General features: G+C 40.3%; 4 protein-coding genes across 8 annotated transcripts in view; 2 read left to right on the top strand and 2 right to left on the bottom strand.

Annotated features, from left to right (window-relative positions):
* The window catches only part of LOC100704325 (insulin receptor substrate 2), a 13,691-nt gene extending 11,516 nt beyond the window's left edge, over positions 1-2,175 (bottom strand). For both annotated transcript variants that reach the window (XM_003440900.5, XM_005449960.4), the window contains exon 1: positions 1-2,175. This exon is cut by the window's left edge and continues 737 nt beyond it. In XM_003440900.5, coding sequence (XP_003440948.1) covers positions 1-1,935 — 1,935 coding nt within the window. In that variant the 5' untranslated portion in view covers positions 1,936-2,175.
* Positions 2,176-11,630: 9,455 nt separating this feature from the next.
* acp2 (acid phosphatase 2, lysosomal) lies at positions 11,631-22,586 on the top strand. Its single transcript, XM_005449955.3, has 13 exons — positions 11,631-11,819; positions 15,043-15,138; positions 15,445-15,531; positions 15,790-15,850; positions 15,945-16,036; positions 16,127-16,225; positions 16,717-16,806; positions 17,466-17,549; positions 17,642-17,690; positions 19,787-19,875; positions 20,051-20,157; positions 20,273-20,448; positions 20,560-22,586. The coding sequence occupies exons 1-13, from the start codon at positions 11,730-11,732 to the stop codon at positions 20,703-20,705; spliced, it is 1,266 nt and encodes a 421-aa protein (XP_005450012.1). The 5' UTR covers positions 11,631-11,729; the 3' UTR covers positions 20,706-22,586.
* Positions 22,587-24,665: 2,079 nt separating this feature from the next.
* Positions 24,666-41,923, bottom strand: gpr137c (G protein-coupled receptor 137c). Of its 2 annotated transcripts, XM_005449956.4 has the most exons (9): positions 41,786-41,923; positions 38,986-39,442; positions 31,708-31,757; positions 31,231-31,338; positions 30,942-31,080; positions 30,171-30,320; positions 28,813-28,938; positions 28,586-28,710; positions 24,669-28,477 (listed from the first exon to the last, which is right to left on the bottom strand). In XM_005449956.4, the coding sequence occupies exons 2-9, from the start codon at positions 39,358-39,360 to the stop codon at positions 28,201-28,203; spliced, it is 1,350 nt and encodes a 449-aa protein (XP_005450013.1). In that variant the 5' UTR covers positions 39,361-39,442; positions 41,786-41,923; the 3' UTR covers positions 24,669-28,200. The 2 variants fall into 2 exon arrangements, with proteins under 2 accessions (XP_019207242.1, XP_005450013.1); XM_019351697.2 differs by lacking the exons at positions 30,171-30,320; positions 41,786-41,923 and having other exon boundaries at positions 24,666-28,477; positions 38,986-39,848.
* Positions 41,001-62,724, top strand: txndc16 (thioredoxin domain containing 16). Of its 3 annotated transcripts, none has more exons than XM_019351695.2 (20): positions 41,001-41,458; positions 41,779-41,949; positions 43,245-43,327; positions 43,410-43,483; positions 44,481-44,555; positions 44,776-44,897; positions 45,335-45,425; positions 51,436-51,604; positions 53,368-53,537; positions 53,621-53,681; positions 53,772-53,883; positions 54,005-54,151; positions 54,496-54,555; positions 54,924-55,122; positions 55,354-55,490; positions 57,826-57,904; positions 58,387-58,528; positions 60,135-60,322; positions 60,470-60,660; positions 62,040-62,724. In XM_019351695.2, exons 2-20 carry the CDS (start codon positions 41,793-41,795, stop codon positions 62,243-62,245), a joined length of 2,463 nt encoding a protein of 820 aa, XP_019207240.1. In that variant the 5' UTR covers positions 41,001-41,458; positions 41,779-41,792; the 3' UTR covers positions 62,246-62,724. The 3 variants fall into 3 exon arrangements, with proteins under 3 accessions (XP_019207240.1, XP_025758761.1, XP_005450150.2); XM_025902976.1 differs by having other exon boundaries at positions 41,002-41,458; positions 53,772-53,916; positions 57,829-57,904; XM_005450093.4 differs by having other exon boundaries at positions 41,002-41,458; positions 53,772-53,916.
* Positions 62,725-71,518: the final 8,794 nt, after the last annotated feature.

Below are 71,518 nucleotides of genomic sequence, written 5' to 3'. Positions count from 1 at the left end.
CTGGAGTGGAGGTGGGTTTCCAGGGGACATGTTCATGTATTCACTGTGTCTATCTGGGCTTTCGATGGAGGATTTAGAGCCACACCACATTCTCATGTATCCGTTGTCTTCTAGGGAACTGGAGGAAGGGGAGTTGGTCTTGTAGCTGCCACTGGCAGCCGCCTGAGGATGCACCCTAGGGTTCACAATCTGCTTCGGTGCTGAGACGCACATGGGGCTCATAGGCACGTAGTTGTCTGCCTTGCCAGACTGAGGTGCTATACCTGGTGTCATGGGCATATAGCCATCGTCACCAAGGTTGCTGCTGGAGCTCCTGGATGAACCAATTTCAATATCACCGTAATCCTCCGGGTAGCAAACTTTGGGTGAGGCAGAGTGGGAGTTCTGTCCATGGGTCATCCTCATAAGCGTGTACTCATCCAGAGAGGCTGAGGACAACGGCGCCACCACCCTCTGTTGACGCGGTGTGGTGAGAGAGTGTGTTCGTTTCCTGTAAGCCAGACCCTCACCCCTGTTGCACCTGCTCCCATTTACTCCCTCCATTATCATATAGCCACAGGGGTCACTAGTGTCACGGGACGGAGGAGTGCTGGACAGGGAATCGGGGGTGTCACTGCGAGTAAAGGGGAGGAACCGGAGTTCACCTGGGCTGGAACTGTAATCATCACACAGCATGAAGCCAGTGTCACTGAGAGAGCCCGAGATGGAGGCACTGCAGCTGAAGGGGCGCCTAGCTTTGTCGGGAGTAGAGATCCTGGCCCCCCCTCGTGGAGACATGCTAATGGGGCTGGAGACAGCAGGAGGGGAGTTGGACGCCGGCATCGATCGGCTGTGATGGAGGTTGTATGTGGACTCCAGCATCCTGCAGGTGCGCCCATTGCTGAGGGTGTGGGACCTGTTCAGGGGAATCCCAGAGTTTGGACTGGTGGGACTCCCGTTCACAGATATGGACATTGACACAGGCCGGGTCACACTTCCGTCTCCCTCGCTGGACGTTCTTATCCGACAGGGCGTGACCTTCCTCCCTGGGGATGTGGCTGCCATGCTGTCGGTTCTGGATCTCCTCACCAGGCCCGTCTGACTTGGGGGGAGGTTGTTGAGGTTGCGCCGCGTGGGCACAGAGATGGGGTTGGTGCTAGCAGACTGGCTTTTGCTCCTCGGCCTGAATTCAGACAGCTCCTTCATGGCCTTCATGGCATCCAGGATGGTTTCGTGGATGTTCTGCGCCACCACCGAGTCCTCCGCCTGCATCCAGAACTCCCCGGGCCCCGTGACCGCAGAGCGGCCAACCTCTATGAAAAAGAAGCTGTCGGAGTGGCCACATCTCCTGATATTCATGAGCTGTAAACTGACAGCAGCTGTTTCAGAGTTCAGTTTCACAAAGCTGATGGTCCTGCTGGACAAACACAGCCTGTACACTCCAGTGAGGTTCTTCACCTGACCCAAACCTTTGGATTTCAAGTTGACCTGCCATACTTCCTTGTAGGTAGGTGTTGCTGGAGTGAGAAGTCCGTAACTGGCCTCTTCAAAGCCAACTAGAGAGGAGGTGGAAGCAGGACTGTCATACACTTTCCCCTCAGCTATTAAATCAGTCAAAACCCTGTACCAGCTCTCCTGCTCCTGCTCGTTGTCTGCAGCTACGGCGAAGTATTCGTCCTTGGTGTAGAGGGCGATGAGGTGCTTGTGTTTGGCGTCGGCGCGTTTGTTTACGCACAGACAGGAGTCCAAAGTTATAACCCGTTTCGCGGCGGACTTGTTTCTCCATTTCTTCTCGCTCTCATAATACTCCAGGCGGGCCGGGCAGCGCTCGATCGGCTCCCGGAGCACAAAAAATCGCCTGTGTCCGTGCTTCTGCTTCCTCAGGTATCCGCACTTCTTCACCCCATTCGTCCCATTAGATAACAGGTGTCCTCCCGTCGCCGGAGGACTTGCCATTTTCCCTCCGCTTTTCTTTTCAAGTCCAGATCAGCAAATTCCTCTTGCTTTTTTTGTTCGAAACTCACAGCAAAACGCAAAATAAAGAAATTATTTATAAATATATAATACAAACCGTAAAAAAAAAAAAAAAAATCTCTAATCCATTGCAGGATATGTCCGCCACAGCAGAAGCAACAGTGCAGTGGGGACCAGACTGATCCGATCCAGGAGAAAAACAACATGTGACGCTGCTGCTCTAAAAACAGAATAAAACACAGAGTCATATGTGGGCGGGGCGTCCTGCAGGGGCCGTGCCTGTCCGTCACGCCAAAGCGTCGCCGACTATTGGCTGTTTTACTCACTTGAAAGAAGCAAACCCCGCCTCCCTCCCTGCTTCTCCAACAGCAACCTCTCTCACGTAGAAAACGAAAATACCAGCGAGTCCATTGAGGAACGTGAATTCCTATTTCCCACTGTAAAACGAAAGCGTCATGCACCCCCACTACCCCCATCCCGCCCCCTCCGGGGTGTTTTCTTTTTTCTTTTCTGTTTTTCTTTTAAAACACCGACACCTCACTTCAAAATATATCCATGTTTGTCGATGTGATTGGCAGGCCAGTTGAGCCCATTTGGATTAATGGGGGATTTGAAATGTGCAGCATAATGCTGGATTGTAACCCTTTATTTCTCAAACGGGGACGCTGTAAACAACCCTGACGTCCCACTTATTATATAAGGAGTGTTGTGGCCTATTTTTATACCTGTGGGTATTCCTATCCAACTGGAACCTTGTGTTTCCTATTTGAGCACATCTCCATTTATGCTCACATCCAACTGCCCGACTATATTCGGTGATAATTAGGGTGATTAGCTCTTTAAAAACGATCTTTTTTTTATGATGGGGAATGAAAAAGCAGAGAATGGTGGGGAATTCTTTTGTTTTAGTCTTGGGTTTGGTATTCCTTTATGCTTATGTTGCACTTTATTTCCAAAATGTTCACACTGAATGAAAAACAGCCATCTCACAGAGAATAGTGGGAAAGGCTGAAGTAAACACCACAGAGGCTTATGTGCGAGCAAATTCTGCGGAAATGCTGCCATCGTCTGTTTTCTTGGGCTCACTGCACAGCATGTGATTCGGGGAAAACAAAGCAAAACTTTCCCTGGATCATATTTACAGTGTACATATTTACACATTAACAGGAGCACCCCTGCACACAGCATTAGGCTGTGAAGGGCCCAGCAGGAAGCTCACAGGCATCTGTTCATCAGATAATCTCGGTAATTTTGTCAGTAATTCTTCTTGTGATCTTAATGATCATTAGTGAGATCAACGAGGGGGCGTCGTTCCCACTGAAACAATACCCTGGGATTGTTGTTTTTTGTATAATCTCCCAACAAGTAGATTACACGTCCATCTCTGAGGTGTCAGTGCGACTGGAGGGTAATGAGCATATCTGCCTCCTATAAGCAAACACATAGATGCTTAAGATTAAGGCTAATCCTCCTCTAATCACCATTGTTCACATTATTATTATTGCTGTTGTTGATGTGTGATTTCCTTATTTTTCTGCATGTGTTTTCAGCATTAGCTACCACCTATAATCTGAGATAAGAGCAAAAGCATAAACACCTCCACCAGGACTTTGATGTTGGACCACAGATAGAAACAGCTGCAGGCAGCAACAAATTAACAAAGGGACTGTTGTTGACATTTGACTGGCAGCCTTGGCGACAACAAGAAGGGTGCCGAATACGGTTGTTTTGCTGTTGATGGGAATGACACATACAGGGTTTATTTAAGCACCCATTGGATGTTTTTTTAAACCTCTGTACGACACGTGGTCTCTTCCATCTTTAGTGTAAGCTCAGTTAAAAATGCAATAAAACCAATTTTACACCTTCTCCAAGTGTCCTAATCCAAAGCCTAAATTTTGATTTTGTTAATTTTGTCTGATGCACCTTTTAGGCCTCAGTACTAATGGATATAGCATAGTTTGAATAGCAAAACTATATTCAGAGTAATGCGATTATGACATAGAGAAACATGAAGAATGATTTATGCCCCTAATTTATTTTTTTTCATAACTCACCGTAGACAACTTCAGAAAGCGTACTCTGGGTAAATATTTGATAGGTTTCCCTTTTATCTAAATGATTTTACAACCCATCATTACTTGTGTTTCAAAATAATGTTCTAATGAGGAATAAAAACCTTAATGATACTGACTGAGTGAATACTATACATGTAAACAATGTGCCAAAGGTGTGGTTTACAGTTTTAACTCGCTCGCTCCTATTTCGCTTTCAGTTTATGTCTCAGCTCAGTAACTTTCACTTCATGTTAAAAACAAGCTGCCTGTTTTGTCATGAAAGCAGAGTATGATAACAATAAAGTAATAACATGATTAACGTAGGATGTTTGAGGATTCTTTCCGGCTCTGGTTAATTCTGAGCTCAGTGAACTTTATTCACTGATTTATGGTCCCGATACAACTCAAAGACCGCTTACTTAGTAATTATTGTTTTTTCAACGTCCAGTATTGACAGCATTAGGGATAAAATAGTGTCTTTTTAGTAAACATCCCTATACTCAAATTCTGATTGTAATTAATTTGCCAAACACATCATTAACAAAGTTTAACTGATACTAAAGTTATTGTTCCTCATGTTTTCTGTAGCTATTGTGATAATATTAATGATTCTGAATTCTTTGGGTGAAAATCTGATATGTTTACAGCAGATCAAAATAAAGTTTCTTAAAATAAATGTGTTTATTTTTACATCTTTTTTAAACCAGTAAAATCCAGTGTTAATAGTCGTAGTTGCACTATTAGTAAAGTAAAACGGTGGCAAATGGAAGAGTGAAGGGAGCGTGATACCATGATCAGTACAAAGCTTTATATTTAGCCCTTTTAATCAGTACCATGTGGTGACTTTACTGAAAGGCAAGCAGAGACTGTGCCCCCACCACCTCCACACTGACACAAACATACACAAACATCTTTTTCCACTGTTAAACAGGACAAGTTAGACCACATTACAACATAATGTGCTGCCTGTCTTTTATCCATTCTCCAGCTTGCTGTACAAATGGACGTCTTCACCTTTCTGGCTGAAGAATTGCAAAGACTTGTGTAGTTACATAAATGTGAAATATATTCACCCAAAATATTTATTATTAGCTCGCAGAAGCAATAAAACATGTAAAACTGCATTACTGGCAAATTGTACATAAATGATCAAAACTTCAAATAACTCTTCAGCAGAATAAATGTCTTCTATCAGCGTGACAGGGATTGAAATGACTGCTGAAGTTGTTAAAACTGATGTCAAACATTTCATACTTTCATACGGTTTAATCTACAGTGATGCATCATATTCTATAAAGTCTTATGTTTGTATTGGCTAAAAAAACACCTGTTAATGCTCTTGGGAAAATACCCCTACACCTTGATTTAAAAAGAAACACATTAAATATTTATTAATAACAAAAAATTAAAAAAAAAAAATCTCTGTGTGAGATGGTTAACTGTCAATTTCTGCAGCGTGATTAAAAAGGAATGAAAAATGAATGTAGCATGCAGCAGAAAGGTTAAACTTCCAACATTCATTCAGCAGAGTGATTTCTCATAGCTGTTACCCTGAACTTGTTTAGCTTGCCCGTTTTATTAAACTGGATTTGACATCTTCTCTTCGTCATTAGGAGGCTTTCTTTGCTAATGTACTAAAGGAGTGATTAAAAGTTTTTCACACTGGACCTCGTCTTCGATACATCACGCATATTGGCCATGGTGGTCTTTAAAAGAAAAGCCATCTATTATGATGCTAAACCCCAGACGCTCGTCTGTTTGCTAATGTTTGCTCAATTTTGACACAGTGCAGTTCAAATATCCATCCATCCATTCGCTTCCGCTTATCCTTTCCAGGGTCGCGGGGGGCGCTGGAGCCTATCCCAGCTGTCATAGGGCGAGAGGTGGGGTACACCCTGGACAGGTCGCCAGTCTGTCGCAGGGCCAGACAACCATTCACGCTCACATTCACTCACACATTCACACCTAGTGACAATTTGGATTATCCAATTAACCTATCCCCTCAAACTGCATGTCTTTGGACGGTGGGAGGAAGCTGGAGTACCCGGAGGGAACCCACGCAAACACGGGGAGAACATGCAAACTCCACACAGAAAGACCCCGGCCTGAAGGTGGAATTGAACTCAGGACCTTCTTGCTGTGCGGCAACAGTGCTAACCACCGTGCCACCGTGCTGCCTCACAAATAAATTTTAGATATATAGCACCATCACAATAACAGCAACCTAATGGTGCTTTAACAGTGTTTCCTGAAAACCCTCTGCTGTCTGATCATTTCCTGATAACATTTACATTTACAATAATTGATTACACAGCAGTGGAGAGTAGACTTTATCAAAGTAGATGTCTTTCTGAAAGTGCTGTAACTAAGTTTAAGAATATAATCCACCCACTGTTATCATCTTCAATGCCCTGTACCAACATAGAGCAGAGCAGCTATCTGAACGCTACTCCAACAGAGGTCGATTATCTTGTTAATAATTTTACCTCCTCACTACGTACGACTCTGGATACTGTAGCTCCTGTGAAAACTAAGGCCTCAAATCAGAAGTACCTGACTCCGTGGTATAATTCTCAAACACGTAGCCTAAAGCAGATAACTCGTAAGCTGGAGAGGAAATGGCGTGTCACAAATTTAGAGGATCATCATTTAGCCTGGAGAAATAGTTTGCTGCTTTATAAGAAAGCCCTCCGCAAAGCCAGAACATCTTACTATTCGTCACTGATTGAAGAAAATAAGAACAACCCCAGGTTTCTCTTCAGCACTGTAGCCAGGCTGACAAACAGTCAGAGCTCTACTGAGCCAACAATCCCTTTAACGTTAACTAGTAATGACTTCATGAACTTCTTCACAAATAAAATTTTTATCATTAGAGAAAAAATTACCAATAATCATCCCACAGATGTAATATTATCTACAGCTACTTTTAGTACCATCGATGTTAAGTTAGACTCTTTTTTTCCAATTGATCTTTCTGAGTTAACTTCAATAATTAATTCCTCCAAACCATCAACGTGTCTTTTAGACCCCATTCCTACAAAACTGCTCAAAGAAGTCCTGCCATTAATTAATTCTTCAATCTTAAATATGATCAACCTATCTCTAATAATCGGCTATGTACCACAGGCCTTCAAGCTGGCTGTAGTTAAACCTTTACTTAAAAAGCCATCTCTAGACCCAGCTGTCTTAGCTAATTATAGGCCAATCTCCAACCTTCCTTTCATATCAAACATCCTTGAAAGAGTAGTTGTCAAACAGCTAACAGATCATCTGCAGAGGAATGGCTTATTTGAAGCGTTTCAGTCAGGTTTCAGAGCTCATCACAGCACAGAAACAGCTTTAGTGAAGGTTACAAATGATCTTCTTATGGCCTCTGACAGTGGACTCATCTCTGTGCTTGTCCTGCTAGACCTCAGTGCAGCGTTCGATACTGTCGACCATAATATCCTATTAGAGTGATTAGAACATGCTGTAGGTATTACAGGTACCTGTGCTGCAGTGGTTTGTATCATATCTATCTAATAGACTCCAATTTGTTCAAGTAAATGGAGAGTCATCTTCACACACTAAGGTCAATTATGGTGTTCCACAGGGTTCAGTGCTAGGACCAATTCTATTTACATTATACATGCTTCCCCTAGGCAGCATCATTAGAAGACATAGCATAAATTTTCACTGCTATGCAGATGACACGCAGCTCTATCTATCCATGAAGCCAGGTAACACACACCAATTAGTTAAACTGCAGGAATGTCTTAAAGACATAAAGCCCTGGATGGCCGCTAACTTTCTGCTTCTTAATTCAGATAAAACTGAGGTTATTGTACTCGGCCCTGAAAATCTTAGAAATATGGTATCTAAGCAGATTCTTACTCTGGATGGCATTACCTTGGCCTCCAGTAATGCTGTGAGGAACCTTGGAGTCATTTTTGACCAGGACATGTCCTTCAGCGCACATATTAAACAAATATGTAAGACTGTTTTCTTCCATTTGCGCAACATCTCTAAAATGAGAAATATCCTGTCTCAGAGTGACGCTGAAAAACTAGTTCATGCATTTATTACTTCCAGGCTGGACTACTGTAATTCTTTATTATCAGGATGTCCTAAAAACTCGCTGAAAAGTCTTCAGCTGATCCAAAATGCTGCAGCAAGAGTCCTGACAGGGACTAGAAAGAGAGAGCTGATTTCTCCTGTTTTGGCTTCCCTTCATTGGCTTCCTGTTAAATCCAGAATTGAATTCAAAATCCTGCTCCTCACATACAAGGTCTTAAATAATCAGGCCCCATCTTATCTTAATGACCTTGTAGTGCCATATCACCCTATTAGAGCACTTCGCTCTCACACTGCAGGCTTACTTGTTGTTCCTGGAGTATTTAAAAGTAGAATGGGAGGCAGAGCCTCCAGTTTTCAGGCCCCTCTTCTGTGGAACCAGCTTCCAGTTTGGATTCGGGAGACAGACACTATCTCTACTTTCAAGATTAGGCTTCAAACTTTCCTTTTTGCTAAAGCATATAGTTAGGGCTGGACCAGGTGACCCTGAATCCTCCCTTAGTTATGCTGCAGTAGACGTAGGCTGCTGGGGATTCCCATGATGCATTGAGTTTTTCCTTTCCAGTCACCTTTCTCACTCACTATGTGTTAATAGACCTCTCTGCATCGAATCATATCTGTTATTAATCTCTGTCTCTCTTCCACAGCATGTCTTTATCCTGTTTTCCTTCTCTCACCCCAACCGGTCGCAGCAGATGGCCCTGCCCCTCCCTGAGCCTGGTTCTGCCGGAGGTTTCTTCCTGTTAAAAGGGAGTTTTTCCTTCCCACTGTCGCCAAAGTGCTTGCTCATAGGGGGTCATATGATTGTTGGGTTTTTCTCTGTATTTATTATTGTGCGATCTACTGTACAATATAAAGCGCCTTGAGGCGACTTTTGTTGTGATTTGGCGCTATATAAATAAAATTGAATTGAATTGAATTTATATTATAAGGTATAGACCTTGAAATATTAGAGAGGGAACCCCAACAATCTGGTGATCGCTTATGAACAAGCACTTGGTGACAGTGGAAAGAAACAACTCCCTTTGAAAAGGAAAAGGCCTGGATTAGAGGAGCTTTTTAATCATGAAGTCATGCAGCTAGCAGGGCTAAAAAAAAAGATGCACGTATTTCTCTTGTAGCTGTATGACTTGTTCCATTAGTAATTTACAAAAAAAGCTTAAAAATTTTCAAAATAAGACTTAAAAAATCGGAAGACTTTTGGGGGAAAACCTGGTTTTGTTGGAAGAATTTGCATCCATCCCACATTAGAAGGTGCAGCTCTGATTTGTAGAAATTAATTTCCAAATTTATTAAACATTTAAATTTACAATAACAGACTACACAACAGTAGCCAATAAATTTCATTACGGTAGATGTATTTCTGAAAGCGCTGGTGTTTGAGGAAGTGTTTTCTCTGTTATCCGTTATCTTCTTCATTGTGGCAATCAGGTCATAAATTAATCCTCTAATTGGAGGTTGGCGGCTCCCTTACTTGGACACTGGCCTTTTGGCGCCACCTCAGCCAACTTGATGATCAAGTTTGTGGCCCACACAAACAGGTGAATTGAGATCTACAGGCAGCTATGATGCCTTTCCAACCCGTGCCATGATGCTACTGTCCTTGAAGACGCCCTCAGACAAAAAGTGTTGTAATAGTAAAGGATGAGACTTTGGATCTTCTTAAAAGTATAACAGCTGGACAGGGATATTTCCATTAATTTGTATGGGATCAAGCCATGGGCATTGGAAAGATCCAGCCACAGTACTGTCACGTCCCCTCTGCTCCCCTGAGTCTCTCTTATCAGCTGGTTTACTCCTTCCCTCCTCCTCAACTGCTGTGCCAACATAGGAGTTCTTCAGAAGCAAATCCACAAAGCAATTTGTAACAATCTTGAAAATGAAGTGTAATGCATAATTGTTGTTTATGTTACGATTTTCTTCCTACTCTTCTGTTGTACTGTCATGTTTGTACTGGTACAGCTTCCTACAAGTATTTTATAGACAAATAAACCAACAGATAAATACCTGTTAATTTGCACAATTTTAAGGCCCTCATTTTACTTTACTATTGTACGATGACAAAAGATAAAGAAAGCTCTTTGAGCCCTCCTGAGGATCGGTAGCTGTGGTGTAAACATCTTTGAGCTTTGCACTTCTTGCTGCCAACAAAGCTGCTTTTCACAGCCAGGCTCAGGCAGAAGGCTCAGCTCCAAATCAAAGGTTTCCAATGTTTACTGCTTTGCTGCACATAAAGCCGTTTAAAATCTTCCACACATGCAGCTTGAACTTTTAACACTTTCCTGACTGATGCTCACGTAAAACAACAGTGACCTATTGACCTGGGCTACCTGAAAGACATATGGAAAGTAAATAATTAGTAAATTATGAACAAAGACATGATTTGCATCTTTGTTTTATAAATGTCTCAATAAATGAAATAACTCAATATATTATCATTTAAATTGTAATTGATTAATTTTCAACTTTATTACCTTTTAATTAACACGCTCCTCAAATGGATGACACAAATGCCTTAGTGATTACATTACTGATTACAGTGAATGACCATTACATAAAGTATGTGTGTAATAAAATAAAAATTAGGCAGCTTTTTATATCAACAATATTTTGAAATAACCTTTACAGCTTATTTAATTCTGCAGAGCAGGAAGTCTCCTGTCAGAGTAACGTGTCAGACGGTTTGCAAATAGCTCAACAGGGACCTCTAGTGCCTGAGAAGGAAAACTGCAACCCAATATGAAACTCAGTGACTGGAAAATGTAAAGTCTCAACTTTTTAAAAAATTGAATTCGTCTCATTTATTATGTTATCATTTTTAAGTAATTGCTATCAAACACAAACTTGAAATCGTGAACATTGTGAAATTTTGAGCCAAATTAGTGTGATTGTTTTCTTGTTTTTTTTTCCAACTAAGTGAAAGGGACTAAAACAGTCAATGCCAGCATGAAACGCATGATTTAAAAAATGAGAACGGCGCAACTGAATAACAATCTTAGGAAAAGACAAAAACTCCGGTTACAGACAAAATCTAATAATGAACAAATAAACAAACAAACAAATATTAATGTAACTCCTGCATTTGGCTTCCACGTTGCATTTCATATAAATCCCTTCGCTCAGTTCTATTTATGTAAATAAATTCTTATGTTAAAGCTGTTAAAAAACACAACGTACACCAAACAGCAAACAGTATAATGTAAAATAATCTAATATATAAATTGTATAAAAATTATGTAATCTATTTATATTACTGAAACTCATTATGTATACTAAATCTAAATCTAACTAAGAAATGTCACCATATTTGCGGTGATACTGTACTTTATCACTGAATCACACTAAGGACTGTCGGGGGTTGCTCGCTGCTCTCACTTCCGTTTATCGTTTCGAAATAAAATCTGCCCCAGTAATTATGGAGCAAATGTGGATGAAAAATATCATCGTCGGTTTTATAAATACATATGAAAATAGCTGAAATACACCCACCTCAATGGTTCCTCTTTTTAAATTTAATTTCCTTTAAAAAAATGCCAGTTTATGTTACGACTTCCGATGTAATTCGAGTCTGCTGCTGGCTTGACCCAGCGCGCACAAGAGAGGAAATCGAGCCAGTTAGCCGCTGAAGCCAAGACAGGTTAGCGCTCTGCTGACACAGACAGAAACATGGTGCCAGCTGCGGTGCTCTTTGTTTTCACACTGACCTGTGTGTGTGGACGAGCCGCGGCAGAAAAAAAACTAGTATATACGACTGTGGTGAGTAACGTTGAAGGTGCTGAAACGCCGCGAAAGCTGTGCGGAATTCCACAGTGTGTAGACGGTTGCGGAACTACATTTGTAATTTAGGAGGTCTTCTGTAACCATCGGTTACTTGTCAACATGTATGGTTTTCTCTGTAGGAATGACATCTGGCAGAAGTCTTTGGAGTCTTTTAGAAAAATCGGCAAAATAATACATTCAGGAATAATTATCATTAGGAAATTAGTAGGTAGGTTAAATGTTTTGCCTCTCACCAGCAGCTAGTATCGTATTGAACTAGAAGGCTGCAATGCTAACCCGTTCTAAGACTGCACACTGAGAGAATATGTCAACTTCAAAGTATTAGATAGCACGGTGTGCACTGACTTCAGACGAAGCCACTACAGGAATCCTCACTACATGCTAACTCTGTTAGCAAGTGTCTATCATTACTTTAGTAAGAAACGTTCTGAGGTGTTGTGGGCTGTAATGTTAATGTCACTGCTGGCAAACAAGAAACTGCATGACAGGCCTAACCTGTGACAACTTAGCTAACTTAATGAGGTTGGAATGAGCTCTGTCGATACACACTGTTTTATTGGTCCTGTCAAGTGATTGCTTGGCCAATAGTACAAACACTAAAAAACCCCGAACAATTAATGTGTAAATGTAGGTTACAGTGATGATAGTGTAGAATGAGCCCAATAGTCAAAGAACAGATGCACAAACTACAAAAGAGCCATTATTTACAGATGATCGGGAACACCAGCATGCCTCATTAAAGAAAAACAAAGTGTTTAAAGAATAAGGAAGTTATTGTCTTCAAGAGGCAACAATGAGCTATACACTGCAAGATGTACCGTTTTCTGTTGTCTTCCAGTGCATATGTGTTTTCCTTGCTTTATGGGTGGTGCACATTAGGATGTTTTTTGCATGTCTAAGGCTACCAACTGACAAGGGAAAGTTGCCTGTTTTTTAACACTTGTGTATTGGGGGAGAGCTCCAGGTCACATGTTCCCAATGGGTTTTTCCAGGCATTGGCAACAAAAATGTTGCCATAGTGTGAAATAGGAGATCAGGATATACCTGGACTCATTCTTAGAAACTTACCTGTAGAGCCATGACTGTATTGTAGAACAGATAAGATTAGAAAGGGATCATCCACTCTTCAAATAGAGTTGGGACACTTGTGTAAACTAGAAAGCAGCATTTCTCTAGTGGTTTGAAATAGTGCTGGGCGATATGGAAAAAATATTTATCACGATATGAATTATTTTATATCACGATAACGATATATATCATGATATACCACCTGACCTGTGCTCATCTGGAAAGTATGCAGTCTGTAAACAGCGAGTGGAGAGGGTGCAGTCTTTGTTTTGAGTTACCGTAAAGCATGTTGCAAATCCGGGTGCACGTACAGCAGCACCATGTGTCAAAAACACAAGACGGAGTTTCTTTGCGAAAAAATATCATTTTTTTTTTTATACTTTATCTTCTCTTGCATAAAGTTAAGAGTATGTATAGTGAGAAGACAACACTAATATATTTGCCACAGGCTATTTAACCCTTTAAGACCTACCATAGAACCAAGTCCGCCAGAGCTTATCTTTACATTTTACATGCTGTAGTGCCATTTGTGGGAGCATTTCTAGTTGCTATACATCAATACAACCGTTATAGCCCAAATTTTAATAATATGTATGCATTAAGTCCATAGTAATTACATAAATTGCAAAAAAGTGCAATAAACTACAAAAAAATTGAAAATCGTTTTTGTTTTTTACATATATTTCTAGTTAGAGAAATTTCAGAGGCTTATCCCTCAAAACTGTAAATACAAAAAAGTTGCACAAAATAGTTTCCAACCACGAGAAATTTATTTTGAGTGTCTTCATAGTTTTATTTTTGAGATACACTAATTTTTATATACTACAGGAAAAATGAAAATAAATAAATGCAAATTTGCAAAAACACAGCATGTGCATCAAAATAAACTATTTCCAACAGTGTAATTTGACTTCTAAGCATCCCAGAAACGATACAGAAAAGCATAAAGTCAAACATGACTTTTAAAAACACCAACATAGGCTTTGAAGCTAGAAAACTACATTTTCCGCGAAAATGACGTCACTTCCGGTTTCGGACAGGTAATGGCGGACATGCGATAGTTCGCGCTGAGTTATATTCCAACTAGGAAGTGTTATGAACAGCTGATTGGATCGGCAAAGCCTGTTTCTGGAATATTATGTTTTTGTTGCTGGAAGTGCTTTTTATGCAATTTTTGCAAAGCTATATGTGGAAGGAAACCGTGACCTCGGGCAAGCTAATGGAATAAGATGTAAGTACAACTCCTACGGTTTCATATGCAAAAGAAAAATTATTGCTACCTTAAGTGGTTCCAGTTCTACAGGGATTTAAAAATAGTTAGGCAAAACGGAGCGTGCCTGCTCCGACCGGTTGTAAAGGGTTAATTATATATTTTATGTAATAATTTATAAAATTAGGGTTAGAAACGATAGAAAACAAATGGCACGATAGACACTTTTCTATCATCCACACGATATATATCGTCATATCGCCCAGCACTAGTTTGAAAGCTGAAAATTGAAACCATTTGGTGTGTATTGTAGGATGTTTGGGTGGAACTGCTTGTAATAAGATCTCCTTTACTTGAAACTGATCGTAATGAACTCTCATACCAATGTTAGGGTTCATAAAAGACCTGCTTCATAAATACAGGTTTCACTGTAGCCTTCTTATTATTAAATATGACACAAACTGCATTTACTCGTTATCCGTGCTGTTTTTAGGGGACTGGTGTTAAAGCCATTTGTCCTAATGGTTTGACATTATAGTGTTGTCTAAACAGTGTCAGGCGTCTGCTGACTGGGTGTTGTGTCCACCAGTGATACTGTTAAAAGTAGAACAAAGGTTTTGTTGTCAGTATATGCAAGATAAGTTGCAGATGTTGCAAACACACACATTTTCTACACCCTGTTTACTGATTTACCATTTCAGAACCACCAAGAGTAAGAGCTTATTTCATTTTAATTCATGTAAAGCACCTTTGGTAGACTTTAAAAATACGTTTATGAAGCTGGAAAATAATATTTCAAGGTTTATCAGGCTTTCAGTGTCGTTTGTGCAGCTTTGAGTATTTGAAAATATTAAAATATATTCATATGTTTTAAATGCCAGTTTTTCATGACACTCTTTCTTTGACTTCTGTCCTCTCCAGTTGTTTCGGCATGGCGACAGATCACCAGTCAAAGCCTATCCCACCGACCCCCACCAAGAGAGCGACTGGCCGCAGGGCTTTGGTCAGCTGTCACAGGTATAACCAAGACTTCTTTTTTTCTAAAGTAACCTGTTAAATCTACATTTACTACAGCAGGCAGTTCTTTGTGTAGTAGAGCTGTCACACAGCTAAAGCTGATACAGAAAAATGTGTTCAGGGTACAAGCTAGATTACTGTAGCAGTGTTTTCCAAGTTTGTACAAAAAATAAAAGCAAACGTTGCAGCCAGGCTCCTGAGCAACACCAACCAGCTGGCCCATACTACTCAGATTTTTAACATACATGATTTTACAGTTCTGCTACTTTAGCCGGAGTGTAACTTTCTTCATATTTGTCGTTGTAGATAGGGATGCAGCAGCACTTTGAGCTGGGCCAGTTTCTGAGGACTCGATACAAAAACTTCCTCAATGCATCCTACAACCGGCACGAGGTGAGATGGAGCCTCCTTTTCACTTTTAGTCCACATGACAAGTCGTCATGAAGCTGTTAAAGTCAATCTGTGACTCTTGTTAATATTTGAGAGAAGAGGCCTCTTCAGAGTTCGCACCAGCGCACAAATTCCTGTAATATGACGGAAGAGTGCCTCTGTTTTTGTGCAGTTTGTTTCTTAATATTTAACTTTTAACTGTTGATATCCTAAATTTCAACTATAATACGTCTTAACATGCTTAATGCGTTTTGTCTTCAGATCTTAGTTCGCAGTACAGACTACGATCGCACCCTTATGAGTGCCGAGGCCAACCTCGCAGGTCCGAAGAGCTCTTCTTTCTAATATTCATACTGCTGTTTCTGGTACTCTTCTCATTTGGCGTACTATATTTTTTTTTTTTTCCCCTCATCCAGGTCTCTATCCTCCCAGCGGCCAGCAGGTCTTCAACCCTGACCTGAAGTGGCAGCCGATACCTGTCCACACTGTGCCGCAAAGTGAAGAGAGGGTTAGTGTATGAAGTCACTCCTGTTTGAAGTTGTTTATGTTTGCAAAAAGTTAGTCGGTGTCTGAAATATGTCTTTTTTTGTTTTTTTAGCTTCTCTCATTTCCTTTGAAAGACTGTCCTCGTTACCAGCAGCTGATGAATGAAACTGAACACACGGAGGAATTTTTAAACGTCACTGCAACATACCAGGTACCGCTTCTCTTCTGTAGTATATCTGTCCATTACTGTTGGGTCAGACGTATAGACTCAGCTTTAATTCAAGAGATTTAATATAAATAATATGCATTAACTATTTAGAAATGCAGTCAATTTCATATTTTTATGCTTATATAATGATGGCTAATTATAAATATAAGGAAATTAAACAAATGGAATTAACTTTAGACGTTTTCTCTCATCGATTGCTGTGAAAACGAGCCACACCTGGCCATAAAACAGATCATTGGCCAATCACCTTTAAGCATGTAAAAATCGAGAGACGAAGTAAAGTCATACAGAAAATGATTACTTCCAGTCTACAAGCTACTGAATCATGGGTGTACTTGGTTTTTCAAAGAATGCATACAATCCTGTGAAAATGTTCTTTTTCACAGGATTGTAAATGACTTTTTATCATTGGAGAATAAAGAGTAAGAGTTGGAGGTACACTATTCACGAGCCTGCTTTGTTCTTGTCTTCAGAATATCATAGAGTTGGTGAGGAACAAAACGGGGCTGAATAACACCACTGTGGAAACTGTCTGGAGTGTGTATGACACTCTCTTCTGTGAGGTGAGAACACACGTACACACACACACACACACACACACACACACACACACATATATTAAAAACACCAAGGAAAGCCAAATTCTCCATCAGCCTGTTTGTTGAGTTTTTATTTACAGCAACAACGTGTCAGAGTAGAATAGACCCAGTTTTAAATGATCCAATGTTTTCTACTGCCGTCTGATATGCAGCTAAAAGAGGCCGTCACGTTGCTTTAGTTTCAAAATAACAGCACTGTGCTAGTCAGGACATTCACAAGCTATTGCTTCAAGTTTGCTTATTTTTGTTGTGACTTGGCAAATCTCACATGTCACATGAGTTTTATTCTAATAACTCAACTGACCATTTTGAGGAAACGATGAACAGTTTGAGTAACACAAAGTGCTGCTCACAGCAGTTTCACATTTTTCTTGTCTCACTTCCTGCATTTCAGCCTGGCTTTAGGTGGACCGCATGAGCAGACGCGTGCCACTTTTACACTATTCACGCATGCTTTTACTTTTAAAGAGAATGAAGTAAAAGGTGCTATTTATACACCAAATAGTGTGAAATTTCATTTGAGCAGAGTACAGCTGAGTCACAGAGTGCAGCCACTGAGTAACTAAGTAGGAAAGTGTGAAAAAACTCGTCTTTATGTCCGTCTGCCCCCCCTCCCCCTCAAGTCTCAGCACAACATGACGGCTCCTGATTGGGTCTCGCCTGACGTTATGAAGAAGCTCAGAAAGCTCAAAGACTTTGGATTTCAGGTAAAAGCTGTGGTTCCATCTCAGCTTTCATTTACAGTTTCTGATCTCAGTACTGATATTTACTAATATTATCTAATGTGACATGTTTGCAGGTCATATTTGCGGTGCACGAACAGCAGGAGAAGAGTCGACTGCAGGGAGGTGTGTGTGTGTGTCTGTCTGTCTGTCTGTGTGTGTGTGTGGCTACCAAAACTAAATTTGTTAGGTTTCAGCGTCAGCCTGACAAGAAATACTTTTATTTATCGAACTAATCATTTCCTGGTTGTGTTGGTTTACCTTAAGGTAATATACATGAAATATTAGATGTGCCAAAAATCTGCTTTTCTGTTCACTTCCTTATATAATAGTATGTCACAGTGCATTTATTGATTCAGTTGACCCAAGAAATTCTCAGGGTTTATGTCCTGCGAATTATGGAAAACTGCAAATTTTAGATGTCGTTAAAAAAAAAAAATCCAAAACACCTAAATATGTGTTTGGGTGGCTAGTAGAGGTTTTAGAAAAATGAAATGAAAACCAGGAGAACACTTGTTTTGATGCAGGAATACTGGACTCCATCTGCAGTAGGGAGAGATGAATAGCACTCTTGGATTGGATACTGTCAAAACTCCCGCCTCCGAGTACAACGGTATTTCAGCATCCTTAGCCTCTACAGTTGCTTTGTGTTCTCTCTACAGTACTAAAAAATATATATAGTATTAATAATTTAGCATTAATACACATGGAAAATGATATATTGGCACAAAGAAAGCCATAAAACAAATTGTGGAGGATATTTGTGGTTTCTGTTTCTAAGAACAGTAATTAGTTCATTTCTAAGGAGAAATCCATGAACTCTGCACGTTTCACATATACAAAAGTAACACAGATGACCCCTGCCAGGTCAGGGTGCAGTTTCTGTAAAATTTAAAAACGGAATTGTGATTAAGATAAGAGCATGCTACAAAAAGAGTACGTAATCTGCTCTTACTCTCTGGTAACAAAGATTAAACATGTAGCACAGAGTTATAGAGACAGGACTGTCGATTGCACTTTTAGATTCGATATAATGAAGATTTCTGCTTTCATACAGAGTCAGCCTGTGGTTGTTTACAGCCCAGTACTCTGTGATTTTTAGATTTCAATTTTGTCTTCACTGTCATTTTTTTTAAGTAGTAGTTGTAGAAGTAGTATTAGTTTATAAAGTTGCCTTTAAAGATTTAGTGCGTCATCTTCTCCACTGGCTCCCTTCCTCCAAAACACAGTAATTATTATCAAACTAACCAGAGGGATTGCTGGTAGTTTAAAATATTCTGAAATGCTTCTCACTGCATTGGTTAAACACAGCAACGGGCCAGCAGAAGGTGGAGAAGGTGTGAATGTAACCCTCGAACGCTGCATGCAGTATTGTTACACCATCACTAATGTTGGGTATATTTTATCCGATAAAACATACATGGCAAGTTGAAGTAATTGTTTATTTCCTCATGTACAGTGTCTCATAAAGAAAATTCATCATGTGGATGTTGGTGTTCTAGGGTTAATCTGTCAGTAGGCTAGAGTAACGAGTGCGATAACTTAAAAACAGCGGTGCTGTTGATTTTTCTCGTGGTTTTTATATATGTAAAAATATGTTAAGAGTAGGTGAAAAAAACCCAACACTAAAAGGAGTATTTGTAATGGCTGCAGTGTGTTCAAATCTGAAGGAGCATGTTGTCCTTTTTTAATTGTTTTTTTGAATAAGTCTTTTTTTTCTATTCAATTTAATTTATTTATACAGCAACAAATCACAACAACAGTCACCTCAAGGCGTTTTATATTGTAAGGCAGACCCTACAATAATACATACAAAGAAAACCCAACAATCACATGACCCCCTATGAGCAAGCACTTTGGCAACAGTGGGAAGGAAAAACTCCCTTTTAACAGGAAGAAACCTCCGGCAGAACCAGGCTCAGGGAGGGGCGGGGCCATCTGCTGCGACCGGTTGGGGTGAGAGAAGGAAGACAGGATAAAGACATGCTGTGGAAGAGAGACAGAGGTTAATAACAAGTATGATTCAATGCAGAGTCTATAAACACATAGTGAGTGAGAAAGGTGACTGAAGAAGAAATGCACACAGCACTCGCTAGAAGGAGCAATAATTGCAAATGATGGTTTGTTTTTAAGAAGATTTATTAACAGTATTAAAATGATTCGAGCTGTCATTAATGGCTACAGGATTAAAGGGGTAACAGTATCTGCTGTCTGTCTTTCAGGGATGCTGCTGGGTGAAATCGTGAAGAATCTCTCCAAGATGGCCGTTCCAGACCCAAAACAGCAGCTGAAAATGATGATGCTCTCAGCGGTGAGCTAGTTCGAAGACTTTCTAGTAACTTTTTGAATTGTTGGTAAAAGATTGTTTTGTTTTTTGCCTGAGCCAGGTTAGCAGTTTCCCTGTTTCTGATTCTTTGGTTAAGCTAAGTAAGCTAGCTTAAGCTGTCCTATACTATTCTTTATATGCGTGTCTGTGTGCCTCACAGCATGACACCACTGTAGCCGCTCTGCTGGCCAGCTTGAGCGTATTTAATGGAATACAGCCACCATATGCCTCCTGTCTCATGATTGAGCTGTACAGGGAAGACAATGGGTAAACGCACACGCAAGCATGACAGTAAAACAGACTCCATGGAGTTGATAACAGTAGATTTAAGTGGGATGATGGGACTTTGAATTGTAAAAGTCTCTGTCTCGTGTCCACGCAGCTCTGCTTCAGTGTCCATGTTTTACCGGAACAACACCAAGATGGACCCGTACCCGCTTCAGTTACCGGGCTGCTCCCCTGACTGCCCCCTGGATGAGTTTGTAACAATCACAAAGCTCTCCATCTCAGACGACAGAGACAAAGAGTGTCAGCTCCCTTCAAAAGACACAGATAGAGGTGAGCTCTTCACACATAATAAAACACGACACACTTGACTGTTAACATTTAAAAAAAAAAATAGACTAAAACAATTTTGCACCATTTTTGCATTCTTCTTCATATTTGCAGTGGTCATCACCAGCCTGGCTGTGACCGGATGTGTGCTCCTCGTCCTCATTGTCATCCTCCTCGGCGTTCTTTGTCGGCACAAGAAGCCAATAAACAGCCGGGGATACCAGCATGTGATCAACCAGGAAGGCGGAGAGGATTCCTGACAGAAGCACAAACTCCTTCCTCGGAGATCTCCAAATCTTGCATCTTGGGAGGGCAGCGATGACGATGAACTTTGAACTCTAACCCACCCGCTCGCTCGCAGAAAAATTCAAACTCAGCCCAGAGAACAACTCGGCAAGACTTTAGATCCTGAGATAAAAGCGGAGAACGTCCTTGGTTTTAACATTCCTTGAAACAACATTTTTTTAATTTACATTTTTAAGGCTAAAGACTGAAAATATAGATTCTTAATTGAAAGTAAATAAATAGATTTTAATGAAACGTGTGGAGGATTGGGGTGGGTGTTGCATTTTAAGAATCCAGATTTTTATAAAAGCAGTTAAAAAGACAACAGCTGTGCTGTAATCTCGTCTGTAGACGAGAAAAATATTTTTTCCTTAATAGGTCAAACGGTGCGCAGCCTCATTCTGGGCATTTGCAAAACGACTCATTTACAGATGCTGCTGCTCACTCACTCGATCACCCTGTGGTGACGTGGTGTTACATGGTTAATGGTAAGGACCCATCACACCTGCCATAGTTGCCCTCACAAACAGCAGTGCACACCCATCTAGTATAAACAGTGACAGGGCTGTGGTCGCGCCACACTACCAATACAGCAACCATAATGGGCACTTTACGTACTGTAGCATCATGACTAACTGCTAGGTAAGCTAGACATGTCTTGTCAGCTCCTCTCCAGCACATCAAATGTTACCTAACCCCACTTGTTTGTTTAGAGTACGTTCAGCTTCACTAAGTGCCACACTGGGAAAATATGTCTCACACAGTCATTTCATGTATCCACATATTTGGTCTCCATTAGCCCTTCAGCCAATTCACAATTATTAGCCTTTGTTAAACTTAGTCAAGCAACATCCTGCATAATGATTAGAGTTCTCAAAGGTGGCTGCAATACAGCCCATTCACAGCATCATGCTTCACAAGTGTGAATCTGAGCAGTACTGCAAGTATGTGCCGCTGAATAAATCCAAAATGTAACCCGATGGGAAGTAATTAATCTTACACAATATTAGTGCAAGTCTTACTTAACAACCTGTTTCTCTGTGTTAAACGTGACAACTTGGTGACTGTGGAGGTGCACTTATCTGTTTGCTTTGGCATTTCCATGGTGCTTTGCAGATCAGCTAATACCGGATGGGACAAAATGTATTCGGAACCAGTCTTAGCTGGTTTGCTGATTATTTGGTTCTATTAATTTACTAAAGAGGTTTAATTCAGCATATATCTTCTTGTAATTATATCATTGCATTCTCCTGGATATTTCTAACTGCAAATCTGTGTGTTTGTACCAGTGCTTTCATACATCTGCCTCTCAGTGTGTGTATGTGTTGCTTTTGCACACTGGGGGTAATGTTGGTTCATTTCAGCTTTGGATCTGTATTGATTCCAGCACCTAATGATCAAGATGCCTTGTATGTTTTTAGTAATATGGTGTTTTTTATGCTGTTTGTAATTTCAAATCTTCCATGCGTGTTTGATTCAATAAAGGGTAGGCCTGTCGCTGAATGCTGCCCAGCACAGTGGCAGCTTGGCTTAAGCCCAATGTTTAATCTCTTGGCAGCAAGAAACCAAAATAGTATTCATGGAATTACCAACAAGAATCATTACGGTTTTGTTTTTTTGTTTTGTTTTTTTTGTTAAAGGTGTAATCTGAGCGTGTTTTTGTTTTTGTTTAGCTTCCTTTTTAGTCGATCCATTTGTGAAAATCTGGGAACTTGGGAACACTGGAAATGTAAACTTTTGTTCATCTTTGACTCTCTGCCTTATTTTTAATACTTTAAGTCATTAAAACTTAAATTGTGGTATGCCCACACTTTTTGTGATAATATTGCGAATAAATGAGGATGTTTCTTCTGTTACAGCGTTGACTTTGTTCAGGAGGTGAGGCTTGAGGTGAGAAGGAGCTGTGATGGAGGTGAAGGGGAGGAGAAAGACCTAATGAGAACGAGATGAAAATATACAAATGTTAAATGGTCATATATAGTTTGAAAGAGCTATTTGTGATCCTTAAATTAAGAATAACTTACAAGGTGCACTACATATATGGCTGTTCTCCAGTGACATACTTAAAATGCAATCAGGTGGAACGGTCCATGTTGGTTCCTTTATTCCAAATGGTGGGGCAGCATGGTGACTTCGACAAATCTGTGCTCACTCCTATGTATTTTTAATGGATTAATTCTAAGTTTATAAGAATGCATTAGTTTGTTGGGAGACATAATTACACACTAATCATTGAGTAAATCGTTTTTTTTTTCTGTTAAATGGGCTAAAATGGGTTTTTTCAGATAGAAAACCAAGTCGTATAAAAGTCTACTGGAAAACAAGTTTAAGTTCATTTTTTTTAAAAAGTTGTTCAAAGTAAAGTATTTGAAAATAAACAGTTTTAAGGCAGCTGAGTGAAAATACACTGGGTTAAACAATGGGACTTCAGTAACCAATAGGTGATATAACACTGGCTATGTCCATCTTATATTTAAAGTCTGTTTTGCACAAGTAAATTCAGGAACCAAATTTAAGTCTGAGCCTCGAGGATGTGTACTTTGAACTTGCATTTTGCATTAATCATCGCTAATCAGTTTAATAATAAATAAATAAATAAAAGAATGGACATTTGCTAAATGAGCCAAAATGTGCTGTCATTTTCAACATGAAGAAAAGAAATGACATATTCCAGGGAAAATGAGACTTAAATCTAATCAGAAATCAAAGCTGTTTTGGAAGATTTCCCCTTTGTCTTTTAAAATTAACACTTTTTCAACTGACGCTGAAAAACTAGTTCATGCATTCATTACTTCCAGGCTGGACTACTGTAATTCATTATTATCAGGATGTCCTAAAAACTCCCAGAAAAACCTTCAGTTAATCCAAAATGCTGCAGCAAGAGTCCTGACAGGGACTAGAAAGAGAGAACAGATTTCTCCTGTTTTGGCTTCCCTTCATTGGCTTCCTGTTAAATCCAGAATTGAATTCAAAATCCTGCTCCTCACATACAAGGTCTTAAATAATCAGGCCCCATCTTATCTTAATGACCTTGTAGTACCATATCACCCTATTAGAGCACTTCGCTCTCGCACTGCAGGCTTACTTGTTGTTCCTAGAGTATTTAAAAGTAGAATGGGAGGCAGAGCCTTCAGTTTTCAGGCCCCTCTTCTGTGGAACCAGCTTCCAGTTTGGACTCAGGAGACAGACACTATCTCTACTTTCAAGATTAGGCTTAAAACTTTCCTTTTTGCTAAAGCATATAGTTAGAGCTGGACCAGGTGACCCTGAATCCTCCCTTAGTTATGCTGCAATAGACGTAGGCTGCCGGGGATTCCCATGATGCATTGAGTTTTTCCTTTCCAGTCACCTTTCTCACTCACTATGTGTTAATAGACCTCTCTGCATTGAATCATATCTGTTATTAATCTCTCTCTCTCTCTCTCTCTCTCTCTCTCTCTTCCACAGCATGTCTTTATCCTGTTTTCCTTCTCTCTCCCAACCGGTCGCAGCAGATGGCCCCGCCCCTCCCTGAGCCTGGCTCTGTCGGAGGTTTCTTCCTGTTAAAAGGGAGTTTTTCCTTCTCACTGTCGCCAAAGTGCTTGCTCATAGGGGGTCATATGATTGTTGGGTTTTTCTCTGTATCTATTATTGTACGATCTACTGTACAATATAAAGCACCTTGAGGCGACTTTTGTTGTGATTTGGCGCTATATAAATAAAATTGAATTAAACTGAATTGAACTGAACTGCTGAATAAATACGTTTTCTGGTGCTACATCTTGCAGCTCTCTGAGGAATAGCTAGCATCTCACCTTCAGTTCGGATCATCTCAATAACCTGGTTAGCTGATCAATTCAGCCTCATGATCTGTGTGTACTCGTAGGAGAAGTCAGAACTGGTCAGATCCATGTTAGCAGACAATGAGGAGCTTCTATACATGAACGATTTCCATCTTAAAAACAGTGCAGTAGGCCTTTATTCAAACATGGTAGTGTTTTTTCTTGCATACATCATTAGTGATCTCTTGCACAGTAGGTTACATTCATTATGGCCACGGATGAAACAATTCATAACATGAAACAATTATCACTGCTTTTTTGTAGCAGGAAGAGCAAATACCATTTTTACACAAGTATTACTAGCTTCAAAAGAAAAATAGGATACTGAGTTGTTGCGCACTGTTTCAGAAACATGCATTCTGCACTGCAGATGAACAGCTGGACCAAAAAGAAAAATGAAAACTTCATTTCTTTCATTGTGTTTCAGATTGTCCAGTATAACCTGTTGAAGAAGTGATGGAAAGCATGAAATACAATTGAAATGAGTCTGTTAAAGTGTGTTCCAAAACCATGTGGGAACATTTTTCTTTTAGTCAGAAGAGATGGAGGGATTCTGATTTGGGACTGGGGTCATAAAGCAAAAAAGTTCCATTAAAAGTCAAGCTTTTAATAAAAGTGAAGCTGCAGTCTGTTATGAGATTTGGAACATGTGAAACATTATGAAGAACAATGGGGCAAAAAAAATAAACTGCATAATGTGTTAGACAGTAAAAATTAATGTAGAATAAACAGTAATGTAGAAAAGCATACGATCACACACACACACACACACACACACACAAATTACTTCACACACGAATTAGAAATTACATAGCCAGACACAATTAACAACATCATTCAACCTTTTTTTTGTGCAAAAATGTTTTCCTTAAGGAATGAAACTATTAGATATGATGGCATGTGATGGCACATTGATGTTTTCCTTTCCAAAAGGATAAATAGTAAAATACAGAATAAAGATGATTACTGAACAAAAATACAAGGTTTGAGAAGAAAAACCTACATTCAGGCCCTGAAAAGCCCTTTTTTTTTTCTTTTCTTTTTTTTTTTTAAATTGAAGGTGAACTTCTTTTCTAAGTGCAAATCGTTGCCTCACAGCTCACAAAGAATTAGGTGCCATAAAAGTTTTTGGTCACGTTTTACCGAACCTTTCCCTTCCAAACGAGCAGTAAGGGCCAAGTTATAGTCCAATATTGGATGTAGGCCACATATTAATACTATAATCTCCTATGTATGATGTGAGATTGTGATTGAGATGAAGCTATGATATATTTTAATTCTTGACAGTGTATTCACTATCTCACATAAGAATGCGTGATAGAATTTTTGCTCCAGTCTTACATTTTCACAAATTTCCATTGTATGATTTTGTCCAAGGTTGCCTGGATGTAGCTGTTAAATATTTTTATCCAACATCAGCAGTTTCATCAACATCGGCATTCTCTAGAAGCCAAGCAGATTTGGTTGAAGTCTGGCTCAGGCAATAATCTGTTAAACAGTTTTCCTCAATCGGGCTGATTCTGTTGAGATTGATACCCATACAGCTGCTACATATAAATCTGACTTTTTTTTTTTTTTCCTGGGCACATAACTCTTTTTAACTTTTTAAACTATGAACACAAGTTAAAGAATCAATCTATGACTTCATGTCCACAACATATGTGAATTGTGTTGAAGTAATATCAGCCAAGCTGAACTAGCCCATATTTTGTAATACCAATGTGAAACACAAGAGGGCGCTCTGAATCAATCAAGCAAGTCAGTAAGTATGCATTCATTTTAATGGCAATCTAGATGCCGTTTGAGGACACAAGGGTGTGGCTAAACAGAAATGTGAACCTAATTCAGTACACCTGTTGGTAAAATGCTGCTTCCTGGTGGTGAAAGTGCTGGTTTAACTTTTCAGAGGGTAATGACAAAAAGTACCTTTAAATGTAACAGTATTTTGCAAGTTTTGAGAACTGTAAACTTATTTGACCCAACCAACATTATGTGCCAGTAAAGGAGTGGTTCAGCAGCTTAAAGTAGGAAGGTTTTTGATAGCTTTTGCACACCTTTCTGTTTGTGTGGTACAATTTAACGGCAACATTTTAACCAAGGTAATAAATTTGCCTTTAAAAATAGATTCCTACCAATCTGTTTGGTGAAGGACTTGGCTATGAAAACACACGAAGCTAAGGAATCATTAGCTTCCTGCATTTTCTGGGTCTCTGCTAATTTTCTTGCTAAACAGATTAAGAAAGCTTCAGCACTCGGTATGACCTAGCACTCGCTGAATCAACAGTCACTGCAAATTAGCAAACGCTAATTCCTGTCAAAACTAGATCTTAAGAGTGATAAACATCTTTTGCAGAAGTACATAATTTAGTTTTCATAGTGAAGAGTTACTCCTATGTTTAAAGGGTTAGATTTTAATGGCCTAGCTTATAATGGTATTATGACAAAGGTTTGAACTTTCCCAAGAACATTCTGTATAGCATAAGGGGATTGTGAAAATATTCCCAGATCTGAATTGTGAGAAGAAATCTCTGTAAACAAATTTATGCATATGCATTTGTAGGAATGTGTAGGCTTACAAGATTTCTGGTTTCTGTTCATAGTCCATTAGTTAGCCAAATAGCACTGGCCAGTTTAATTTGATTAGGCTGTTTTTACATTCAGGTAAACCATCTGCGTGGCAAATAAAACAAGTAATGATAATTAAACTTTTTATTAGCTTCATCTTTTTTTTTTTTTTTCTTCAAATGTAACTACATCAGTAAACAGTGGCAGGCACACAAAACATTTTTTCCTTGTTAGCTGCTAGCTACACCGTTCTCTCCCACAGCTAGCTGGTCAAAATATTTTAGCTATGGCTACAGCTGATGACTCTTGTTGTGTTTGTGTAGCCATTTTTAAATAACGCTTAAGAAATATTTCACTTTCAAAAAAGTGCAAAGAAGTGTTAATGTGTAATAACTGAATACTGAATTGGAGAACACAGATGTTCTTCTATTGAAAAAGCCCACCTGCAGTGCTGTGCCCTTTCCCAACTTAGCCTACTGCCAATTAAAAGTTTGCATTTTTACGTTTCTATTGCAAACGGTCACATGATCCAAACAATAATTTGACAAGACGTCCCGAACTTGTCACTGTCATACTGTTGCAGATTTATGATTAGCCATTTTAGCTTACATACCTGCTTGATTATCGTATATATGCCGAAATGAATAGTGTGAGTGGAATTTACCAGGAAAGGGAAATGGGTGATGATTTTTCCGGTCGATGATTGGAACCAATCTCAAAAAATTATTGACAAAATATTAAACACAAAAAAGCATCTTCATTTGTAGGCATATTAGCTACTAGTGCTGCAAATTGTTCCATGGTTCCTGTTTAAAGATGGCTTTCAAAAAGCAAGTAGTCATGGTGTGCCAACCTTTTCATTGTTTACACCCCCACATTTCTCCAAAATTATTTGGCGAACCAATTATTACGCACAATTTGGTCCAGAGAAAAAGTTTTGTACAAGTACAAGTTATGACGCTGTTTGTTAAGCAGAATGCCGACAAAGAAAAAAACAAAAACAAAAAAACAACATTTTGAGTAATCAGTCCCTCTTCTTTCTTTTTTTTTTTTTCCTTTTTTTAATCTTTATGACCGCTCCAGCTTAATTCTGTGGGGTGCTGAAATACGTCTGTGATCCGCAGTGATAATTCTGTGGTGTGGAATAATAGTTACTGTGATGGTGATAGTTGTTCTGGGGGGTGGAGTAGTAGTTGTGATGGTGGTGATGGTGACTCTGGATGTTTCCATAGGCAAAAAGGAGGGGCGCCGTGGAAGATGGTGGCTGCTGGGCAGATGCCACCCCTGCTGCCAAAGGTGCATTACATTGGATGGAGCCATACCAACTAGATGCTCCTGGTTGGGGTGTGGTGGACAGAAGACTGAGAGTGGGAGAGAACACATTTTTTTAAACTACAAGCTTACAACACAATATTAAGCTTAACATAATTTAAATATTGTGTCTTTTAACCTCAAATGTTCATGCCCACCTGGCCCGATCAGTCCTGTTATTGATGCTTCTGGACAGGTCGTCATCGCTGTCGTACCGCCGGGGATTGTCAAAGAAATAAGCCCTGGAGCTGAAACTATGGCTGTTGATCATGCCTCCTGGAGCCTGAGAGATGCAGACATATTTAAGTTTTGTCTCAAATTTACAACTTTTAAAAAAAAGTTCACATGAGATAGCATTACAGTTTTTTTTAACTTCTTAGTTTACCAGGTTTTGGTTGGGTCTCTGGACTCTAAAGAAAACCACAACTAAGCTGGTAGGCAGCAGCTCCCAGAAGAACAGAATGATCCCAAACACAATGTAGGCTTCACCGCTGATCTCCTGTACGTCAGCCTTTAACACAAACACACTGTATTATGGATATTTTCTTTGACCTAAAACATATTGAAGGCAGTAAATAACTGAAAAAAAATAATCATAATGTAAAAAAAAAAAAAAACTTAAAATATGGGAATAATAAAGAAGGCTGAGAAGATATGGATACCACTCTGACATCAAAGTTCCAGTTTTATAGCTAGTGCCATGTAGTAATTATCGCAGCTTAGCCTAAATACTGGGAGCACAGAAAAACTGCTAGCCTTTACATATTTGAAAATATAGCTTCCAACTACCTACAAATTTACATATGTACCATTTTTGTAGACAAAAAGTTAAAAATATTTACCAAATTAACAAACTTCAAGTTTCTATTCCCTTCAGTTTGTATGCTAAGCCAAGCTAATCAATTCCTAGCTCAAGCTAAAATAGTAAGTTTTAATTTTATCAAGTAATTATCTCATAAACATATGTTTAAAAAAAACCCAAATTTTTCCTTGTTTACGTAATCTTACAACAGATAGGTGGGCTTCCATGTAGGGAGAACTTAAAGAGACAGGTTAAAACCGTATATTTCTATCAGACAAATATCACTCATGAATCATGCAAAGCCTCTAGCACCCAACATGGGATGATATTATCGGCCAAGATTAGGTGCATGCTAATCTATCATTATCAGCATTTATAATAGAAAAAGTTAAAAAAGAAAAAGAAAAAAGGTGACACCCCCCCCCCCCCAAAAACAAACAAACAAACAAACAAACAAACAAACAAAAACACCCTTCAACCGTGTTTTGACTGTTGATGTTCCATGCTGTATCCACCAGAGGGCAACCTTGATCTTCACTGATAGCAACGCACATTTACAACTAGAAAACAACAGCTGAAACACCAAGTACTGTTTTGGTTTATATCAGGTGGGCTATACTTAGTTAATACACACTTATTGAATAGTTTGGCTAGTAATGTAGTGGCAAATAATTTCTCCTGTCAGAGATCTGTTACTGTTTGTCGTGTGCAATACCTGCCCACAAAATACACAATGAAATTATTTAAAAAGGTCTGTCCATCTCAAAGCCTGAACTCAGATGTAGGTCAGTTCACACAGACACACAGTTATTTATAGCAAACAAAGCCCTTTACCCCATTAAGTATCACCTTCCCAAATCTCCTTAGATGGACTGTCTGCACACACGCATGCGCACACACACAGGCGATATATCTATAACTGAACACACATGATACAGTACCTGATCAGAAACACTGTACCAGCCATAATTAAAGGGACTGAATCGGTCCTGTGGGGTCAGGGCCACCACCACCAGGTTATAACAGGCTCTGGACATGAAGAGGAGAATCACCATGGCACCGATGGCTGTCGCTTGGCACACGGATGTACCCTAAAGGAAGGATTTCTATGCTTATTACAAGCTCACCATCAGCTGATGTGATCCACCAACACAACAGAGGCTTTAGCGTGACATAAATGTCTGACTACAGCCAAAGATTGAATTATAGGAGAGATATGATATTTTCTCACTGGATTTCTAAGGTTGCGTCCAGAAAAGCACCTTGTTCATTCATTCACTATTCCCTGTGTAAAGGTTACTTTATAGTTTTTATACTTTAGTAGTATAAAATCATTTCAAATTTTGGGACTTTTGGGAAGTGAGGATAAAATACCTCAATCGCCCCCTGGTGGCTGGTTGCAGAATAGCTGACCATATTCTTTTTTTCTGATAAATTGGTTTTTATGTTATAAAGATGGTTTATATCATAAAAACAATGGCAGACTCCTGCAGATGGGATGAAAATATGCAGGTTACAGTTTTCTTCACTTCCCAAACACAGTGCTGGTGGAAAGTGGATTATCTGAAGGCACTGAATGATCAGCATCAAAATTATTAATTCCTAATATCTCATATTGTTGAGTATTAACTGTATTTATTGATTAGAAGAAAGTAAAATCAGTGTATCTAAAGAAAAAGCAGCTGAACAATTCATGTTTTTTTTCCTTCTACCTTGGACTCGAGATAAACGTTGGCAGATGACATCTTGGCGATCTTGAAGATGCACACAGCCAGAGATATGGCACACAGCACAAACAGACTGTCGTTGATCAGGACCCGGGCCAAGACTGCATGTCTGACACTCCCATCACTGGAAACACAGAGGTTGCTAATGTCTTTAAATACTGGGATAAAATTCAGAATTAAAACTGTGCTATGAATGAATGTTTTCTCCTTTATTTTCAGGTAAGTAGAAAACATTCAATTAAATGTTTTGTTTTGATTAAAGGTTTTTGTGTACCTCGGGGATTCAGAGTGTTCAAGAGCTCCTTGCACTAACAGTGCACAAGTCAAATTCACCACCAGGAAAAATATACTGAGAGACAGGAAGAACAAACGCAGGGGAACCCTGGAGAGGGAAACAGACAAATACAGACAGGCAGTAAAAGCCAAAAATGTGACTTTATTCACACACAACAACTTATTAATATTAATAGTGTTGAAGCTGCAATCCATCTGTGCGCGCGGGCACACGTGTGTGTGTGTGTGTGTGTGTGTGTGTGTGTGTGTGTGTGTGTGTGTGTGTGTGTGTGTGTGTGTGTGTGTGTATAAAAGAGAAAGACAAAAAGAGACAAAAGAGAGACTAGCCATAAGCAGAAGAAGGATCTTATGACTTATTCTGAATTCTGTCTTAAATAATCAAGGTTAAAAGGAATACTGCATAACTAAATGCAATTTACTTAAAAACAGAAATATTACAGATTAAAAAGAGACTTACTTGTACTTTGTGAGCTCTGGTGAATACTTGGCTTTAGCTTTAAACATCACCTGAGAAAGAGACAATGATATCACTTTTATTACAATTATAAGGCAGATACTGTACATTAACAGTGTACTTCCAGTCCATACTGTTATCATTGATATTTAGTATTATAGCTTTGCATGTTGCAGCCCCCTCAGTTCAGCCAATGTCTCAGTTTAGCCCCTTAAGGTGACTTTCTTCTCATTGGCTGCCCCAATGATTGCAAATAAATGATTTAAATAACAGGTAGGTGGGGCTTCTGTGCTCACAGCTAGACATCTATGCCTGACCCAGCCATATTAGAGATATCCACTGTCAATTATATCATATAGAGCCAAGAAAAAAGTAAAATGTCTAAAACTGAGAGTTTAGAGCAGTTTGAAGTCACACCTTTTGGCTCACAGAGCCAAAGATAAAGAAAAACATCAGAGGGGGATAGATGTTACTTCCATAGAAACCACTAACAGACACATGGACATATGTCAAGTCTTTTAATCCATGCACTGTTAGCTTTTCTAGTAAGACATAATTTGGACTTTCTAGCTGAGGGTTAGATGGGATCACATTGTGTGCTTTTATTTTATATATTGTTGATTTTAGAAATTACATTTCTGTATGTTTGGGCCTTATGACTCACTGATTGTCACAGACTGTTCCTATGGAGCAATAAAACTGTTCTCTGACACAAGCAGAACCATTACAGCTGCACTCGCAAAACCTCTACTGGTTGGCAAGACTGTCATGTTACTTTAAATATTATCAAACTGCCACATTCACATTGTAAAGGCGAACTAAATGTTAGCCAGAAGCTAAATGCTAATAACAACAACTAACTGCTTTGCTGTACGCAGATGAGTAAATGGAAAAATGCGTCAATGAAAAATGATGCAAATGATAGCTATAGACATAACAGAACACACTGATCAAATAATATAGAGAGTAGCAACACAAAACATACACAAGTTCTTCAGGTTGGTTTTAAAGGTGTTTTTTCAGTTGCCTTGTGCACAGGTTAATAACATTTTCACCACTAGGGGTGATGTGTGCGGTTATTCTTCTAACTTCTGATATTTTCTTCATTCTCTACCTACATTTATGTGCTACCAGTGCACATAATGTGCTCCCAATTATTAGCCTGTTTGATTCTTGTGGTTCAAATTGGTACAGCATGACAGTATGACCCAGCCCCAGCTTAACTTTAGTTGCTTACTCTCTACAACAACAGAATTTGAAATAAATTTTTTTTAAGAGTTAAAGCCCCCCGCCCCTACACGTCTTTGACTTTTACAGCTCTGGCTAATTTTTTAAACTAATTTTAAATTATTTTTAAACATAGGAACTCACCAAAGGTACCTGTTAAAGTACTTCATCACCTGTGACAATCATATTTTCGTAACATCATAAAAATTAGGAATATTCTTCAAACAGTAAAACAGATGCAATGCTACACTATGCTAACCGCCGCACATAGCATAAAAATGAGCTAATAAACCGCCGAGACCGGCACTACACAAGCTGTTGACTCTCGGCCACCTTGTTGCCAACATCTTATCAGTAGCTGCCTAAAAAACATCAACCTGTGCCCAAGTCCAGCTTAAGGGTACAAAAGCTGGAACACAGACATCCACTGATGAAGTTCACTCGCTCCTTGGAATGACTCACTTTTCACAGATATTTAGCAAAACACTCTTTATTAAGAGGTACAAACAAGGAAACGCGCCAACATTTGCTACAATTGTTCTTGAGCAACGTTAAATGAAATCATAATCCATTTCTGACATTATATGTTACATTTGCACCGGACACACAGGACACTGACCCAGTCAACGCTGAGTTTAAACACACACGGACACGTACACACATTATCAGTGAGCCTTTTGTGTGAGAATGTAGGCCAGGAGGAGGTAATTTGTAACCTAGAAATGAAGCAACAAGGCAACAGATGACTACCAGGCTGTGTACTTTATGTGCACTATGTTTCTGCATGTATGTTATGGAATTAAAAAAAAAAAGAAAAAGACTCTATTAAAAAAAAAAAAATGTCCACTTATCAATATTTTGTCTTTAATAATGAGTAGACAATGAGATTAGTTCAATTTGTTACTGTGTTTTCTCTCAGCCTAGGAAACTCATCACTACATTACACTTTTTGTAGGAAGCAGAAAAAAATATATATAATAATGGGAAGTACATCACATGTCAGGAGTCACAGCTGACTCATCAGAAAGACACTATTTCAACACATGCGCGTCACACAGCAGTTGCATGATAATATATCAGACCTCAGCTAAAGAGGCAAGTGAACATTAAACAGTGAGGTGGAAAAATCATGGCATACTGTTTGAAAGAATCAGTCATGTGTTTTAATAGTAAAGCCCTGCGGATCGAACGGTCTATGATGATACTATGAGGCTCTTTTTAATGCATTTTTAGAAATAAAGTCAAATTAAGACAGAATATTTGATGAGAAATGAATGCCAGTCTACTGGCATAGAAAATACTGGGTACAATTTTCAGGCTCGTGTACAGCTCTGTGCTCTCATACAGGGGTTATAACATGAAAAGCGACACAATACACAGGTTTAAATACTGCTTTATGTTTAAGAACTACTTTGCAAGATGGAGAAGTAGTATTTAGACTCTTAAATAAAAGCAATGACCCTGCAAAAATACAAATACACAAGTTTTAGCATCAAAACATAATTAAAATACCTAAAGTTAAAATATTCACTATGCTGGGATATATACACTATATTACTGGATCAGAATTCTTAATGTGGACTTTATTTTAATGGTGAGATGATCTGAATTCCTCCTATGATGCTATATAATTTCATAAGACTATAATATATTAGTAGGTTTAAGTTTTAAAATCTACAAAATGTGAAATATTTGAATTACAAATGTTACAGTAGCCCTGAGGCATTTGTCACGACCCTAAGAGGTCCATACCTGGACTCAAAGAATAATAATTTGGCCATTTTTCAATGACAATAAGATTTTGTTTCATGTTTTTAAGTGTGGAATTTAAGAGTTTTCTTAACAGTTTTTACAGTAAACTGTATACTTTTGTGGGTTATTTTGATAGTCAGCAAAATGACCCTTTATGAGTCACTATCACATGGTTGGTGAAGACACTACCAGTTAACCCTGAGTAAGTGTCAGTAAGTGTCTGCCATTGATTTCCAGCCTTTTTGGCTTTTGTCCCATTTACACAAGACAATATTTGTCTGGGAGTTAATATTAACCAAAGCCATATTTCTGATATCCATTCATGCAAATTGTCACAAGGTAGTTTAATGCAGAAAACAAACAACAACCAATCGCAACCCACAAATTCTAATTCTTAACAGCTACCTCTCTGTCACTTTGCTTGTTACAAAAAATAAAACAAATAAAGCTGAAAGTTTGTAAAATTCTTCAATTATTTACAAAGCAGAGATGAATTCGTTGCTGCTTCATCGCTGTTAGTAACTTTGCTTACATGCAGGCCAGCTGAGCCACCGCTGGCGTAGAGATATTGGTTATAGCGGCTTTAACAATGATGTACAAACAGAAGAAGCAAGCAAAGTGTTTTCTGCCATTACTGAGCCTGTAATCATTTACTGCAGAGAGAGCTTTCAGTTTGAGCTGTATACACTATAAGAAAATATGATTCACATATTTTACTCAAATCTGGCCAGAACTGGAAATGTTCATTCACTGGGCTGGCCTGTCACATGATATTCCAACATGGGTATATTTAAATTTAGATTTAGACCTAAAGTGACAGCAAAGCAAAACAAAATTATATGTGACATGATTCATTTTTGTTATTTTAATACAAGGAAATGTAAAACTGATTTTATTCATATTTTGTGTGCATTTACACATAAGCAACAATGAATAATCAGCAGTCATAGGACACCATTGGTTTCATTACCAAACCTCCACTCAGCCAGTTGGATGGGCTTCCTTTTTACTCTCCCTGTATGTAAATGAGAAACTAGTGAACCAGTCGAGAGTGTGGAGGTGCTTCTGACCAGACGTCAAACCACAAGCTGGAAATGTTTGTTCACTGGGCTGGCCAGTCATGTGACGATCCCAACATGCGTAGATGCATTTGGCACGGGCAGGTGTTAAACAACTGCGTCCGTGACAGCAGTCAGCAAACAGGGACATTTTCTTGAGTCCAATCCACTTACTGCACAGGAAACACTAATGGAGGCTAGAAGCAAATGCAATCCACCCTCTCTCACCCCAGGACATGAACTGAGTCTATTTGCAAAGCTTTCAAAACCAACCCAAACTGCTTCAAACCAGTCAGCCCAGAACATGTAGGCCAATGGTGATAACACTGGCCATATTTAGCTGCACATACATTTTTAGAGGGAATCCCTGCTATTTCAAACACTGTGTAATGAAAAACTGGCTATATCAAAGAGATAGCTTTGATACTGTCACTTTATGACAAACATTTCAATAATAAGATTGAAGCCACTTTTATATCCATCCATTAGGTATTGATGGAATACCACTATTACTATTTTTAGTAGTAGCAGTAATAGTATTGGCCAAGTATGACATTTTAGCAGCTGATTAGCTTAGCTCAGCATAAAGTGTATTTAGGCTTATTAGCATAACAACTAAAACTGCAAGCCTTAGTCTTTCCAAAAGTAACAAAAACAATTTAGAAAGCTTAATAAACCAAATATACAAGAACATGTATTTTCTGCATGTAAGGTTACTGAAATCAGAATTGTTCTTACAGTGTAAGTGGTCATTCTTAGATGACCACTTACACTAATTAACCACTTTAATAAGAATACCTGCTCTCATCAGCCAGTCACATGGCAACAACTCACTGCATACAGGCATGCACCTCAGCGGCTGGTGTCCTGCAGGTTTTAGATGTGTGCTTGATCCAGTACTGCTGATTTCAATAGCTAAACAACCTCCTCAACATGTCTTGAAGTTCTCCAGAGGCCTGATAATGAACTAGTCGTTTGAGTCAGGTGTGTTGACCCAGGGTGATATCGAAAACCTGCAGGACACCGGCCCTTGAGGTCTGGAGTTCCTCACCCCTGCACTAAAGTGTAAACGTGAGCATGTATCTAAGAATGAGAAAGAAAGCGACTTTAAATGCTGCATGATTCTTGGTTTCCATATAGGCTGGTCTGAATATTTCTGAAGCTGCTGATCTGCTGGGACTTTCCAGCACAAACACCGAGTGCCACTCCAGTCTTTACCCCAACATTAAGATAACAGGGTCTGAATTTGATGTAGACAACATGAAAACGTGGATCAATGCTACCTTGTATCAACCATTCATGCTGGTGATGGTGTTGTAATGATGTGGGGGATATTTTCTTGACACTCTTTGGTCCCCATAGTACCAATGGAGCATTGTTAAAAATGCTACAGCCTACTTGGGTATTGTTGTTGACCATGTCCATCCCTTTATGACCACACTGTATGCATCTTCTGATGTCTGCTTCCACCAGAATAATAATGATTTAAGCTTTGTAATAGGACAACCATGTCACAAAGCTGAAATATTCTTAAACTTGTGTCTTCGTCACCAGATCTCAGTCCAATGGAGCACCATTCAGATGCAGTAGAACAAGAGACTCTCATGACTTTGCAGCAGACAAAATACTTCAGCAACTTTGTGATGCAATCATGCCAAAATGGACCAAAATCTGAGAAATGTTTTCAGCACTTTGCTGAGTCAACACCACAAAGAATTAAGGCAGTTCTGAATGTCAAAATAAGATCCAACCTGGCACTAGTAAGGTGTACCTAATAAAGTGGCAGATGAGTGAAATATAAAACAACAAGAGTCCAGCACGTTTTACCGTGCATTCAATGTATCTTTGAAGGTGAATTCATTGCTGCCTACACCTTTGATGCATGGTCTGCTAAAAAATACTCATAATGTACAAGTATGTCTATGTGATACTTAATGAAATACAAAGCAAACACTGAGCTACTGAATTTGATAAACTATCATGCAGCTATGAATTCATGACACACAGAAGATATATTATCTGTAAAACCTTTGACTTTGACATAGCATTAACCTTGTGCCTGTTCTCTCCCATGGCCTATTGTCCTCTCTATGTAGCTCTTACTTTCTGCAGGTGTGTCTTGTGCTTTCTGGTTCACCTGGTAAGTCTCTCTCTCTCTCTCTCTAGGCAAACCCAATCTCTTTCTAGGCTGTCCTATCACCCTATTAAACCTGCAGCGCAGTTATACCTCTTTCACCCCATGAAGATATTTGACAACCTCCGCTGTACTCTCAATGACGAGTTTCGACACTTCAGAATATATCAATAAAGATTTGTTTTGATTTTTGATTTGAATAGTTTCTGGGTTTTTCCAAGGGTACCTGCATAGGCAGAGACCACCCTCACTAATTTCCAGTGCAAACACAGTCATTTTGTTCTATAAGCAGGCCTGGAATATGACAGCAACCGCTCAGTTCAGAAAAGTACTTCAAGCTACTCCTAATAGGCTTTTCTGGATGAGTTTGTGGTGTTAATATCTAGTTTAGAAAATCCAACATGATGCTCATTTTATGTATTTTGCTCCCCTTTAGAGTCCAAAAGGCTCTCTTTAGGTTGGGCATACCTATTGTTTGACTGTCCAGTTCCCCTGTGTGTCTCGGTCATATACACCCTGTGTTTGTAACATGTGGTTTAAAAAGTTAGCATGCCAATGTCCTTCAGCTCAAGCCTTCAAAGACAGGATTTAGTGACATCATAGTGGCAACATCCATACAGTCTGTTATTAAAACTTTTCAAACTGGCAGCACAAGACCTTAAGTCCCCTGTGACTGACATTTGCACTAGACAGGTGGATAAAGGCATCCCTGACCAACTGTGAGTGCTTATGCTTGCATTTAGGGCCACTGGATTGGGTTCTTCAGGATGCATCTTAAAACCAAAACCACTTCCAAGTTAAGTTAAATGCAGGATGAGGTCACAGGAGTCCCATCAAAGCCTCACGAGAGCTGTAGTTTGGATAATAATTCAAATTCAAGGATAACTGCTTAACAGCTGCTGGTATGGTCAGTATGCTATGACTTTCAACACGACAAATAAACATTGCCATTTACCTGTCTGGAAGATAAAGCGGTATTAAAATATAAAATCGTGAGTGTACAATGAGCAAAAAACAAACACAAAAGAAGGGAAAACTGCAGTGTCAGCAGTTTTATGAAATCTGGTATCTCACACAAACCCTGCACATCACACACACAGAGAGCCTTACCTGTGTGAAGTAGAGGTTGAGCAGGCAGAGGGTGAAGAATTGTAGGCAGACGGGGCAGCAGTAGAGCAGCCAGTAGGCCAGAGGCTGCAGCTGGTTGGCCTGCACCACATTTTTAAAGTAGAAAGAGAAGAGCGTCGTCCGCAGCGCTGCCCACAGCAGGCACAGAAACAGAAACACGCTCTGGTAGCTGAAACGCTTGTGTCCGTAGTGCAAAATGAGCCAGAGCTGCAGGTAGACGAAAACAAACAGGAGGGAGTAGAGGACGGTGTACACGGCAGTTAGACTGAGCTCCAGTGCTGGGGAGACTGCAGCTCCGGAGGACTCCTTCAGTGAGGTAAACAACTGGGAATGAACCTCCTCTCCTGCCGAAAACATCTCCGCCGGCGGCTCGCACTAACACATGAGGTGCAGTGAAGGCGAACACACTTCAAAGTGGGTCAGACCTGGGCTAAATTCACTGTGGGTGACAAAAAAGACGAGGGGGTGCGGGTGAAAAATTGCGAGAAAAGCAGTTTATTCTGAAAAGAAGTGGCATTGTGGAACTGCGCTGTGCTTTAAATTCGCTACGGGTCTGAAAACGGAAAAAAAAAAGGCTGGATTTAGTTTTTTAAAGCGCCAGGTTAAAATAACAAGGCAGAGGAGAAAGAAAACAAGAGAGAGATCCTCTTGTGATTCTCTGCAAAGCTGCTCTCTGCAAAAAAACAACTTGAGGAGGGGGGGGAACCTCCAGATCAGCTGTGATGCAGTTATATAGACCCGCCCCCTCGCTCTCAATTAACACGGAAACTGGCTCTTCGCAGGCCGCCATCTTGGCTCCTCACCAGCCTTGTTTTATTGGAAAACATCTGACTCCTGAGCCGGAGGTTCTAGCTGGTTTCCGATCCCCCATAAGTGAACGTCAGTGCCACGCCCACCTTTTCAGTACACCGCTTCATTGGCTCATCAGGCCGCCCAACCTCCAGAACTTCCTTTCTTCATTGGGTCACGATGATGTCAGCTGCGGAAGTTCCCGCCCCCTGGCGATTGGTGATTTGCTCAAGTCAAAACCCTTCCACGATGTGTTTGGTTCAGGGATGCCAGTGGGTGTCTCTCGTAAGCAGATAGATAGATAGATAGATAGATAGATAGATACTGTTGGCTGAAAGTTGGGTAAAGAAAAAAGTCAGAGGCACCAAAACGTCTGTGGTTTCAATATAAAAGCATATGCTAGCTTTACGTTAACTAAAAAAAAAGAGAGCAACCTGTAATTGTTTTTCTATTTTGTTTTCAAGAAGTTACAGCTCCTTTTCTTTTTTTTCTTTATAATAGAAAGTGCCTTCAGGCGATTGTGTTGTGATTTAGCACTTTTTAAATAAACTGAATTATCATTTATTTTCACTCCAGTCCTTGTCCCTGACCATTTCCAAAGGAATATTCGTCAGTATCATCAATTTGTACAGAGGTGATTAGAAGAGAGGTACACAGCCAAGGTTTAGGGGTGGATTTCAACCAGTGGTGTTGGGTATCTTATCAAAATTGACTGAATTATGAACGCAGAAAAGTATCATTAGATTAAGATCCGCCATGCAATACAAACTGGAACGCATCTGATTGGCAGCAGCTTCATTTTCCATCATGACACTGAGCCCAAACACACTGCCAAGGCAATAAAAGCATACCTGGATAGAAAAACCTAATCAGTCATTGATTTTTTTCGTCTCCAGAGTCTGGGCCTCGATATTACTGAAGCAGTGGTGGATAATCTTGACAGAAAGCAGAACAAAAGACAGCCAACATCCCAAGAAAGAGCTTTAAATGTCATTCAAGAAGCTTGGGGAACCATTCCTGAGGACTGCTTAAAAAAATTACAAGAAAGAGAGGGTGTGATGAAGAATATAGCTGGAGATACCAGATATTGACTTTCAAGCTCTTTATAACTGTAAAGTCCTTGTTTTTGGCTTATATACTGTATTTTCATGTATGTTTGCACGTATAAATAAATTTTAAAAAACTATTATTGTGGTTTTATTTTGAAACGCTTCCCGGAAGTGCCGTCGTGACGCTGAGCATTTGACAGTGTTTTGCTAAGAATGGAGAGTCGCATGTTGAACTATTTTGTTAGATTTCATTGTGTATCAAGGCGAAAAATAACGCTGCAAACAGTTTTGGTTTGGGGCCTACATCCCCCGCGGACATACAGCGACATGCACATTCTAAATTTAAAACTAATATCAGCTAATTGTTAGCTATTTAAAGCCCTTAGCACGAATATCCATCAATAGGTAGCTAACAAGTCTAGCTAAAGAATTAGCTTTTAAGAAAATCTTAAAGCGGTGTTTTTGGGAATTTCTTTTGGTTTTATATTTGTAAGATAGTTTTTTGCTCATAATTATCGTTGTAATGTTTCTACCTCCATCAATGCTTTAGCTGTGGTTTTTACCTCTTGGAAAGAAAAAGTTGAGCCTTAAGGTTTTCCTGCAGTCTGCTTCTTCAGGTAACAGATAGCATGCTTATTTTTGTCACTTTTTGCGTGCTGCTGTTCATTTGATTGAGCCGAACAAGAAATATCAACCAGTTAAAGCAGATGGTATGGGTCACATAAAACAATAACGAGCCTTAATCGTCCCCGTTTCTTGTTTGGGACCCAAATATGACAGCTCCCCTGCGCAGTTATGAAATCTCAGAAGCTGAGAGTATTACAAACTCTATAATTAAATATATATTAGAACAATGAAGCAGCTTATATATATATATATATATATATATATATATATATAAAACTGTGTTCCTTTAACAGTATTGTTTCTTCCAAAGAACACACCTCAGCCATGATGTGGATGTGTGTTGCTGTCTTCCTGCTGTGGATGAGGTCGGGACGGTGCACAGACAAGGCCAACACTTCAGACCTGATTGAATACACAGCTGCGGACTTTTATGAGAAATTGCATTCTGGGAAGATGATGTTCATCTATTTTGAGCATCAAGGTAGGCCGCTCACTGCTCATGCTATCTCAAGCTGTGCTGCTGTACATTTGTCATAGGTCCCACACTCCTCATTATCAGGCATGTGATGTGAAACATGCAAGCGTGCTGAACAAGTGATGAGTTCAGCATGCTAATGAAATTAGCAGCCGTGCTGACCTGACATCAGTTTACTGAAATAAGTAGCTGTGCAGCATTTTTGCAGGAGAGCAATCTCTTCTACATGAAGAGATGAAGAAGAGCTTTTTAGAGATTCTAGATGATGCTGGAGGGTTAGAAAAACCAAAATGACTACCAGAACGTCAATGTGTTGTTTTTGGCTGTGCATGAATAGTGAGTGACATTCTGTCTGCTAGGGCTCTATTCCAGGAAGCAGGATTAGCTAACATCTCTGAGTTTGTTTTCACCATAAATAAGGGAAACTCGCTTTCTGTTGCAGAAAGACGATTAAATTAAATTCTGAGTCAGTTGCCAGGGTAACAGACTCTGTGAACTAGACCTGCTAGCAGGCTTAGTTCACAGAGACAGTTTCTCTCTGACTCCTCCTCTCCTGAACCTGGTGACTGACACTTTGATTCAATTCCAAGGTAATAAAGTTGCTGTCAAAGCTCATGTTACGTTTTTACAGACACGGAAATGCCAGTTTTACGGGAGTTTGCTGTTTTGTGTACTTAACATGAACACTTTCCCAGTTATTCAGTCATCAATATATAAGGACAGAGACAGCGATCACGTTTATTCATAACCAGCTCACAATTAATTCTGTAGAGTCCATAACTCTAACCCTGTGTGTGTGCAGTACTGCAAACATTTACTGTATGTTACACACCGATCAATGATCAATTATTAGTCGTGCTGTAATCGGTCACACTGATGGAAAACTGTCTGTCACAGCTGGATCTTGCAAATGATGTGACTTTAAGACTCTAAACTGAACCAGATGTATTTAGAGTGACGTTTTCAAAGCAGCTACAGACAGTCTGATTGTAATCCAATTACAATCAGACTGTTTGTAATTGGATTACAATCAGTCTGTAATCCAATTACATTTAATGTTGAAATGTGTTCTCAGATTGAGATTCAGTCATTAAATAATGTCAAACAACATTTTTTTTAAAGGTTTAGAGTTTTTAAAAGTTTAGTTTGATAAAAAAAAATTAAATCTTTAATACATGTGAATGTGTAGCATAAGATGAGTAAGAGAAAATTCATCATACATTAAAACGTGTGGAGTCAGATTAATGGAAAGCAGTGCGTGTCTGAAAGACGTTTCTCTTTGTCACCTCCTTTGTTTCCAGTCTCTCCGACCATCTCTCTGTTCCTGGTGGAGTTGGAGAAGTCTGCTGAAGCTCTTCAGGATTATGGAGTACTAGTTGGTAAGGTAAGTGTAGCCCACTGTGATGGCTTTGCTTCATCAGTCATAGAAGTTGACGTTGAATCACCTTTTTATCATTGCTTTTTAGGTGAACTGTAACAAAGAGCTGGTTTACAAGTACTGCTCAGAGGAGCGGCTGCTGCACACAGCTTTTTTGTTCAGGTGGGTTGTAAAGTCTCAGTGTTCATTCTAAAATTACCAGAACATGGAGGGGCAGCCAATCAGAAGAAAGATGTCTTAAAGAATGGGCAAAGTGAACTAAAATAGCTTGTTTCTGACTGTGGGTGAAGTGGGACCTACAGCAGCCAGGACACAATAAGTGATGGTTATTTTAAAGTGTGAATCATGCAAAGCTACAGTAACAGAATGGAAGAATAACAATTCAAGTCTGTAAATGAGTACAATAAGTCTGCTGATTGTCTCTTTCTCTGTGATCTCCAACTTAATTCACTGGCATTTGTTCACACTGGCAAGTGATGTTCACATTTAATATAAAAACTGGTGTAATTTAGCTCTGTGTTTGAATTTGATCTCTGACTCAGCAAGAAAGAAAAGAAGTAGCTTCCCTTAAACCCGATTCCTGACTCCACGAGCAATCAGATCCTGACTGTGTTGGCCGTGTTAAACAGGCAAAGTTATTCCACCAAACTATATCTAACTGGTCTCTCGCCCACTTCAATTTCTGTTGCTCCTCAGTATGAAAATATCTGCTGCCACCTGTTGGCATCCACCCTACAAGCTCTGCATCAGAGTCCAGAGGAAGTTCTAACTACATGTGGAAAGGGCTACTGCTCATATTAATGAAAACTTTACAATCATTGTATTTCTAACAGTCAACACAGAAGATATTATCCTGGCTATCATCACCGAGATACACTATTAATGTTACTGTATCAACCTTTTTACCTGCTCCCCTAATATATAGTAATGAACTGGACAAAGTATTATGGAAACTGAAATGTAATGCAGTAAACTTTTTAACAGCTTCTCTTTAAAACTAGAATTTGTAACTGTAAAAAAACATTCAGTGTCCATAAAGTTACATCAGCGACTTTCAAAAGCAGTGAGAATAAAAACTGAACATTATAACCTTCATGTGGGTTTTTGTGTCTGCATGGTTGCAGTCTCGTTGAATCTGCCCTTGTCTTTCTGTTGCTAGAGGCGGTAAGGAGTTCTTGAGTTTTGGTTTGGACACCATCTTTGACGTCAACTCGATAGTCTCCGAAGTCTTGTTGTAAGTAAGCCATATGCTCTGTGTTGTAGAGACCTTTGTGAAACTTTAACTTTTGAACCGTTTAGGATCACATACATTCAGATGATCCACTGAGACTAAACCAGAACCAAAGTCACTCATTATTTTTGGTCTTTTGGTGAGCTTTGTTGGGGAAAAAAATGAAAGACGGGAGGAATCGTGTACTTCTGGCATTTAACTGAAGACAGCTTTTCTCTTCCAGCGCCATTTTACGTGATGAGATAAAGTATGTCCACACAGACGCTGACCTCCTCGCAATGGAAAAGGCAGCCAGAGGGAAGAAAGACATTGTGCTTGGTTATGTTTGCAGTCTGGGAACACAAGGTATGAGAAGAAGGACAGGAAGGATAGTAATTAATGTAAGGCTGGGCAGTTAATTGAAAAGGAATCAAAACTGACATTCATAATCTTGCCTGTGTCTGTTATTTTTGTTTCTTTGTTTTTCATTTCTGTTAATACTTATATAAACTATAAAACATACCGTTTGTGTTGTCACATGACTCAGAGCGTAAGTCAAACACTGACCTGACTGTAAAACTCCAGCAGATGGTGATTCTACATTGCCCACAGGTGCGAGTGTTGTCCGTCTCTCTGTGATCAAAATTGAAAATCATGGTGTTAATTTGAGGTCATATCACCAAGTCCTAAATTAAAGATGGTAAACTTTTTAGTAGCTACTCATAGGTTTGATCGTACTTTGTAAGACACACGTTGTCCCATTGGTTGATTAAATGTATCATCTTTGTTTGTTTTTTCTTAAGAGCACAGATCGATTATGGAGACGGCCTATGTGTATGGATCCAAATACCAGTTTATTCTCATAACAGGAGGACCCGTGTTGAAGCACCTAGGGTATGTTCTTTTTGGCCCTTCTTTGTGTACAGAGCAGGTGTCAATGACAACACTTGTACCTGGGAAGTATTCACAGCACTTCACTTGTTCAGCATCTTGTCATGATACAGCCTTCTTCCAAGTTGGATTAAATTCAGTTTTCAACTAAAAAATTCTACACACAATACCTCATAATGACAAAGTGACATTAGTTTGCTTGAATTTCTTGTAAATGTATTAAAACACACACAAATATAACATGTACATATGTATTTTTACAACTTGATTGGAGTCCACCTGTAGTAAATTCAGTTGAATGTCATTTAGAAGACACACCAAGCACAAACCAGGCCACAAAGTTCAAGGAACTGTCTGTAGACCTCTGATGCAGGATTGTATCAAGGCACAGATCTGGGGAAAGTCCCAATGAGCACAGAGGGCTCAGGGTAGAAGGGCCTTAGGCTACGTCCACACTAATGCGTTTTCAAACGAAAACGCATTAGTGTGGACGTTTTCTCTCCATTTTGGCCTCCCGTCCACATTGAGACGGCGTTTTCGCTCAAGGAAAATGCAGCGTTTTGAAAATGCTGTCAAAAACGTATACATTTGAAAACAGTGCTTTCGCGTCGCAGTGTGGACAGCGAAAACTGAGACTTTTTGAAAACATGTGATGCAGTCAAGTGACCAATTAAACTAAGATAGCGGAGGGCATTATACAGCAGTTGTTTTGTTTGCTCTCAATTTTGACAGCCCTATTAAAGATTAATCAGTTTGTACATGCTCCAGATAGCTTTTCTTCAAATTCTTTAAATCTCACTCGGTTTTGCAACTCCACCTCATTGTTAGTCCATTTAAAAAACTCGGTGCTTTTCCTCAAGATTTTGCCACCACGTTTCAAAGAGCCGGAAAGTAAATAAGCGGCAGACAGAAATGAGGCAGGTCGAATCTTCTTGCACTTTACGCATGCGCAGTACTGGAACGTAAGCGTTTTCGGCCATTTCAATGTGGACGCACAACTCCAACAAACGATAGTGTGGACGCTGAGCGTTTTCAGACGAAAACACCGTTTTCAAATCTATCCGGGCTAGTGTGGACGTAGCCTTAGTAAGGGAGGTGACCAAGAACACAATAGTCGCTCTGACTGAGCTCCAGGAGAACAACCACTTATGCAGCACTCCAGTAATCAGGCCCGTGTGGTAAAGTGTCGAGACGTAAGCCACCGCTCAGTAGGAGACACATGACAGCCTACGTGTAGTTTGTCAAAAGGCACCTGAAACAAAATTCTCTGGTCTGATGAAACAAGGACTGAACTTTGATTTGGCCTGAATGCTGTGCGCCGTGTGTGAAGGAAACCAGGCACCACTCATCACCAGGCCAATACCATCACTACAGTGAAGCATGGTGGTGGCAGTATCATGCTGTGGGAATGGTTTTTTGGAGCAAGAACTGGAGGACCAGCTATGTACAGAGACATCCTTGATGATAACCTGCTGAGTTATCATCCAACAGGACAACAATCGAAGCACACAGCCAAGATAACAAAGAAGTGGCTTCGGGACCACTCTGTGGACCAACCTTTGAGGGGCCGGCCAGAGCTCAGACTTAACCCGATTAACCCAATGGCTGTGCACCAACGCTCCCCATCCTGCATGCTGGAGCTTCAGAGGTTCTGCAAAGGAGAAACTACCCCCAAAAAAGTGTGTCTTGTAGCATCATACTCAAAATACTCGAGGCTATAATTTTCCCAAAGGTGCTTTAACAAAGTATTGAGCAAAGGCTGTGAAAAAATATGTACATTTAGTTTTGCTTTTAATTATTAATGAATTTGCAAAAATATACATCAAATGTTTTTCACTTTGCTGTTATCGGGTATTGTGAGTAGAGTTTTAGAAAGAACAATACAGTATCCACATCTGAACCAAAGAGTAAAACAGTGAAATGTGGATTATTAAATATTAGGTCTCTCTCCTCCAAGTCTCTGTTAGTACATGACTTAATAATTGATCAACAAATCGATTTACTCTGCCTTACAGAAACCTGGTTGCAGCAGGATGAGTATGTTAGTTTAAATGAATCAACACCCCCGAGTCATTCTAACTACCAGAAATCTCGAAGCACAGGCCGAGGGGGCGGTGTGGCAGCAATTTTCCACACCAGTCTATTAATTAACGAAAGACCAAGACAGACTTTTAATTCATTTGAAAGCCTGATGCTTAGCCTCGTCCAACCCAGCTGTAAAACTCAGAAACCAGTCTTACTTGTTATCATCTATCGTCCACCTGGGCCTTACACAGAGTTTCTCTCTGATTTCTCAGACTTTTTATCTGATTTAGTGCTCAGCTCAGATAAAATAATTATTGTGGGTGATTTTAACATCCATGTAGATGCTAAAAATGACAGCCTCAACATTGCATTTAATCTGTTATTAGACTCAATTGGCTTCTCTCAAAATGTAAAAGAACCCACCCACCACTTTAATCACACTCTAGATCTTGTTTTAACATATGGCATAGAAACTGAACATTTAACAGTGTTTCCTGAAAACCCTCTGCTGTCTGATCATTTCCTGATAACATTTACATTTACAATAATTGATTACACAGCAGTGGAGAGTAGACTTTATCACAGTAGATGTCTTTCTGAAAGTGCTGTAACTAAGTTTAAGAATATAATCCACCCACTGTTATCATCTTCAATGCCCTGTACCAACACAGAGCAGAGCAGCTACCTGAACGCTACTCCAACAGAGGTCGATTATCTTGTTAATAATTTTACCTCCTCACTACGTACGACTCTGGATACTGTAGCTCCTGTGAAAACTAAAGCCTCAAATCCAAAGTCCCTGACTCCGTGGTATAATTCTCAAACACGTAGCCTAAAGCAGATGACTCGTAAGCTGGAGAGGAAATGGCGTGTCACAAATTTAGAGGATCATCATTTAGCCTGGAGAAATCGTTTGCTGCTTTATAAGAAAGCCCTCCGCAAAGCCAGAACATCTTACTATTCGTCACTGATTGAAGAAAATAAGAACAACCCCAGGTTTCTCTTCAGCACTGTAGCCAGGCTGACAAAAAGTCAGAGCTCTACTGAGCCAACAATCCCTTTAACGTTAACTAGTAATGACTTCATGAACTTCTTCACAAATAAAATTTTAACCATTAGAGAAAAAATTACCAATAATCATCCCACAGATGTAATATTATCTACAGCTACTTTTAGTACCATCGATGTTAAGTTAGACTCTTTTTCTCCAATTGATCTTTCTGAGTTAACTTCAATAATTAATTCCTCCAAACCATCAACGTGTCTTTTAGACCCCATTCCTACAAAACTGCTCAAAGAAGTCCTGCCATTAATTAATGCTTCAATCTTAAATATGATCAACCTATCTCTAATAATCGGCTATGTACCACAGGCCTTTAAGCTGGCAGTAGTTAAACCTTTACTCAAAAAGCCATCTCTAGACCCAACTGTCTTAGCTAATTATAGGCCAATCTCCAACCTTCCTTTCATATCAAAAATCCTTGAAAGAGTAGTTGTCAAACAGCTAACAGATCATCTGCAGAGGAATGGCTTATTTGAAGAGTTTCAGTCAGGTTTCAGAGCTCATCACAGCACAGAAACAGCTTTAGTGAAGGTTACAAATGATCTTCTTATGGCCTCTGACAGTGGACTCATCTCTGTGCTTGTCCTGCTAGACCTTAGTGCTGCGTTTGATACTGTTGATCATAATATCCTATTAGAGCGATTAGAACATGCTGTAGGTATTACAGGTACTGCACTGCAGTGGTTTGTATCATATCTGTCTAATAGACTCCAATTTGTTCAAGTAAATGGAGAGTCCTCTTCACACACTAAGGTCAATTATGGTGTTCCACAGGGTTCAGTGCTAGGACCATTTCTATTTACATTGTACATGCTTCCCCTAGGCAGCATCATTAGAAGACATAGCATAAATTTTCACTGCTATGCAGATGACACGCAGCTCTATCTGTCCATGAAGCCAGATAACACACACCAATTAGTTAAACTGCAGGAATGCCTTAAAGACATAAAGCCCTGGATGGCCGCTAACTTTCTGCTTCTTAATTCAGATAAAACTGAGGTTATTGTACTCGGCCCTGAAAATCTTAGAAATATGGTATCTAACCAGATTCTTACTCTGGATGGCATTACCTTGGCCTCCAGTAATGCTGTGAGGAACCTTGGAGTCATTTTTGACCAGGACATGTCCTTCAATGCACATATTAAACAAATATGTAAGACTGCTTTCTTCCATTTGCGCAACATCTCTAAAATGAGAAATATCCTGTCTCAGAGTGACGCTGAAAAACTAGTTCATGCATTTATTACTTCCAGGCTGGACTACTGTAATTCTTTATTATCAGGATGTCCTAAAAACTCGCTGAAAAGCCTTCAGCTGATCCAAAATGCTGCAGCAAGAGTCCTGACAGGGACTAGAAAGAGAGAGCATATTTCTCCTGTTTTGGCTTCCCTTCATTGGCTTCCTGTTAAATCCAGAATTGAATTCAAAATCCTGCTCCTCACATACAAGGTCTTAAATAATCAGGCCCCATCTTATCTTAATGACCTTGTAGTGCCATATCACCCTATTAGAGCACTTCGCTCTCGCTCTGCAGGCTTACTTGTTGTTCCTAGAGTATTTAAAAGTAGAATGGGACGCAGAGCCTTCAGTTTTCAGGCCCCTCTTCTGTGGAACCAGCTTCCAGTTTGGATTCGGGAGACAGACACTATCTCTACTTTCAAGATTAGGCTTCAAACTTTCCTTTTTGCTAAAGCATATAGCTAGGGCTGGACCAGGTGACCCTGAATCCTCCCTTAGTTATGCTGCAATAGATGTAGGCTGCCGGGGATTCCCATGATGCATTGAGTTTTTCCTTTCCAGTCACCTTTCTCACTCACTATGTGTTAACAGACCTCTCTGCATCGAATCATATCTGTTATTAATCTCTGTCTCTCTTCCACAGCATGTCTTTATCCTGTTTTCCTTCTTTCACCCCAACCGGTCGCAGCAGATGGCCCCGCCCCTCCCTGAGCCTGGTTCTGCCGGAGGTTTCTTCCTGTTAAAAGGGAGTTTTTCCTTCCCACTGTCGCCAAAGTGCTTGCTCATAGGGGGTCATATGATTGTTGGGTTTTTCTCTGTATTTATTATTGTGCTATCTACTGTACAATATAAAGCGCCTTGAGGCGACTTTTGTTGTGATTTGGCGCTATATAAATAAAATTGAATTGAATTGAATTGAGTTTTTCAGCTAATAAATGAACTGAATCCAGCTGGAGATAAGGCTGTAACATGACAAAGTGTGGAACGAGTGAAGCGCTTTGAATACCTTCTGGATGCACTGTATAGCAATGATTATGTAAGACACAACATAGAAAAGAAGAAGCTGAGATTGAGGCTCTTTGCAAAGTGTCCTACAGCTGTGCAGCATATGTAGTTCAAGCTACAGCAGCTCGCGTGACATTTACTGAAAGTTTAAGATGACAGCTGATGTGGCCGCTGTGGCCTTGTGACCTCAGAGATACATGCCCAAAACCTTAAACTCACATGGCTGTGAAAACCAAAGGGACTGTCATTCGACACCGGCTTTTAACATACCCAGGATAATTTTGACTCACCCAACAACAGTTATCCCACTAAGGGGGCACAGAGTTGTAAAAAACGTAAATCAACTAAAGGTCTCCAAGTTTAACTATGAATGGTAGTTTCTTTCTGGTAAACAGACAAATGGCACCTCAAACAGGGGCACATCTGCTTCCTCCTTAACATGTTACATTACAGGAACATAAAGACAGATGAAGACTTTCTGATAGGAAATGAAGAACAGAAATACTTTGGAGAAAATATAAAAAGTCTGACATTCTGCTGGAAATGCATAAACAGACACACAAGTGTGGATACAAAGAAAAGGAATCATGTAATTTCTCATGTTATAAACTAAAGACCCGACAGTATGAATGTGTTTGATGTTAGTCTGTGTTTTCAGGAAGTTGTCTCTGTGTCTTTCAGTGTAAACGAATCGTCTCCTTTGTCTCGAGTGTGGTTCCTCCACTGCAGAGTTCACAGTGGGTTCATGATCCCAATGACCTCTGAGCGCTGCCCTTTGACCCGCATGAGGAAACCCCTGTCCACCTTAAGCCTCCACTCCTTCCTGCAGCTCATGGAGGCTCCACTAGTTGTAAGCTGTTGAAATATTATAATCAGTTAAACTTAAAATCACTTTTCATGAAAAGTCTTATGGTACAGACTTAACAGCTGTGTTGCAGGATCTGAATAACATAAATGCTGTTCACTGACAGGATTACTTTGTAAATTCATGCAAAATTTATCAGGTTGTTTGGCGTATAAAATGTCATCAAGTTGTTGGCGTTGTGCAAACAGAGTGATATATCACGAAGGAAGTTCATGGTTCAGTTTTGTTTGCATTAGCTGACTTGACAAAACCCTAGTCAGAGATAAGGGTTGTTATCCGTTTTCTTTCTGCTTTAGGCTCGGTGTGTGTGCTCATTTGGTGATACAGATCTATGCAAATAAGACAAGACAGCGGTGCTGCAGTTTGTTGTTAATCTTCTCAATTTCTGATCTTCACAAACACGCCAAAAAAACAGAATACTGTCTTGAGTTGTATAAGTGTTTTATTTCTCAATGCCCTCTCATTCCTGCTGTTTGTTTCTAATGTGACAGCTGCACATCAGCACTCTGACACCTCGGATACATTTAATTATTTAGTCAGTGTGTTCACTCTCCCACAAGCTCATAGAGGAAACATTGAGAATGCTTTATTTTGTTGCCAGGTCAAAGTGAAATTTATTTTAATAAATGAAGATTATTGGCAAGAAGTGGCCAACAGATGTAACTGATCACTTTTCTAATCTGATCTCTGTTAGGTGCAATTCCAGCTGCTGTAACTCTTTGGCTAGTCTTCAATCAGTGGGATTAGTAAGGTACAGCTTAACAACTTTCATGTATAAAGTGTACTTCTTTAGCACTGAATCTTTATAGCTCTAAAGCGGGGATGTCCCCACCGTAGTACATTTTCCAGTTGACCAGATTGGACACTTTGGCAGGTCATTTCTAGCCCCCAAGCCTCATAGTAGGCATCCCTGATCTAAAATATATTTTAAGTGAAAGATTCGGTGAGAAGCTGGGCTTCAGCATAAGTTACCACAGTGATTTAGCCAGGGTAAAATAGACCAACCTTCATGACACTGACAACTAAACTTTGACCTTATTATAGCTTCTTAACCTGTTAAACTCAGCAGTCCAAAACAAAAGAGTAAGATCAAAAAGAAATTCAGGAGTTCAGTCATTAAGAAGCAACAAGTGTATGAAATAATGCAAGAGACAAAACTACTGATGTGTCTCTAAGTGGAGATGTTGCTGATGGGGCTAGTGAACATAAGAAAAAGGAGAACACAGCCACCTGTTCTCTTTGTTTATAGTAGTCACATATCGTGACGTTTCTTTCAGTTACCTGTAGGCTAATGTTTCTGAGATGCGAATAAAAGTTGGACTTACTCGATCCTTCCTGTAAAAGCAGCTTTAATAACAATATAAGACTCACTACGCAAGCTTCTTCACAGTTCACAATTCAAGTCAATTTAGTTTTATAGTGTCAAATGATAACAAATGCTTTATATTGTAAGATAAAGATCCTCCAGTAATACTGAGAAAACCCCAACGATCAGATCACCACCTACGAGCAAGCACTTGGCGTCAGCGGGAAGAAAAAACACCCTTTTAACAGGAAAACAGCATATTAGATCATGTGGTTATTGTGCTGTCATTGCAGCTGTGTTTTGTAAGTAGACCTTTAGAAAAAAGCAAAGTACAATTTACCAAATTTACAAAAAAAAGTAACCATGTGCATGTTTTGCACAAAAGGGCCACCCTACCACCATGAGTAGAATCTCTTAACACTTTGTGTCTCTTCCTTACCAGACCGAGGTGTACGACGACCCCTCCTCAGTCCAGCCCCCCCAGTTCCCCTACCAGCAGACTCCCCAGGTCTTCCTCTTCTCTCATCCCGCAACCGAGCACCTGGACCTGGATACGGCCACCACGCTGGCCTGGAGGCTGCGAGGCCTCGCCCTGCTGCTGCTTGTACACAGGTGTGCAACAGCTCCAGCTACCTGTACGAGCATGGATATGAAGACATTAAGATCATTTCTTTTATGGGTTTGTGTGTTTCCAGGCAGAGCCCTGCAGTGAAAACCCCTGATGAGTACAATGCTGCTTACAGGCTGCCTGAGAAGGTGTGACACTAACATGGCACAAGATAATACACAGAAGGAGAGTACCTGTTATTCTTAGCCACGTCTTTGTTTGTGTGTGTGCACCTCCAGAGTTTAGAAGTAAAGTATTTGACCTTAAACAGCCTCGACGAGGTGTTGGTGCTGTTCGCAGATCAAGAAAAAGATGAAGAGGAGGAGGATGATGATGAAGAGGACAACGAAGGTGTGGATGACGATGAGGAAGATTCACATTTTGGTAAACGGACTCAAGAGTGAAAGAAGCGTGAACAAAAGGAAGAATGAGAACAGGAGTTTATCTTTTTTGTGTCTGCATCTGTCTCCAGGCAAGCTGGACGATGAAATCGCAGCGGCAGTTTTTGAAAACAGAGGCACCTTACCGGACATGGATTCAGTTACCCAACTGACATCTGACAACTTTCACAGTGCAGTAGCACAGAGTAGCCTCACAGTGGTGCTCTTCTACCTCAAATGTAAGACAGAGTCACTGCTTTAGAGGCGTCTTGGCACTTTAGGCAGTTAATACAACAAATTCAGTATTTACCAGGACAGAGAAACTACATGTATAGAATCATCAGACAAATCTGATATAAAACTAAAAAATGTTGCTCATTCATTTACTTCTAACACTCTTTATAAAGCCCTTTTCCCTCCCCTGGAAGTTATACTTCTACCCCCATATTTACTGTTTTAGAATTCATCTCTTTCATATAATGTCTGTTATATGAACCAGGCATACTTTATGTTTAAAAAAAAAAAAGTTTTCCTCTTGAACAGGAAATGCAAGTGAATTGCAGTTTCTGTTTTCTCCCACCAGGGGATGCTGTTTCAATGGCTTTTCTCAGCTCTTTCATTGAAGTTGCAGAGAGACTTGCAGGTAAACAAGCAGGTTTTTTTTTTTTGGCCTGTTTCCACTGTTTATTTTAGCAGACGTCAAAACAGAGATCTGTATTTGAATGGACAGAAGAGTGTTTGGATGGCAGTACCATGTCAGTTATGACTCCTATTATTGTGCTTTACAGTTTGCCTAAATTCACAAAAGATGAAACCCCCTTGTGAACCAACATACAGTCGTCTAAACCCATGTACTGAATGAATTGTCCTTTTGCCTTAACCATGAAGGGTTTTTATCTAGGCAGACGTAATATTCAGGCCTCATTTGCTGTTATTTCAAAACTTGATTAATAGCAACGATGGATAGAAAGTTCACTCATCATCTGATGATTTGCTCTCACTGACCTTAAGACTCAGAGGTCAACGAAGTTCAGATGAGTGTGGTCGACTGCGGTGAATGGACCGACCTCTGCGCCGCTCAGCCAGGCAGTGCCGTCCCCTTCCAGCCAATTACTGCCTTTCCCAGTGTCTTGTTTCTCCACCCCCAGCATCCGGCCCAGCACTTCAGAGGAATGCTGGGTAGTGAGGCACTACATCGCTTCATCATGATGTGAGAAAACATGAATATAACTTTGAAGTCATATATAAGCCTTTAACCTCAATCGGGTCCAAATCAAGGACTGATGAAGTTATTGAAATAGCAGTTAGTGTACTTGTACAATCCTTTCCCTTTAACCTGAAATAGAAATGGAGGTGTGTTTAGTTTTGTAGCGCTGTCTTTCTAATGTCAGTCTACTTACATGTACACGTGTGTTTGTGTGGACTTGATTTTTTTAACCAGAAGCCGTGTAGCTTCTCCTGTTCTTCTGTCCACGCTAGAGGAAGCACAATCATTCCTTCTGGAAGTGCCTCATCCTGAGCTAGCGGGGTACCAGCTTGACAGAGTTGTGGGATTGTTTGAGGCCCAGGCACAAACAGGTAAGATGTTGTTATTGTCCATTGTTGATGCAAGGGAAGCCTCAATGCAAATGCTAAACTTCTACTAGTTATGGTTATACTAGTTATGAAGATCTCCCAGTAACTGCAATCAAAACAAGAACTTTTAAGGGAGTGGAGGAGAAATAATTGGAGGTGTTGTGTAGCTGTGAATTAGCACTGTTGTCTGTACTCATTCACATTCATAGCTATCTCAGTGTTAGCATTGTGTTTACAGTAACGGAGTAGGTGTAATCAGCTAATACTTACTCTGGCTAATATATAAAAGATGCATTTAGCTACTGTGACCTCTGTTGGTTTGTGAACCCCTGTTTTAAAGCGATGAGATGAGTGTTTTTACTATTGCTATCTTGGTGTTTGGAAAGTGGGGGTGATAAATAAAGGGCAGATCACTACACATGATCACTATATGAATGGGAGTGGTAAACAATCGAAGGGGAAAGTAGGTGTCTGTCTGCTTCGTCACAATAAATTCAATTTCAATGTTATTTATACAGCAACAAATCACAACAACAGTCACCTCAAGGTGCTTTGTATTGTAAGGTAGACCCTACAATAATAGATACAGAGAAAAACCCAATAATCATATGACCCCCTATGAGCAAGCACTTTGGCGACAGTGGGAAGGAAAAACTCCCTTTTAACAGGAAGAAACCTCCGGCAGAACCAGGCTCAGGGAGGGTGGCCATCTTAATGCAGAGAGGTCTATTAACACATAGGCCGTTTCTCAATTCTCAAGTACGCGAGTACGTACTCCCGTGCGTTCTCGGTGAGTACGTACTCGCCGAGAACGCACGGGAGTACGTACCCGCCGTGAACGCGAGCACGGACTCGCGATATGTACAATTGGAACACCTGCGTACGTGATGATGTCACAGGTCCGGAGTTTTTACTGCCGTCCCCTCTTAATTTAACTGTGAGTAACATGTTATGAAGCTTAACTGTAATCACAGCCAAACCGGTTTACTCAGGAACAAATAAAACACTGAAATAAACCAAACATTAACATTTAGAAGTGATCTAAGTGACTTATATATCATTTTTAACCTCAGTAGTGAAACCTCTATTAATAAAAATAGTGTACATGTACATACGTGTACATACCTTAATAAAAACAAGCAGGTGAGATGTTAGAACGCTTTTATTTCTATTCTAGTGGACACTCAATACTATAGACAGCTGCTGGGGTTTCTTTAACCCGAGTAGTGAGAAGACCACGAGCGGGGGGGGGTTGAAAACGATGTGCCGGGAATCCGCTATTGAGTTTTGGACGAAATGCATTCTGGGATATTTAGCTGTACCAAGTCCACACCGATGCATGCTCGATAAAACGGGCGGAGCGAGAACACATCCGGGACTTTTTCGCGTTCTCGGCTTGATGCGTACTTCGAATTGGAACAGTACTTGGTCTCCGACTGATGACGTATCACGAGTACACGAGAACGCAAGTATGCACAAGTACACATATTGAGAAACGCCCATAGTGAGTGAGAAAGGTGACTGGAAAGGAAAATCTCAATGCATCATGGGAATCCCCGGCAGCCTACGTCTATTGCAGCATAACTAAGGGAGGATTCAGGGTCACCTGGTCCAGCCCTAACTATATGCTTTAGCAAAAGGTTTTAAGCCTAATCTTAAAAGTAGAGATAGTGTCTGTCTCCGAATCCAAACTGGAAGCTGGTTCCACAGAAGAGGGGCCTGAAAACTGAAGGCTCTGCCTCCCATTCTACTTTTAAATACTCCAGGAACAGCAAGTAGGCCTGCAGTGCGAGAGCAAAGTGCTCTAATAGGGTGATATGGTACTACAAGGTCATTAAGATAAGATGGGGCCTGATTATTTAAGACCTTGTATGTGAGGAGCAGGATTTTGAATTCAATTCTGGATTTAACAGGGAGCCAATGAAGGGAAGCTCTCTTTTTCATAGGAGCTACAGTATTGAGAGTCGTACATAATGAGGAGGTAAAATTATTAACAAGATAATCTTCCAGAAGGAAGTCACCCAGGAGTTTCACATTGATATCACTGAGGCTGCTTGCTTGGTGCATCCACTGCGACAGTTGAGCGATCGGTCAAAATAAATTGCAGTATGAGTGTTCATGGTAACGTGGAAATATATCACCTGATCTAACAATGCAGCTCGTTGTTGTGCTTTCATTCAGTTCTGGACAACACAGACGAATGAGTTCAGATTTTGCTCATTGTTGATTTTAGTCTTTTTTAGTCTTTTCCTCTTTGTTGTTTTAAATAGACATTGTGTTTCCAGTATCCCTATTACGTACTCTTTCTTTCCAAATTTTTCTTTATTGCCATGTTTAGCAGCGTTTACCGAAGCAGCAAAGTCCCTGAGAGGAGAAGCACTGACTGGACTGCTGACAGATGAACTGGCAGAGAAATGGTACGAGCTCTACCATTTCAAGATTGAGGCAAATTGGCAAACTGCCTCTTCGAGTTTAAAGTCCTAAATTACTAGAAGTTTTAAAAACACACTGTAGCTGAAGTTTGAAAAGTACAAAATATGGTTCTGTGAGTTGTCTGTTTTCTTAACTTTGAAATGCAGGATTTCCAATTGCTTTTAAAGGCTTTAAGAGATGGACAGTTAAGCAGTTTGTTTTTGAGGGGTGGAAATCCTACACGTACCTACTATAATCCAACCTGGCTTTATAGCATTGATTAAAGACACTTTAATCAATGTTGTAGTTACATTTTGTAAAGGTTTAGACATACCTGTCATAAAAACTTAGCTGTGTTTCCGATGTTTAATATTTGAACTTTAACCATTTAAAATATTGTTTATTAGTTTTACTTATATTGTGTGTGTGTGTGTGTGTGTGTGTGTGTGTGTGTGTGTGTGTGTGTGTATGCATGGTGACTATGCAGGGCTGCAGACCACAGTGTAGACCTTCCCGCAGTGTTAGTGTTTCCATCTTGGAGGACACACACTCATCCTTTCACACTGCCTGCCTCCTCAACTGCTGAAGAGCTGCTCACACACATTAACACTGCGCTGCTCCACCCAATGGTAAACCAGAGTGCATGTGTGTGTGAATACACTTGTCTTTATCATTTTTTGCTAAATTAATCTCAAATTTAAGTTGGATGACTTGTTTCATTGCAATCATCTAGTCAGGAATAGTGAGTGAATAACTAAGTTCAGCTTGATTTTAATCACTATAATCCATCCATCTTCTTCCTCTTATCTGGGGCCGGGTCGTGGAGGCAGCAGCTTAAGCAGCGAAGCCCAGACCTTCCCCTCCGCGGCCACCTCTTCCAGCTTGGCCTGGGAACACCAAGGCATTCCCAGGCCTTCCGAGAGATATAATCTCTCCAGTGTGTCCTGGGTTTGCCCCGGGGCCTCGTCCCAATGGGAGATGCCCAAAACACGTCACCCAGGAAGCGCTCATGTTGCTCATGGAGGAGCAGCGGCTCTACTCTGAGGCCCTTCTGGATGGCTGAACTTCTCACCCTATCTCAAAGGGAGAAGCCAGCCACCCTTCGGAGGAAGCTCATTTCCACTGCTTCTATCCGCGATCTCGTTCTTTCGATCACTACCCTCGTGATCATAGGGTCAGGGTAGGGATATCGATCGACCAGTAAACTGAGAGCTTTGCTTTTACACTCAGTTCTCTCTTCACCACAACGGACCGATATAGCGTGCGCATCACTGCAGCTGTACCAATCCATCTGTCAATCTCCTGCTCCCTTCTCCCGTCACTGGTGAACAAGTACCTGAGATGCTTAAACTCCTCCACTTGGGGCAGGAACTCCTCCCTGACCCAGAGTGAGCACTCCACCCTTTTCTTGGCTTCAGATTTTGAGGTGTTGATTCTCATTCCCACCGCTTCACACTCAGCTGCGAACCGTTCCAGTGCGAGCTGGAGGGCGTCGCCTGATAAAGCCTTTGAGGACCTCCTTAATCCCACTTGAAAATACACAGCTATAAATTCTTGAATGTTTATAAAAGCCACTATGGCGTGTTCATAGTATCATAGTCTCAGGTAATGGACTTCACATGTGGTTTAGTTACGGCTTTCCAAATACAGAGGTCGTGCCAGGTCAGAGCAATGCTTTGACCTGGCATGGAAACAATCAGTGCAGATATTGCTCCATAGCTCCAGTTCGACTCTCCCTTTGAGTGTTTGTTGGACTGTTGAAATGTGGGCGCCTGTCTTTTTTAGTGGTACTGTGGGGGAGGGGAAAGATGAGGGATGATAAGATGGGTTAAGGGTCTGATTCCTGCTGTGGAAATGCTTCCATGGAGCTTGGGATCAAAAGTCCAGTCAATGACACATTCTCCCCTCTGGCTGTGCTGATGACCTCACGCCAATCAATCACAGAATATGACTCGATAAAACGATTTAAATGGAGACATTAACACTTGCTTATGTGTTATTTATGATGGTGAGAGAGTGACCTGGACTGAAATGTGTCATATATAATTCAAGGAGAATTGCACCATCAGAAAAATCCCTGCTAGTGTTATTTCATTTGGGATGTTGTTCATTTAACTGGCCTGTGTTGTATCTGGTTTGTAGTGTGATGACTGTGAGTTTGTGAAAATGCAGATATTTGAAGTCTTTGGGTTAATTGGCACTTCTTTGCCCCCTTTTCATGATTTCTATCCCCAGCCTGAGCTGACTGTAGAAAATCTGCCATCCTTCTTCTTGCTGGGCAAAGCCCTACTCCTTCTGTTTGTGGGAGAGGAGGAGGACAAGATTGGGCGGAGGCAGAACCAGGCGCTGGTGAAGGAGATGAGAACAGTAGTAGAGTCGGGAGGGGAAAAGATGGAGCGATATTTGGCCTGCTGGATCCATCTGTACGTTTCTATTTCTGCTTATTTGCTCCTCCATTCTTCCATCACATACACAATCCAAAATCCCCACTTTTATACTTGACAGTTTTCTTGTATTTTTTGTTAATGCTGTCCATGTTATCTTGACAATTATTATATATTTTGTTTCAGTGGACGCACTCCAGCTGGTATGTCCATCCTGGGGTCATACGTAGGCTCTATGCCCCCTCTTCCTGCACTAGTCCTCACACACTTGCCCTCTGGAGACCAAATCTACCAGTACCCACCCAACACCCCCATAGTGGCCTCCTCAGTCCTTCACTGGCTGCAAAGGGTCGAGGATGGTACTGAGTCACCAACAGGTAAGGAGGAGAAAACCGAAAGCTTAAAGCTGAGTTTACAGTCCCATAAATTCCAAGACAGCTATGCTATACAGCTATAATTCTGCCTTATTACAGACAGTTAATGAACCGGTCACTCTTAAAAGCAGAATTGAGAGTAGAAATGTGCAAGATTACCTTAAAGATTTCAATCTTTAAGGTAGTCATCAAGTTTGCAGATGATACCACCGTGGTGGGGCTCATCTCTGGGGAAGATGAGACGGCGTACAGAGCTGAAGTTCAGAGGCTGTCAGATTGGTGTGTAGATAACAACCTGGACCTCAATACCAACAAGACAAAAGAACTGGTAGTTGATTTCAGAAGGAGGAAGTCTGAGCTGCAGCCTGTCAGCATCAACGGGGAGTGTGTGGAAAGGGTCTCCAGTTTCAAGTTTCTGGGTGTGAACATAGACACAGACCTCCAATGGAGCTCTAACATCTCTGCGGTTTTAAAGAAGGCCCAACAGCGTCTCCACTTTCTGAGAATCCTCAGAAAAATGGACCTGAAGAAGGAGCTGCTGACCGTCTTCTACCGCTGCTCCATTGAAAGTGTGCTGACATATTGCATCGGTGTTTGGTTCTCCAGCTGCACCACAGCACACAGAAAGGCACTTCAGAGGGTCATCAATATGGCCCAAAAAATCATTGGACATCCTCTTCCCTCCCTGAAGGACCTGTACAGCACTCGCTGTCTCAAGAGGGCACGCAGCATCCTACGGGACGGTACACACCCAGGACACCGGGTGTTTAAGCTGCTGCCGTCTGGCAGGAGGTTCAGGCTGCTGAGGTCCCGGACAAACAGACTCAAGGACAGCTTTTACAACAGGGCAACAGCCCTGATCAATGCAAATAGCTGACCTGACTGGCTACCTACCTGGACTTACCGTTAACAACAGTAAAAACAGTAATAATAATAATATTTATATTTATAACAAGGTGCAATAATAATTAATGTGCAATAATAACAGTGTGCAATACAAATACACTTATTCTTCTTTTTTATTACTAAGTTATTATACTGTGTTGTGTTGGTTGTGTTGTTTGTGTTGCGTTGTGATGTGTTGTATCGTGTCGTGTTGTGTTACATGTAGTGCCGACGTAGGACAGTTTTCCTATTTCATTGTACTACTGTACTATGTATGACTGTGCAATGACAATAAAGAGTTATCTTATCTTATCTATCTTAAGACACAAAAGAAACTGATGTTTCAGCACTCTGACACCAGGTATCAACATTCCTGTGAAAATTCCTGTGTTTTACTTTCTAATCGTAAGACAAATATGCTTTTAACAATATGATTCATCTTACATTTTAATTCTGTATGAAACTTCACATTATAATTAAATATTTTTGTTCTGTAGGTTTGCTGGATGAGGATAGCTGGCCACCTGCTTTTGAGTTCTATGACTTCTTGAAAATTATGGACATGCAGGAACCTGACTCCGCCCAGCAGCAAACTCCTAAGGAGGAGGAGGAAGAAGTGAATGAGGAAGAGGTTAATGTGAAAGAACATGTAGTGGTAGAGGACATGACAAATGACAATCGTCACGCTCACTCTGAACTCTGAACATCAGATGGAAAGAACACTGCTGATCTGATTTGTCTGTTTCTTTAAGTTTTCTTTTCTATTACTAATATACAGCTTAAATGTTGGGTTACTGAGTATTTAATGAGAGATTATTATAGGAAAGCACACGTTAAATGACACTGAATTTTAAGACACCCTTCATACTGATATATTTTTGTGTTCTTTTTCTATTATTATAATAATATTTTTGCCATTGTGTTTTAATGTGACATGCTGGCTATTAAACCTTTCAGTTGTTCCTGGATGTTATTTTTTCATTTTTTTATAGAGAGTGTTTCATTGTCTGATTTCTTACTGCTGTGATTTTGTGACTCCTTTAACTTTGTAGTTGCATCTGATTGGCTGTTTTTGTTTGTTTTTGTTTTTAAAGCTGCTCATGTGCCAGTTATCTGAAATAATTATGTGTCAGTCAGTAAACTGTCTCTTAATTTCGTTGTAACTCATAAACCTTTGGAAAAGAAAAAGTGTGTTTAACTATTTTTATGAACGCATTCATAAAAATGTGTTCATTCCATTCATTAACTCAAAAAACAGTCTTATATGTTATCATCGTGTCATATCGTCTACTTGGTGAAACAAATATCTGTACTTTTGACAACATACATTTTCAAAACAGACTCGTTACTTTAGGTTCAGCAGTATCATTCCTAGTGTTTATACTAAGGAGTTAAACTGGGCTGGAAGGAGTGCAGGTGTCAGAATCTAGCTAGAGCAGCAGCAGAAGAGGAGGAAGCATGAGGACAGTGATGTTTATTTAGTTGCAGCTAATTTCAAATTCAGCGTTTCTATCAGCTCAACAAACACCAGCAAAGACACAAACTCTGTGCAGTTTGTCACACTGTTTCTGCTAGCTAAAGGTTCAGCTGCTGTATTTCCCAGGGACAGAACAGGGTGTGAGAACTTCATTCAGAGATGTAAGAAAAGACAGGACAGGAGAGGAACAAGAGAGGTTAAATTTAAAGGCGAGGACTGCTCAGTTACGCCTGATAAACTGCAGATTTAAAGCTTGCATATTGGTTAGGTATTTAATGGTTTTGGCCTAGTTCATTTGATCGACAACTTCAGTGCACTGTTGTAGGGATCAGTTGACACAGATCTCTGTCACAGGCTGGTTAGGTATTTAATGGTTTTGGCTCAGTTCATTTGATCTAAAACTTCAGTGCACGGTCGTAGGGATCAGTTGACACAGATCTCTGGAACAGGCTGGTTAGGTATTTAATGGTTTTGGCTTAGTTCATTTGATCGACAACTTCAGTGCACGGTCGCAGGGATCAGTTGACACAGATCTCTGGCACAGGCTGGTTAGGTATTTAATGGTTTTGGCTTAGTTTATTTGATATAAAAATTTCAGTGCAAGGTCGCAGGGATCAGTTGACACAGATCTCTTGCACAGGCTGGTTAGGTATTTAATGGTTTTGGCTTAGTTCATTTGATCGACAACTTCAGTGCACGGTCGCAGGGATCGGCTGACACAGATCCCAGAGCACTCCAATAAAGTAACCAGTCATTGTATTTTAAAGAGAAGCTGATCACAGCTTAACAACTGACTGCAAATCAACTCAAACCCAGTATTAAAGCAAACCATGAGAGGAAAACCAATAGGTCATCAGATAAGAAGGGAACCACCTTCTAACATAATACAGTATGTGTGTTTCAGTAATAGCATTTTTACTTCAGCATACCTGCGTACAGTTACCAGTTTGTCCTTGGAAAGTCCACATGAGTCCAGTTTTCATTCATTCTTTTATTTATAGCATCTTTTAAGTGATGATATGGTCTGGGAATATATGTGAATCTTGCTGTACTCAGCAGTGAATGAAGAGCAAGCAGTGTAGACCTATTGTCATGGGAACATGCATGTATTAATTTAGTGATTTATTAAATGTATAAATGTTATTATGCTTGATTCTAATCAGATGCTGAGTCTTTTACACTGATGGAAATGCAGATAACACCGATGTGATCTGTGACAAACTGAGTGATTCATGTCTTGTGCTCTTTATAACAATGTTGCCTTTGACTGGTATATTTTTATGCTCTTTATACTGCAGGTTTTTTACGTCTTTGGAATAGTTAGTGCTAATAAGGATCATTTTCTATAGAAGAACACGGATATAACCAGAGAATTAGATTCATAGATGACTGCTAGATTAATTTGATGCTCAGTTACCCAACTGACGTCTGACAACTTTCACGGTGCAGTAGCACAGAGCGGCCTGACAGTGGTGCTCTTCTGCTTCAAATGTAAGACACTGAGTCGCTGCTTGAAAGGTTTGCTTAGCAATTGTGAAAAACTTGAGGGATATAAAGTAGGGGATGCTGTGTTTATTGCTTAAGGTAGCTCTTCCTTTTATTTTAGCAAATTGTTCAAATTTAAATTGAGACATGTTAATTAAAGCAACAGATGAGCACAGAAAACTACTGCATGTGTCATTCAGACAAATTTATTTTTCAGAAAGAAAGCAAAGAACCGACCAGCTGAGTCACAGTGTAACGAATATGTTACAGCGTAATCAAGTGTTACTTATCATCAGATGATTTGCTCTCATTTACCTTAAGACTCAGACTTCACCAAAGTTGAGATGAGTGTGGTCGACTGCGGCGAATGGATCAACCTCTATGCCGTTCAACTGGGCAATGCCATCCCCTTCCAGCCAATCACTGCCTTTCCCAGTGTCTTGATTCTCCACCCCCAGGATTGTGAGAGGTGGTCTATCCTTCAAGCTCGGGTCCTCTACCAGAGGCCTGGGAGCTCAAGGGTCCCGCATAGCATCTTAGCTGTTCCTAGGACTGCGCTCTTCTGCACAAAGATCTCAGATGTTATTTCTGATATCTGCTGGAGCCCCTATCCTAGCCTGGGGTCACTGCACCTAGTGCTCACATAGTGCCACATCTTCTTGAGCTCTTCTCCGAGCCCTTGGTATTTCTCGAGCTTCTCGTGTTCCTTCTTCCTGATGTTGAAGCCATTCGGTATCGCTACGTCTATCACTATGGCCATCTTCTTCCGCTTGTCTACCACATCTATGTCCGGTTGGTTATACCACCACCATTTTGTCTGTCTGTATTTGGAAGTCCCACAGGATCTTAGCTCGGTCATTCTCAACCACCCTAGAGGGTGTCTCCCATTTTGACCTCGGGACTTCCAGGCCACATATGTTTCTGTATACTCTGTTGGCCACTTGGTTATGGCGTTCCATGTATGCCCTGCCTGCTAGCATCTTGGACCCTGCTGTTATGTACTGGATCAGGGGCATCTTTACACAGCCTGCACCTGGGGTCTTGCCTGCTGTTTTAGACCCCAGCCTCTATGGATCTTGTGCTCAGAGCTTGTTCCTGTGCTGCTGTGATTAGTGCCTCTGTGCTGTCTTTCAGTCCAGCTTTGTGCAGCCACTGGTAGGATTTCTGGATGTATGTATATCTATATATATCTATATATATCTATATCTATATATATCTATATATCTATATATATCTATATATATAGATATATATACATATACATATATATAGATATCTATATCTATCTATCTATCTATCTAACTATCTATATATATATATATATATATCTTAAACCTGGCCTTGGCCCTTGGTGCATCTCTTTGCCTTTCCTTTAAACCAGCTTTCCTCTGATTGGCTGATTTGGACAGCGGATGGCTATTTGGAAATTTGGAAGTTTGCTTATGAATGCCATAGAAAAATCTAATAGCTAAAGAAAAATAGTATGACAGTGCAGCCGTTAAAGGGGCATTCATCCAGTGTAGTTCACTCACCACAAGAAGCATTATTCACCATGTGAAAACAGAGTGACCCTTGAGGGAGAAAACACAACCCTAGTGATGTCACAGCAGTGACATAGATGTTGTTCCTGCCTGGCCCTGGACTTTCCAAACTGAACGTTCAATTTAATTTGGGGCATTAGCGAAGAAATTAGCATGTTAGTTTATTTATTTATTTATTTTTCATACAGTGGATGGGAAATGGAAATGATCTAATGTTTTTGGAGAACAGTAGGAGTTTGTTTTGAACTCTTTCTTGTTTTCTGGGATTTTCTAGGATCCTTTCTCCACCTATCTCTCCACTCTTCGTCCTATCCACTTCAGACTTGACAGATGTATTGCTGAGGACTTGAGTGGGTGCAATGCAGAGTTTTGAATAAGAGATTCTTATATTTTGGCTAAAAGTTGTTTTCTGTTCCCAGTGTTTCCCTTAGAGTGGCTGCTGCCTGCTCTGCTCTGTGTGTAGAGGGGAGGCCCACAGACACCACAAGCATAGTTGTTTAGCTCTCTTTGTAAGGACATTTGTTAACGTTACGTTGTGCACACAAGCCTCTTACCCCTTAGTTTGATCATCACAGCTGAATTCTAAACTCTTAACCTAAACCTAATTCTAACTTTAACCCTACAACCAAGCTTTACGGTCAAACCTTAACCCTCCGACTGAGCAGTTCTCAAGATTCTCAAGTTGCAGTATATAATCTGGCCATTCTGCAGAGGCACAATCACACATTGACCGAGCCCTGCACCAGCCCAGTCAGTCACAAAGAGGGCAGCCTCAACAACAAAACCACTACCAAAGTGTGCAGCGTTCACAGGAAGTCCTTCTAAAATCCTCATATTTGATCTTTGAAGGGTCAAGGAAAGTCACAGCAAATTCATCCGTGCAGGATGTCTGTGTTGGCATCATTAAAGCGAAATACTTCCAAAGAGCTCAACCAGTGAAGCAAATTGAAGGAAAATACGATAAAGTCATAACGCTGCCATTAAAAGAAGAGATGCATCAGATGTTATATTTAGGGAGGTTTTGTCACCTCCAGTGGTATCACCCTTTAGATCAGTCACTATATGCTTCATAAGTACATATAATGTCACACAGTTTAAAAAAAGACTGCTGTGTGATGTGCTTGTGCTCTTATTTCACCCACTGAAATGGCAAGACTGACATATGGCTTTTACTGATGCCTGATCATGTTTTGTATTACTTAGGTGATTTTCCACAGACAGACCTAGATTTCTTTAATCTCAATAGGGTCCAAGGAACCGTCCAGCTGAACCCTACTCCCCCACCCCCCCACCCCACCCGTAAGTGGGAGAGGAAATCAGGCACAGCCATCTGGACCCCCGGCTTATGGACCACCTTGAATTTTAAGGGCTGTAAATCCAGATGCCATCGGTTGATCCGGGAGTTGGCAACCCTAATGAGGTGGAGCCACTGCAGTGGGGCATGGTCCAAGCAGAGGGTGGATGAGCGTCCCAGGAGGTAATAATGAAGGGAGTCAACCGCCCACCGGATAGCCAGCCCTCTGTTTGAGGCATCAGTCTGCAGGAAAAAAAGAGAGGGAAAAGTCAGAGTTGTGGAGCAGCGGCTCCCCACAGAGAGCTTTCTTCACCTGCACAAACGCCGCCTTGCACGGCCCCATCTACTGTACCAGATCTGGAGCACCTTTTCAGTCATGGGGAAAGCCCATCAAACCCTTTCATCAAATCAGCAAACATGAAAAGAAGGTCAGAAACCAACTACTGAGAATCAGAAGGACCAAAGGAACACTATCGTCATTCCTTATATAGCAGGTTTATCAGAGAAACTCAGGAAGTCTTCTCCAAGCCATCCCAGTGTACTTCAGACCCAGCCACACACTCAAAGAAAAACTGGTTCATCCCAAAGACAAAACTCCCAAACACAGTGATGATGATCGTAGTGATGCTGTGCAGTGCAACGAGGAATGCTCTGATCTCTACATTGGAGAGATCTGACTGATTCACGTTAGATCACTTAATTGTTTCATTGCAGTCATCCAATCAGGAATAATGACTGAATAACTAAGTCCAGCTTGATTTTAATCACTTGAAAATAAATCTCTATAAATTATTGGATGTTTATAAAAGCCAATATAGTGTGTTTACAGTATGTCTCAGGTAATGGGCTTCACATGTAGTTTCGTTACTGCTTTTCCAATACAGAGGTCGTGCCAGGTCGGAGCATGGAAACAATCAGTGCAGATATTGCTCCATAGCTCAAGTACGACTCGCCCTTTGAGTGTTTGTGGAATGTTGAAATGTGGGCGCCTGTCTTTTTTAGTGGCACTGTGAGGGAAAAGATGATGGATGATAAGATGGGTTAAGGGTCTGATTCCTGCTGTGTAAATGCTTCCATGGAAATTGGGATCAAAAGTCCGATCAATGACACATTCTCCCCTCTGACTCAAGTTAAACAGAAACATTAACACTTGCTCATGTGTTATTTATGATGGTGAGAGAGTGACCTGGACTGAAATGTGTCATATATAATTCAAGGAGAATTGCACCATCAGAAAAATCCCTGCTACTGTTAAAAACTGCTGACGGGACTGATGAGGCGCTTTGTTTTATATCTCTTTGTTTCCTTTTTACTGCACAGAATTTGGAGAGTATTTAAATAGAAATGTGACAGTACAAATATGCAATGCATATCGTGCAAATGATAGACAAAAAAAATTTGTGACAATTTCCAGTTTCCAGTGTTCTGTGGTTTTAGATTTTTCTATGCTTTTCCTTGTTGTTCAAAAGTGAGTTAGATTCTTTCCTTTGACTTTAATAATGCCAGAAAAATAAAAAAGGAGCAAAGCAGGGAGTGATTTTTACAAGTGCCATTGTAATGGTAACTTCATTAGCTTATGTCTTGATAAAGCTCTGATATTGAATGTTGTTTTTGTGTTTATAAACAGGTTTTAGGTTTGTCTTGTCGTGATGGACTTGTTTTCAGTAAAGCAATCCTCCCCTGAATAAATCCTGCCAGTCGTCTGAGCTGTCACCACGTCAGCTAATTATAGTTGGATAATTAGCCGAAACTCGAGATCTGTGCTGATTGTGTCAAAGTCAAACCTTCTCTCTTTCCATTTGGGATGTTGTTCATTTCACTGGCCTGTGTTTTATCTGCTTTGCACTGTGATGACTGTGAGTTTGTCTTAAATCTTAAAGACTTCAATCTTTGAGGTAATCTTTAGGTCACCTCAATCAGGATGGAATTTCCAGTCAATTAAAAATCAATAATAAAAAAATTCAACTATGCCTCATATTTAATTTTGGGTGTTTATTGATTCTAGTCACCTGGATTTTATTTGAGTTATAAGCACATTTTGAAAATCCCTCACAAAGTCATCAAATGAGACTGGATGCAACGACAAAAGTAAACATTGTGTGTGATTGTTGACTGAGCTTTGAGATTAAGAGGTTGTCCTTCTGTCTATTTACATTTTCCTTTCTACATACAACAGTTAGTCTGGCACATTCCAAGTTCCTGTACTGGTGATATTTCTAAATGGAAATACCTGTGGTCAGCACATTCCCCCCATAAAGACTGACTACACATTCAGCAGTCTTCTCTATCAGTGGGAGAACTGTTAATTTAACAGTTGAAGTCTGGACTTTTGGTGCTGCAACACCTTAAATCTTTTTCAGTTATTCTGCTGTAGATTTGCCACTGCGCTTGGGATCTTTATCCTGTTGCACGACTCAGTCTCAATAAATGTTTAGGTGCTGGATGCATCTAAATGTGCCTGTGAAGCAGTAGGTTGACTGAATGATTGTAAGGTACACAGGTCCTGTTGCTGCAAAGCAAACCCAAATCATTACACCTCCACCACTGTGGTTGACCATTGGTATGAGCTGTTTGTGCTCATCTGCTTTTTTTGGTTTTCGCCAAGCATGCATCGAAAGGAGCCAGTTGAGGTGGTTCGGGCATCTGACAAGGATGCCTCCTGGGCGCCTCCTGGGTGAGGTGTTCCGGGCATGTCCCATCGGGAGGAGGCCCCGGGGCAGACCCAGGACACGCTGGAGAGATTATATCTCTCGGCTGGCCTGGGAACGCCTTGGTATTCCCCCGGATAAGCTGGAGGAGGTGGCTGGGGAGAGGGAGGTCTGGGCTTCTCTGCTTAGGCTGCTGCCCCCGCGACCCGGCCTCGGATAAAGCGGATGAAGATGGATGGATGGATGGAAGCATGCTGTCGTGCGTTGTGACTAACCACCTCCATTTTGGTCTCCTTCGTCCAAAGGATGTAGTTCCGGAAGTTGGTTGAGGTTGGTTCAGATGTATTGTTGCAAAACTAAGCTGTGCTGCTATTTATTTTTAAAGACAAGAGACTTTCAATAACTTTAATATTTGACATGCTAATTGAGACCTGTAGAGTCTGAGATGTAGTTTTTATAATTTCTCTGAGCATTGCACATCTGACTGTGAGGTTAATTTGCTGGGACATCCACTTCCTGTGAAGACTATGGCACTGTGACCAGTAAACTGCAAAAACGTTTGCTCTTATAGAGGTTCTCACACTTGGTGATGATCAGTTAATTTAGTGGACATGATTAGCACAACCTGGCTAATGCTAACCCCCTTAATTTCTTTGTAAACCGTAAGAGCATGTTTAGTTTTTCACAGGACTGCTTAGAATCCTGTGAAAAACTTTGTTCTTGACAACCGTATTTTCAGTAGTCAAAGATCACAATCAGCGCGCAGTCCTTACACTAACTCAGTCCTGATCTTGCTGTTCAAAGCTGTGAGCAGAGTGCAAAAAGCCCAGTCCAAGGAAATCAGCTTGTGTTTACACTCTATCTGCAGATCGATTTCATCGTAGAGTATGTTTGGGTTTTTCCAGCGGAGCCAGTAATCAGAATAGGATTAAACATTGAGGTGCTGCCTCATTTCTTCTGACTAAATATTTTTTGACTTCAAAATGTTTTTTCCAGACTTCCGATCTAAAAGGGTTATCTGAACTCTCTCAGGTCACCAGCTGCTTAATCTAAACCGAATGCCGGCTTGAAAAAGTGGAACAGTTCGTACTGACTTTTCTGCTTTTGGGAGATTTGTTTTAGGTAAACTCTTTCCTGCCAAAACACAAACTCATAAGGTTACGGTGCGTGGATCTGGTGAAAAAGTTTTAAGTATTTTCCATGATAGACGATGTGAGGTGGGCAGGTTGATCAGTGATGACGAATTAGACCTTTGCAGGTTTCACAGTGTGTGTCACAGTGACCTCAGATGGCATCTCAGGGTCACTGTTTTAAAGACCTCGAATGCTATAATGGTCCTTTCTTGTCTGTTACAGGCCTCTTTCAACATTTATCTGTCATTTCCACTGAGTCTCGTTTTTTTTTTCTTTTTTTCACCCTTGTATATGGATCCAGTTCCACATATTTGTATGACTGATCATGTGCTTGTTCAACTGTGGCATGATAAACAAATGAACACAGCCAAATTGTTAGTTGAAAAGACAATATTGGT

The sequence above is a fragment of the Oreochromis niloticus genome, linkage group LG23 (genome assembly GCF_001858045.2).
Source record: "Oreochromis niloticus isolate F11D_XX linkage group LG23, O_niloticus_UMD_NMBU, whole genome shotgun sequence".
Lineage (NCBI taxonomy): Eukaryota > Metazoa > Chordata > Actinopteri > Cichliformes > Cichlidae > Oreochromis > Oreochromis niloticus.
Note: the sequence above shows the minus strand (reverse complement) of the source record. Positions and strands in the feature narration are given on the sequence as shown.

Coding starts and splice junctions, on each gene's coding strand:
- txndc16 (XM_005450093.4), top strand. CDS start 41,793: ATGATGTGGATGTGTGTTGCTGTCTTCCTGCTGTGGATGAGGTCGGGA. Junction 53,917..54,004: donor TGAGGAAGATTCACATTTTG/GTAAACGGACTC, acceptor ATCTGTCTCCAG/GCAAGCTGGACGATGAAATC. Junction 60,323..60,469: donor TTGGCCTGCTGGATCCATCT/GTACGTTTCTAT, acceptor ATTTTGTTTCAG/TGGACGCACTCCAGCTGGTA.
- acp2 (XM_005449955.3), top strand. CDS start 11,730: ATGGTGCCAGCTGCGGTGCTCTTTGTTTTCACACTGACCTGTGTGTGT. Junction 17,550..17,641: donor TCAAAGACTTTGGATTTCAG/GTAAAAGCTGTG, acceptor ACATGTTTGCAG/GTCATATTTGCGGTGCACGA. Junction 19,876..20,050: donor AAATGATGATGCTCTCAGCG/GTGAGCTAGTTC, acceptor TGTGCCTCACAG/CATGACACCACTGTAGCCGC.
- gpr137c (XM_005449956.4), bottom strand. CDS start 39,360: ATGTTTTCGGCAGGAGAGGAGGTTCATTCCCAGTTGTTTACCTCACTG. Junction 31,339..31,707: donor CCAGAGCTCACAAAGTACAA/GTAAGTCTCTTT, acceptor TTCCCTCTCCAG/GGTTCCCCTGCGTTTGTTCT. Junction 28,711..28,812: donor AGAGACCCAACCAAAACCTG/GTAAACTAAGAA, acceptor TGCATCTCTCAG/GCTCCAGGAGGCATGATCAA.